Raw genomic sequence first — 72,089 nt, 5'->3', positions numbered from 1 at the left:
CATGGGATTCAGAAATCTTCCAAATATCAGAAAATATGTAGTCTGTTGCGTCCATATCCAGAACATCTAATTCCTTTAAATTTTTTCGTCTGTAACGTTATCCGTCACCAATGTAAATGTACATCCATCGCTGTGGAAAAATCATGTCTAACTGATATTCCCGCTGTTTCAGAAGCCCATGCTTATTTTAGAAAGTAGGCGGAGCTTTATGTGTAAGGCCCGAAAAGGGTTAATTAACTGATTCTTATCAAAATTATTTTTAAAGTAAACAAACAAAAATATATGACATATACAAATTTAAACAGCAGAAGATACGATAGGTTAAAACAGATAGTTCATATTGTTTGGATAATTTTTCGGTGCATCGTAAATTATACCATAGTTGTTTGTTGCAACCCCTCGGCAACCTCACTCGACTTCGTCTCGTGAGGCTATTGCAGGGTGTTTCAACAAAAGCTATGGTATAATTTACGAAACACCGCAAAACTATCCAAAAGATATGAAATATCTATAACTTGCCCAAGTCATATTCCTGGCCAGGCCAAATTACCGGTTATCGGTTATAGTGCCCTGTTATGACGTCATAAGCGTTCCTAACAACAATGGCGGACAAGGAACATCGATTAATTACAGCGGAATTTGTTTAAAAAGAAATAAAGAACACTGATACTAAAAGAAAATTGTACATACTTTTAAAACTTTCTAGCCTTTGGTCAATTAAAAAATATGAAGATAACTCCCTTTGTTTTTTAATTGGAATTGTTAATAATGCATTTAAGGTTATAAACTTGTTGGGGTCTCAATTTAGTACATTCTAAAATTATTCTCGAACAATGCCTAAATTTACATTTTCTCTCAATGAATTAATGAATTGAGCATAGCAATCTGTAGATAATGTTGGAGATGTAAGTATTTCTTTTTTCAAAACTCTATGATATTAACATATTACGTCAAAGTAACAATGAACATAGTACAATTTTAATTTATGAAGCCAGAAATAGTGATTTTCTATGGTACAAAAGGAGATACTCCAGCAAAAACGTATTTTCAAAATTTTTTAAAAGTACATGATTTTTAAACTTACTAGCTCTTGGTCCTTTAAAAATATAAACATATCTCTATTTGCTTTTTTAAGTGAAAGAATTAATAAAGCATTTACATATAAAATTCGTGGGTTCTTGTTTTTGTACTTTCTAGTAGAATTCCCCTCGAAAATGCCTAAATTTACAATTTTTCTCAAAGAATCAAAGAATTTAAAATATCAATCTGTAGATAATTTTGGAAAAAATAAGTTTTGCTTTTATGAAAGCATTATTATATTTAACAAAGTCAGCTAAAGTAGCAATGAACATACTAAAAGTGTAATATATGATGCCATAAATATTGATTTTCTATGGTACAAAATGAAATAATTTAGTAAAATTGCATTTTCAAACATCTCACGACAGTCTGGGCAGAAAGTTGATGAACCAGGGCTTATGTCAAAGAACGTCTCGTCCTTTTTCTAAAAAAAAGTTCATCGGAAGGTATTTAGACCTTGTTGATAAATATTCCTGATCAACTTCACAAATAATACACGATAGTCTTGAAGTATAGATTCTGGGTACTGACCTTGTTTATCATCTTAATAACGTATTAAAGTAATCTTTCATTTGTCAGTTTGAATATCGCTTTCACTGTTTAGTCTATTTTTGGTGATATTCATTTGACGTTGCTCGGTACTTATACATCCGAACATTGTGTTATTGTGCTATGGTAATTTTTTTATATTCTTGTCTTTCATTTTTGCTTATGTGCTTTGTCTTTATGTCTTCTTGTGTTTCTTTGTTACATATATGTTTGTTTTTATAGTTATTAAGATTATAACACAATGGTGACTGTTGTACCCCTATTTTGACATTTTTACCTGTTTGTTTTGTTCCCACGTCATTGTCAATATAATGGAATTTTATGCGACTGTCATACAAGTGAGAGGTTTAGCTAGCTATAAAACCAGGTTTAATCCACCATTTTCTACATAAGAAAATGCCTGTACCAACACAGGAATATGACAGTTGTTATCCATTCGTTTGATGTGTTTGAGCTTTTGATTTTGCCATTTGATAAGGGACTGTGATTTTACTTTTTACCACCTGATATAAACATAAATCGATACAGCCAGACAAGCATTTTACCTGTTCATGAATGATTTTTTGTGGAACGAATCAGTCAACGAAATTGTTTTTTTCCTTGCAGCTACCTAGCTCGTTTTTCTTTTCAATGTTGACATTCTTTTCTTTTTTATAACTTAACATGGTTATAACATTTGTAACATTACGTCAAATGAAAGTTTGCATGAATATGGATTCAAATGAGTGGATTTATTGACCTGCAAGCCAATCATAATTTGCAATGTTTTGAGCTTATTTAGACAAAACTGAACCAAACACACAGGTATAAACGAATATATTCCGCCTTTCTAAAAGTTACACATAAAACTAGAGGCCATAAAGAGCCTGTATTGCTCCTCTATGTCTATGTGTATCTCCAACAGTGAACACTGAAAATCATCATTTAGGGACAATAATTCAAATAAGAAGACAGATGACAATATCATATATGCTGACCTACTTGCAGTTCTTGTCTTGATGATTATTTTTGCTATTCAAGGTTTTTATATATCTATTGTAATTTTCAAGGTAATTGGCAAAAACGAAAAAAAATGGTAAAATTCGTCATTTAAGAGCAATAATTCATATAGGAAGTCATCCGACAGTTTTGATGTAAATGGACCGTAGACAGATCTCAACATTCTGAAAATTGTGTCCCTGTCAGATGTTCCTTATCTATAGCAGATAGACAAAACTTGCTTTTTATCCTTATGTTCTATTTTAACCGCGTCGGCGATGTTGATTAAAAGGCAAGGTCATCGGACACATCTTTTAAAACTAGAAACCCCAATGATGATTGTGCTAAATTTGGTTGAATAGTTTCAGAAGAGCAGATTATTGCAAGAGATAACGAACGACGACAGATATCAGGGCTTGTTTCTTTCTTCGGGACTACAAATGCCTTCATAGCGAGTTCTTATTTAAAGTTTTTTTCTCTTTGCTCAAAAATAACATATTAGAACTGTTTTTTCATGGACAATTTTAGAACTTTCTTGCGACTTTTCAAATCCTAGCGTTTTGGAAATTCTATGAAGCTGACTTTTACATGTATAACATGTATAATGTATGTCAAAATTTTCAGATCGAGACTTTCAAAATATATTTTTGTAGATTCAACAAGAGTGCACACGCTGAAATGTCTCGCCTGTTTTTATTATCATTGAATTCTTGTTGGAAGTCTGTAATATGATGGTTTTACTACAAGTACCACATAAGCTTAACATTATCAATGTTCTATAAAAATGAGGTCACGGTCAGATGAACTATGCAAGACAGGCATGTGCACCTTACATCAAATATAGTTGACCTTTTGCGTAAAGTACCTGATAAACTGGCAAAATTAAGGAAACTTATCAGTAAACAATGAACAATGAAAATGAGGCCAAGGTCATATGAACCCTGCCAGACACGTACACCTAACAATCGTTCTATACACTAAATACAATTGGCAAATTGCTTATAATATCCGATAAATAGACCAAGCCTCAAAATGTTGTCCAAAACACCATGAAAATGAGTTAAAGTCAATTGCAATTACACAAAAGTGATATGAACTCTTGTCAATTTCCTTTCTTACAAAAGTGATGAATTCATTTAATGTATTATTGTTTCGAATGAACTCTTTTTGTATACTAATAATTGACCCTTCCAGAATACTTGAATTCCCTTCGTTGTTTGTTCTTTACTTTTTTTTTATTTATATATAGGGTTAGTATTTCTTTGACTTGTAGTTTTTTATTGCCTTCTTAGTATCTTTCATTTTCGTAATAGTATAGTTTCAATCTCCTGTCTCACAATGTATGTGTTATAGTATAGTGTCCATATCCAGCCTCACAATGTACGTGTAATAGTATAGTTTCCATCTTCTGCTTCACTACGTATGTGTAATAGTATAGTTTCCATCTCCTGCCTTACAATGTATGTGTAATAGTATAGTTTCCATCTTCTGCCTCACTACGTATGTGTAATAGAATAGTTTCCATCTTCTGCCTCACTATGTATGTGTAATAGTATAGTTTCCATCTCCTGCCTAACAATGCATTTGTAATAGTATAGTTTCCATCTTCTGCCTTACATTGTATGTGTAATAGTATAGTTTCCATCTCCTGCCTCACAATGTATGTGTAATAGTATAGTTTCCATCTTCTGCCTCAAACCGTATGTGTAATAGAATAGTTTCCATCTTCTGCCTCACAACGTATTTGTAATAGTATAGTTTCCATATCAAGCCTCACAATGCATTTGTAATAGTATAGTTTCCACCTCCTGCTTCATAATGTATTTGTTATAGTAAAGTTTCCATATCCAGCCTCACAATGCATTTGTAATAGTATAGTTTCCATCTCCTGTCTCACAATGTACGTGTTATAGTATAGTGTCCATATCCAGCCTCACAATGTACGTGTAATAGTATAGTTTCCATGTTCTGCCTCACTACGTATGTGTAATAGAATAGTTTCCATCTTCTGCCTCACAACGTATTTGTAATAGTATAGTTTCCATCTCCTGCCTCACAAAGTATGATTGTGTAATAGTATAGATTCCATATCCTGCCTCACAATGCATTTGTTATAGTATAGTTTCCATCTCCTGCCTCACAATGTATTTGTAATAGTATAGTTTCCATCTCCTGCCTCACAATGTATTTGTAATAATATAGTTTCCATATCCAGCCTCACAATGCATTTGTAATAGTATAGTTTCCATCTCCTGCCTCACAATGTATTTGTAATAGTATAGTTTCCATCTCCTGCCTCACAATGTATTTGTAATAGTAAAGTTTCCATATCCTGCCTCACAATGTATTTGTTATAGTATAGTTTCAATCTCTTGCCTCACAATGCATTAGTTATAGTATAGTTTCCATCTCCTGCCTCACAATGTATTGGTAATAGTATAGTTTCCATTTCCTGCCTCAAAATGTATTTGTTATAATATAGTTTCCATATCCTGCCTCACAATGCATTTGTAATAGTATAGTTTCAATCTCCTGCCCCACAATGTATTTGTTATAGTATAGTTTCCATATCCAGCCTCACAATGCATTTGTTATAGTATAGTTTCAATCTCCTGCCTCACAATGTAATTGTTATGGTATAGTTTCCATCTCCTGCCTCACAATGTATTTGTAATAGTATGGTTTCCATCTTCTGCCTCACAACGTATTTGTAATAAGCGTTGGAATCATATCAGTTATTTTTTAATTAATTTTTTTCTTGAAAAAGGATAATGTTTTGTCGCCTATGACCAATGCATTCTACGTCCACTATGAATTATATATAGGTTATGTCGCTTCTCCGGGCGTCTCTTTTACGACGTCATCATACAAATACATTTAGTAAAGGTAAATACATGTTTCACGTTTAAGTTGATATGTTAAGTGCTTTAAATCTCACAGAAATCGATTAGAAATGTTTTGAATAAATTTAACAGGCATTATCAAAGATCTGCCATCGACACTACATTTCAGAAAAAGATAGAAAAACACACCCAAGATGGAACTCAAGACAACCACTGACAAAGTTTCTCTAGTCGTAAAGATTGTGTATATTTTTATAATAATCGTATTAATCGTTATCCTCTAGTTTTCTACAGGAAGATAACAAGAGGTTTCTTGTAAATTGCAATGACCAATCAATAAACGGTGTTTTTTCACATCGCATATATCAGTCATTTAAAGTATTTCTGATTATTTCTATTCGGAAAGTGGTCTTTTGTCTGTAATTGTTTCTATAACTCTTGTTGGGTTTCTTAAATTGTTTAAGAGGGTTGTACAGAAAAAGTTGATTCGTCCATTCCTGCAAGTGCAAAGTTGAGTCATATAATCAGTGCGAGGAAGCGATACATATAACGTCGAGTAGGTATTACATTCCGTATAAGGGTTTTTTAACAATAGTCATTTCATTTTTCTAAGACGATTGGGAGTGGGATGATTTCATAAGCCAATAATATGCAATCTCTAATGTGTTTGCCAGGCACATACAAATACGACACAATACACAGAAATAACGATAGAACAGTGCAATATTTTTTGGATAATGCTTTCATTCGACAAAATCTGAAAATGTTTCCCTGCAATTATACATTATATATCATTTCTCCGGAAATTGTCCAAACTGAAATAATACAAAATTCTTATTTTCTGTGAAAACTGCTCACAGCATACCTTTTTAAATACTTTAACGTTCTAAAAGGACGTAGAGCTAACATTATGATTATTATATACTCCCAACTGTGTTTGCACGACGTATCAAAATGACACCATGCATACTTTCATCTAACTGATCTGAAAATGTAGCAGACAATTTATCTTTAAACGCCGATACTCTTATCCCGGTAACTTGATATAAAGGGATAACGTATGTGTTGCAGGGAAATCTGGTATTAACTGTGATGCATTCAATTGTCTCCCATTTTGTTCTAAAATGACACAGTGTTACTCGTATTCCGAGGAAACTCTTCCTTTCTAGACTACTATAATACTTGTGTTATAGAATTCCCAGTTCCTATATACCTCCAAAGTTTGTAAAACAGATAAATACGACACAATTAGCAGAAATAACGATGAAAAAAAGGTTATACTTATCTAGAGTATACCCTTATCTGAATTTGTCTGAAAAATAAGCCTACAATTTCATTTTATATGCAGCTACTCTTATCCCAGAAATATGTTATGAAGTTAAGTATTTGTTGCATTGAAAGTAGTTAGTAGCTTACAGTTATCTCCCCTTTCTTTCCATTTTAACACAATATTAGTTCTTACATTCTCTACAAACTGCTCAATTCATACATTTTAAAAAAAACTGTATATGCATACATGTAGTAAAAATAGTAAATTCGTTATCACATTTTGTTTGATTAAATATAGGATAACTAATTCCAAAATTTGTCATATTGATTTCTGAAATTCTTGATAAAGAATCTGTAATAATGAATTTAATCCGTAATCATAAATAACAAAAACTATTAAAAAATGATTTGTAAGCACGAATTTAATCCGTCTTTAAGAATAATAATTCGTGATCAAGCTGGGGTCCGCCTCCGGTTGTGGGATTTTCTTGCTGTGTTGAAGACCCATTGGTGACCTTGGGCTGTTTTCTGCTCTTTGGTCGGGTTGTTGTCTCTTTGACACATTCCCCGTTTCCATTCTCAATTTTACTATATATCACTTTAAACTTATCATGCTTTCCATGGGAAGCAGCCCGTTTTGTCTGGTTTAGAGCCAGTCTTCAATTGGCTTTTGGAAATAGCACTTTTTAAAAGTGTAATAATATAATCAAGTCGGTATTTTGCATATATCTAAAAGATAAACATAAATGTCAAAAGTGTAATACTTTTTGCACTCACTTAAAATTTACAATATCAATATAAAATCTAAAAAAACACATAATCTTGGTGCTCAATTAAAAACATAACATTTTGACGAGTGACATTAACTATAAAATTTTCTGTTTAATGCACCCACCTTACATTTGGCTAAATCATATACCATTTGAAAACATCTGCACTATCGTTTTGTCCAGTCGTCAAATATTCAAAATATTCAATCCAATCACAATGAAGGTCAAGGACAGACAATTTTTTCATTTAACAAGATGTCAGCATTTTTGCATATTATGTCTTTTAAATAGTAAAATTATGTTTGGAAATGTGAAAAATTGTTTAAGCAAGGGTCACCTACCAAACGCATTTTAAAATATTAATGACGTTTTTTTAATAAATGTGGCATTTTCCCATAAATTTCAGTGAAAATTATCAAAATGAATGAAAACCAAAATGTCTGTGATTAATTTTTTTATCACTATAAAACCAAATAACATATTTAGTTTAGTGCTTCAGAATTTTTTGAGCGTCATCAAATGACTGCAATCACGCTTCTTGCTTATTTAACAGCCAATAAGAACAACTCACATAGTTGCCCAAAATACCACCATCTGCACAATGAATGCTTTTTTCAACAATTTGTATGTAGTCAATACTAGGTTAAAGACACATAATCTCCAAAGTGCAAAAATGTTTAAAGTAAATGATACACGCTAGATTCACTTTTAGGGGGAATTTATGGAATTTATTAACATTAAAAATATTAAAGACTTAATATATACATATAATAAGCTAGCCCTCAAAAAATAAATCGATAAATTGGTAATTACATAATAAGTAAATTAATTCATTAAAAGTTGAATTTCAAATGTTTCTCTTATAAAAATGTAGCAAATTTGTTTTCTTTGTTGATTCAGCTGCACTGTGTATTGACGAAGGAAGTACAAACTTTTATATACTAGCCATTGAAAATGTTCTTTGCGCTGTTCAAAGCAAAGTAGGAAACCCTATCAAACTACCCAATTTTCTTGTAAAAAGTCAACATGTTGCAGTTACACTAACTTACAGTCTATATCGTAATTTTGATTTGAAAATACTAGCAATTCGCAATAATTCTAGTTTAAATTGGACTTCCTAGAAATATTAGTATTATAAAGAAAGATATTACTGTGTAGGTGTCACACTTACGATTCAACCAACCAGCATCAAGAACGTTTCGTAAAAGTATGCAACCTCTGACAAAACATAGCACTTTTCATATTGCTGTTAACTACAGCTACACGTAACCAAATACATTTGTATTATTGAAACTAAGAGATAAACATGAATTCAGACCTATTTTTTCAAAAGTTTATGGTAGACAATGGTAGAAGTCTACATACTATTCTCGTTAAAGGCAGTCAGAAAACCAAAGTGCTATTTAAGTAGATAATCTGTCACACATTGATTAAAAATTGGCATAATTTACAATTAGGATATATATGATTACAATGAAATTATTCTTAAACCGAAATATTTAGACAGTTTTGAGACATGAAAATTGTGGTTGAATTTATCATGTTTTTTTAAATTGGTTTCATATCTTCCAAACAAGCTGTTTGTCGTGGATATAAATATATATTTTTTGTATTGATACTAAAGTATTGTCTTTTCCAAAAATTAGATTAAAATAGAAACCCCTAAAACTTTATCCAAAAAATAAGTAAAATAGTTTTAGTTCACATTCCAATGCTTTGCATGCTATAATTTGTTCGTTTGATTTTCTAATGTTGCGAATTCGAAGATTTCATAACTGCAATAAGTTCCTGATATTAGTTGATATTATATATCAAAAAAACATACAGAAAAGTATGAATAAATGTGATAAACACGCGTTGAAAATGGGATAATTTAAAAACAGGTCTGTAATGGTTATTATGAAAGAGGGACGAAAGATACCAGAGGGACAGTCAAACTCATAGATCGAAAACAAACTGACAACGCCATGGCCAAAAATAAAAATTATTATCATAGTGAACATAAAATTAAAGCAACTGTAAAGTATAGAAAACAAATTAGGTTTCGAATTGTCTTGGTACCGTAATGTCCGAAAAGGTGCCGAATTTATTTTTTTAACAGGATGCCGAAGCGTATTCTTACAATACAAAGCATACACATTAAAATATACAAGTCAAGCTCAACAATTGAATACATGGCTATACATTACCACGGACGGTGTTGTTTATTGAATATACTGTGAACAAATTACAACTATTTGCAAACAATTATTTGTCCAGAAATTGAGAAAACAATAACTTATTAGTAGAGTTGTCTATGAATTCAAAGTTTCAAAATAGATAAACCAGTTGCAGGTCCAGGTGTTCCTTTGACGTATGAATGGATGCTTTAACCCCTGTACTCCATACCTGCTTCTGTCTTTTTATTTGAAAATATTTTTATTATTCCAGAATTCTTTTCTAAAGAACAATTTCAAAATATAATATTTCTCTTCGCCATTATGTGATTGGTTTAATACGAATAAAACGTACTTTCAATTGGAATAAGTTTTAGGATACAAAACAATGTAGCTGAAACAAGAATTTTCAAATCCAAATTATTTTTTTGCTTCAATTCAAAATTTTCCTTAATGTGACGTTAAATTTGAATATACTTTGAATAACTAAAAATATCGTAAATATTTGGTGCTTTTTCTATTATTTTTAATCATTCCCATGGAAAATAAATGTTTTTGATCTGTCAATTCATCGAAAAATGGTAAAGAGGGAAAAACATAAGAGGTACCACCCAAAATAGAGATAGTCTATCCCCTATTTAATCAGCTGTACTGACAATATCTTCAAGAGTTATTTCTATAATTTACTTTTAGTCAAATAAAATGGAACAAATGAATATGTCCAATGATATACTAGCTGTAGTAAGGGAACAAACATATATTATAATAAAAGAACGTCCTTCTGAAATAGGTTGATGATGGATGGATATATGCTTAGCGTCCAGTGGCAAGTTAAATCCAAGGAGAACTTGTTAATATGATATTAATCTTTAACCCCGCTTTCTACAAGACCGATACACTGAGACGGATTTTCAAAATTCTGGTTCACAAGAAAACAGTCCACTGGAAGGCATATCAACTATCTGTGATAGGAGACATAATAAACAACAACAAAAAAAAAACATTGTCCTCCAAAAGACGTTTCTGTTTCCTCGAAATATCCATTTAAGTATTCACTTGAAATAACTAGGTGATCCTTTTCAAACATATATTTCGATATAAACAATTTCATCACAATTTCATGATTGACCATAGCATCGTCGATAACGATACATTTGTGCATAACAGTACACAGGTGCGGGATAACACCAACAAATTACAGACAAAGACATTTTCAAATCACAACAAAGAAATGTACAATTCTTTTATAAATTACTGGACAATTTCATTACAACAAAAACAGAGATATATTACAAATATTTACAAAATCAATTGGAACATCAATGTCTTAGTACGATATCTTGGCAGGAAATAATGTATACTCGATTGATTGTTCATTGTTTAACATACCGTTGCAAACGTGCCGATAGTGTGGCTTCCACCTGCATCGGTTTAACTTTTGCAAATATTTCATGCATGTTCAGGTTGAGAACAAATTGACAATGAATACAATAGGTAGTTCCTGTAATAGAGGACGGCTGGGATGACGGTTAGGTAAATTTAGACTACCACTAAAAATTAGGGTAAATAGGGACAGACATTTTGCCTTGCAACAGGCCACCTACGAACCCCTCAAAGAGTTGTAGCAAGGGTTCTCGATGAGAAAAGTTTTCATCTATACCAGTCGATTCATTGGGTCAAAATAATGGAGGAAATGGTTCGGTTGGACATGGGTTTTGCATAACATTGTTGATAGATAAAAAGGTTGAATAAGAAAAGTCAAGGAGTTTACATACGGGTGAAAACAAAAGAATGCACATTAGGTAGCAATAAACAGTTAGGAAAAAATATTAAAATTTACTCTCATAAATTTTATCATCTCCTTTTCCTTGCTTTCTTGCAAATTACGCTTACTGTTTGTGTCATATATGTGCATATGTATGTAATCAGTATCTTCCATAGATTTGATATCTAGTAGTTAAATTTATAATATAATTCTTTTTGCTGTATCCATGGCAACTATCTGCATTTATTAATATAACATATTGCAAAAAGGGGGAAAAGATGTCATATATTTCCCAAAAATTTGGCCAGAAGTAGAATTTCAATTCCCTTGGAGTGATACCTTTTCTGAAACTGTTTACATATATCTATCAGGAAATCAAATAAAAATCATATGTATTTCATCTCATTTTTTTTTAAATTGCGTCAAAAAAAATCGTGTAGAACAAAGTGTTTGTAAACATTACATTAATATCTGGACCTATGGCCGGTCTAGCTATGAAAATACGGACAGTCAAACAGAAAATAGAAAATAAAACATGAAAAAAATACTCTTGATGTTCTTATAAACCACCCTTGAAGGCTAAATTAGTACTCAGCTGTCTAAAAATGAATTTTATTACACAATAACTTTTATATTTGAAAAATCCACAAAGGCCAAAATGCGAAACCAAACTCCTAACTGTGTATTGCTACCTTATGTACATGTACGAGAAAACATTTTACGGACTCAACTGTGAACAAGACACTTTTTGTTGATACTATAAAAAATATATATGGCGTACATTTTTAAACTCACGAAGCAAATATAATGATAAGCGATTTTTACATAAGAGTTAGGGAAATTGTTTTATTTCACAAAATCCTCATGAACATTTATAAACAGTTGTTTGTCTGTAGTTTTGATTATTGAAAGAATTGAGATTTTTTCCCCTTATCTTTTACATTCCTTCGAGTTTGTTATATTTTACAACATGCATTTAATCGTATCTGTTTTTATTCTGCTATGGGAAACGTTTGGTTGTTAGGGAGGAATTACAATGCTGTCAAAAAAACGTAGTTAATTGTGTTACACTTAAACATCATATAAATGTATGCATAAATTTCCTGTTCACCCTATTGGATCTGAAATATATTAGATAGATTAAAGCTGTTTATTTTGTATATGTATTAATTTATCACTATCATTAATCATTAATACAAAAATAAGGAGATGTGTTATGATTTCCAATGAGACAACTATCCACCAAAGTTCAAATGAAGTGAGTGTATGCAATTATAGGCAACCGTTTGCAATTGCATCTTCGAATTTTTGCAGGTACGTTTTAAACTTTAAATGCCCGTTCTTTTGATTTGGATCTCTGCCACATGAAATTTGCGACTCGCTTAAAGTGCATATGACCTTTATCCTCGCGAAATTTTGCTAACGTTTTTCAAGATAATTTTGTGGTCAACTCAACTGTAACACTTTTGCTCATATAAGGACCAAGTTTGAAGATTTAATTCATCACAACGTTAAAACGCTGACATGCCAAAGTTGAACCCTGCTACTCGAAATATCGTCATCGGCCGTCACCAGACCGGAGTGTCCCAAAGTGAAGTAGCAAGAACTGAAAATATTAAACAGATCACAATTTCGCGACTTTGGAACATATACCTGTAGACTGACTGTACTAAGGACCACCCGAGGAGTGGACGACCTCGCCTAACGACTCCTGGACAAGATCACTACATCCGGGTATTTCATCTACGGAATCGAACCGTTGCGCAACAGCCACTGCAGTTGGGATACCAGGATTGAGAAGAATCAGCTCACAAACAGTCCGCAATCGACTGTGACAACATGGCATCAGACCCAGGATTCCGTTTTTTGGACCCATTTTGAGGCCGTTACACAGACGGAATAGAGTCCAATGGTGCAACAGATTGAGGGGCCGGACATTCCGCAACTGGCGCAGAATCTGCATGGTTCAGTGATGAGTCCCGTTTTATGCTTCAGAAACGTGATGTGAGAACTCGTGTCTACCGGTGCATGAATGAATAGTTTCCTTCCTCGTGTGTCCAAGAAGTGGAAAGCTTCGGTGGAGGAAGTGTCATGATATGGGCGGCTATCTCTCATGACCGTAAAATGGAATTGGTACATGTTATGTACCGGGCAAAATAACGGCTCAAAGGTACAGAGACGAAATTCTCCAACCTCACCTTATGCATGTTATTGACCGACAGAGGAAGTTTTGTCAGCAGGAAAATGCTAGGCCTCACACAGCGCATTAAACAATGGACTACCTTGAGCAGAATGACATCAATGTGCTACCTTGGCCTTCCAATTTACCGGACTTGTATACTATTGAGCATCTATGGGACCAACTGGATAAACGTCAACCCCCGCCACAGACCCTTGATCAGCTCCGACAAATGTTGCAACAGGAATGTCGGTCAATTCCACGCAACAGCATTAGAACATTGATAGAATCCATGCCGAGGAGATGCGTAGCAATCTTAGCAGCGAGAGGTGGACAAACACGGTACTAACTTTAATGGCAGCGGAAGTATCTCTTATTGTGATCAATTGACTTTTATTTATCAATCTCTAAGAAATTGACTATCCTCTTCTCAATCAAACACGTTTTGAGTATATATCTTTATTAGAAATTGTAAAATTTCCATTCAAAATACATGTATTAAAATTCATAAAAAAACCATTATGCGTTTCTTTTTTTGCAGAGTATATATGCGTATAAGTAAGATTTTTATCAAGATTTCACATTTCCCTGAATATGGAAATGTATTAGTGCGAGCGGGACATGGTCCTATATGCACATATTCTGACCTGTCTAGTAAAAAATATAGTTACGACGACCATTTTATCTTAGGGTAAAATTGTTGTAAATGCATAGTTGTAAACAAAAATGAAAAATTGTATGGCTTTTTAAAGAGCATCGAATGTAGTTTTAGGCTTTTATTCAGTAACAATTAAAAGCGGAATATCATTTGTTGTAGTAAGCCCCAAATGTTGAGTTGTTTTCGGAGAAGTAACAGCCGACCAATATACCACATACTATACGGAGTGTGATACAAAAAAGTTGATACGAAAATGTGTTAATTTAACTGGCTAATTCATTACCATGAAAAGATGTAGCGATATTTCCAATGGCTATTCGTTAGGTCATTGATGACATTCAAAGCCTAAACGATATACATTTCCTCCACAACAACGGCGATATGTGATATCTTCAATATTATACAAAACACTCACACTTTTCAACTGACAATCTTTTTTTTGTCAAATTTTATTACATTCTGACGCGTACACAAATTCTAACATGTCTAGATTAAAACTTACGTGTGGTGATCTCAGGTTATCCGAAAGGGTTAGCAGATCCTGCACCAATTGTGGCACCCTTCGTGTTGCTCATGTAAATACAAACTCGGTGATTAGTTTAATTCGGTAAATCACATTCGAAAAGAAGGACAGGATTATGGTTACGACGATTGGAACAAATCCGTCGTCAACTGTGTAACAGATATTCCATAACGGTCAACCAACTCGGGATGCGTCCGTAAAATGTGCGAAGGGATGATTTTAACTTCCCCACTTGAAACTCTTGGTTGTATAGCTTCCTTGTGAGCATTAACCCTCAAGGAAATCATGATAGGAAACGCAAGCCCTGGAATATCGTATCAACTGGGAGATATATACTCCATATGCAGGTACTGCTGGAATGTTGATACATAGAAATGTAAAGTTCACCATTAGGAAGCATACTGTAGGTTTCATTTTAGGTTTGATTGTAAAGTAACGCCTATATATTAAGCAAATATATATAATTCAAGAATGTGGTTGTGAAGGATATACTCGTGCATATATGGCTTCTTTTTATGAGAAATTGTAAGTTTGCTGCATCTGTGTCGATGGAAAGCCATAAGCCAATCTGCTTCCCACCTTGCTGCGTCGTTACGATCTTCTTATAATTTATTGCAATCTGCTTGAAAAAATTAAAACAACACGTTACAATTTTATGCGTCCGAAGTGCTTTTCTGGATTTGCCTTCATCAGGAACGCTCAAAGCCGAATATTTGAAAGCCAAGGATGTATAAGCACCTAATCAGTTGAAGAGCTATATAACCAAAAAGGACAAAAAAATTAGCCAAATCCATCTAAGGTCAACTTTGCCTGAGGGAGTTGAAACCTTAGTTTCTAACAATTTCGAATTTTATGAACGGACAATTTTAGAAAGGTTTGTAATAAATCATGTCAGTACTGAAGTACTGACTACTGAGCTGATGATACCCTCGGGGACTGATAGTCCACCAGCAGAGGTACCGACCCAGTGCTGTAAAAAATGAAAACAACACGTTATAATTGTATGCGTCCGAAGCGCATTTCTTTTATTTTCATCAGGAACGCTCAAAGCCGAATATTTGAAAGCCAAGGATGTATAAGAACTTAAACAGTTGAAGAGCTATATAACCAAAAAGGACAAAAAAATTAGCAAAATCCATCTAAGGTCAACTTTGCCTGAGGGAGTTGAAACCTTAGTTTCTAACAATTTCGAATTTTATTGACGGACAATTTTAATGCTATCATTAAATATTCGGAGAAATCATTGAATATATCCAGATGTTACTGGCTACGATATAGAGGAAATACCATTTACAACAACTATTTATGTTCTATTGGATAAGAAAGCTTGGATCTAGTTTAGTGTTGTTTTTTTTCTTATACCATAGTAATTTAGTTTGTGATTAGATTAATCGATGATGATGAACTTTATCAAAAGATTTAGCTAAATCCGTGATGATTAGGTCAGTTTGTATGTGACTATTATTGCTAGATGCTAGTTCTTGGATGAAGTCAATTAATTGTGATTCGCAAGATCGTTTTATTCCTAAAGATGTCATTGTTTTTTAAATGTTACTTGTAATGAATATTTTCCATGATCTTACAGCATATACATGTAAACGATATGGGTCTATAATAAAGAGATTTATATGTTTCCCTTTTTTCAATAAAGCAGCAATGTTTGCGTTTTTTCGATCTTGCGGTGTTTCACCTGACACTTTTCGAAAATATGACTGTCGTTTCAGTCTTGCATGGGAGAATTGAGCGCACAAAAACATGTTAAGCCCCGCCACAATCTTTATTCGCCTTTCCCAAACCAGGGTCGAGTAATAGTTGTTGTTAGTTGCTGTCTGCCATAATTGCTTTACATTTATTGTTGTAGTTCAAATCAGGCTGTTGGGTTTTCTTTTAATTGTTTACCTTTAACGATAATGCTCTCTTAATAAGTTACCATTTTGTTTATAACATTGAAGAAACCAATAATCTTGTAGACAAAAATTGGAATAACTCTTAAATCACGAATGAACATTGTCATGGTAATGCCTGATGCATTTACTGTAGAGTAAAGAATGACACATGACCATGTTAAAACCATTGAAACATCTGATTATTAGTTATAATCATCATAAGAAAACAATCAAGGCAGAAATATGTATAAACATTTATTATACAGCACAAGGATGGAGCTTTTTTGACAAATACTGCTTATATAACGTGGTTCAATAATCGTATGAATAAGAATCTGAAAGAAAAGAAAACGTCAACATAAGTAAACGTCAACATAAGTAAACGTCAAATAGAAATATTAACATAAATTTTTACAATAACTATTTCAGTGTGTTCCTTTAGTATGTATCTTTGTTTGCTAATTGGTAGAAAATAAAAGTTAACATTGACTTAATTTTGTTTCCTTATTGAGATGCTTAAAATATATTTAACGGGCTGTAGTTGTGATACAACCTTTTGTTAAACTTTCATCAATCAATCAATCGTGAGATGCAAGGTATTCTTGTAGCACTGATTGTTACTCGATAATGCATGTTGTACTTTGATTTGCAATTTGAGACAAAATAGTAGTCTTTTTTTTAAATAAATATAAATAAACTCATCATAGATATCAGGCTTAAAATTTTGTAAGCCAGACTCTCGTTTTGTCTTCAAAAGACTCATCAGTAACGTTCGAATAAAAAAGGTTGAAAAGTTTAAATAAATAAAGTACGAAGTTGAAAAGCTTTGAGGACTAGAAATTCTGAAAGGTTTTGCCAAATAGAGATGATAACTATTTTAAATGTTTGTTCTACATACCAGTGGCTCTTCTATATCCTGCAATATAATATATATAAATATATTTATGAATATATACGTATGTGTATGTTTCTATATGAGGTTTAGTGATTTGTTCTATTGTTATACCACAGCTCGATTAGAAAAGTATTCAAAAAAATCATAAAATATTATTTTTTAAATTATTTTTCACAAAAACAAAAGTAAGTGTAATCTAGTCTAAATAGCAATTTTCTCTTAAATTGTTCATATAGTTATAGAATATAAAAAAAAACGTAAAGTACATTATAACAAAGTAAATAATCAGTCAACTATGACTTACTTTTGCCACCTCCCATTCCTCCACCCATTCCTCTCATTCCACCGCCCATTCCTCCTCCCATGCCTATATGAAAAAAAAACATATATTAAAATCATACACTTTACATTATCATAAGAACATAAATTATTTATACAATATACATATTATACGATTATGATATGTTTGGACTATCTTTATTTTTAACATGAAACTAATTACATCATGTACATGTATTTGATAACTTTCGATATTTGCATTTTACTTTGAATAATATTTTGAATATACACATGTATTTTTGTTCTCAAAATATGCATTATGAAATGTACATCTGACTTTCACAAACATATTTAACCCAACCACATTCGGTATGTGCTTTTCCTATGTCAGGTGGCTGTTATTCAATGGTTGTCGTTGGTTACTGTCTGTCATGTATATTTTTTTTTCTTAATTGTTTTGTCATAAATCAAGCCTTTGGTTTTCTATTTTTTGAAAACTTTCATAAGATTTCTTTGGCTTTTGACATTGTTAAATTATAAGTAATAAAGTAATCAATATGGAATTCTTAACAGAAAGTTGAAAGATACCAATATAAACTGAGAATTTTATGACAACAAAAGAAAACGACAAACAACAATACATCAAACTAAAAAGTATTTACGACATATGAAACATATCCATTATCATCTGTGAAATGGATATTCCATAACGGTCAACCAACTCTTGATGGCGTCCGTTACGATTACGACGAGATGATTTCAACGTCACAACTTGGAATACTTGGTTTAATACCTTCCTTGTCAGCAGCAACCCTTTCTATGAAGGAATGCATGATTGAAAATACAAGTCCTCGAATATTGTATGAACTGGGGAATAAATATATACTCATTATGCAGGTGCTGTTGGAATGTTTGAATGTTTCTACATAAGAATGGAAAGTTCACAATTGGAAAGCATACTGTAAGTTTCATATAAGTTTTTATTGCATAGTAACGCCTTGATATTTAGCAGATATAATAAATTCAAGAATGTGGTTGTGAATGATATTTTCGTGCATAGACTTTGGAGATATATACTCCGTATGTAGGCGCTTGAATGTTGCTACATATGAATTGGACACCTTACAACTGGGAAGCTGAAATCATCACTTTTGCCGTAAATTTTTGTTTTAAACCGACCCTCAATGTTGTTTTCTAAATGTCAGTCGAGATATGAGGCATACTTAACTATGTCTGTTTTATACTTTATCTTAAGTTTGATGATATAAATGCGTTCAACATATTCACCAAATTTAAATTATTTAGCGAGTGAACACCAAATATATAGCGGAATATGATGTCAAAGCTTGAGATGTTGCATACTTTGTAAATATTGTTTCCTACAGATCTAGAGGAGAAAGTAAAAATAATTAAGCTTATATAAATAAAAATGTAGAATCAAGAACGTCATTGACGCATTTGTAATTATCGATAATTATTTATTCACTTATTTTCAATTTTATTTGTGTTAGATGTAATATACTCTCAGACAGTATTGTAAAAGGGTTGCTGTTGTGTTTGTCTCTAGTACTATATTTGAAATATTGAATAGAAAAAAAAGTAGGATTAAAAGTAAGACAAAAAAATAATTTTGATTACCTCCCATCATAGCAGCCATCATTGCACCTCCCATCTTTTGCGTTGGCATTGGCATCGGCATTTCCATTGGCATTGGCATTTTCATTGGCATTTGCATAGGCATTTGCATTGGCATCGGCATCGGCATTGGCATTGGCATAGGCATCATCATCTTACCCATACCACCGCCCATTCCATCGCCCATCATACCACCGCCCATCATCTTACCCATACCGCCGCCCATCATACCGCCTCCCATTCCACCACCCATCATACCGCCCATACCGCCTCCCATTCCGCCGCCCATGCCGCCTCCCATTCCGCCAACCTTTCCATAACCAGCACCATTGACTGTGACGAAGACAGCAATGAATGTGACAACCGTCTGAATGGGATTCATAATGGAAGACTGAAATACAATGTAAAATTTATATCAATTAAAATAGAAACATTATTTTCAATTCAATTGTATTTTGTTTATTGGTTGCTGATATTGACAATAATTTTATGAAAAACCATTGTATTTTATAAGTTTGTTTTTTATGTCATTCAGCAAGTCTTTTAATTTTTCGAGTGAGACAAAACGATGTAAAATGATCGACGCCAGTCGTGCGAATCTGTAGAATCAATTAGTATTTTGTGTAATATTAACACTGTTTAACATTTGCCAAAACTTATATAGAAATAATTCTTTACCACAATATGATATGAACTTTAATAACCTATAATCCACACAAAAGGCTACACATGCCACGTATATATTTTTTTATTTATTTGTGCAAAATTGTGCAGATATTCTATTTAACAGAAAATCTTAAAACGTGTACTGTAGCGTTGTAATAAAGGATGTTTGCTCCGCTTGTTTTTGAATTTTTGACAGACATTCGGAATCCCCTGGTTTTATCCATGTTGTGCCATTAAAAACATTTCCCCGCTAACCCCTACCTTTTTCATAATTTTTGTATTCATAGTTTAAAAAGTCATATTCGGAAATACTATAAAATCCTTTTTATTTTTTGATAATTATTTAATTAAAAGTGGTGCTAATGTTAAATGTATAAAAAGTCTAGAGAAAATAATTTTACGCCAACTTTTCAATCGTTCATATCTCGATAACAAGCACTCGGACCCTTCATTTTGCCTGTTTTTTTTTTTTTTTAGTTCCTTTATTTATAAACTAACCATTTATAACAGTCTTTTAAAAAACTTGTTATTTTAAAACAGAGTAGCGGACATCCTTAAGGCAACATTTATACGAAAATAGGAAGTCGGTTTACTTTATCTGTTTTTGTACATTATATAGTATCACTGTAAATCTGTTAGCATTAAGGGAAAAGTAACGATTATCATTTCAGATTAGTTTTTTAATTACCTGTGAAAACTTTGCATCTTCTGAAGATTTCACAGATAAAATATTAAAACTTCTAATATGTTTTGATAAAAATGAATATCTTCTATACCAATATCTATCAGGCAAGTTAATTCTACTTCGATGGCATTTTTCTTCTCCTTTATTGCTGTGATGTGACATTTTTTTACAATATCTTAACAGTTCAACTTTCACTGTATAAGGTGCATATCTTAAAAATTATATGTCTTAAGTAAGTCTCGAGGCCAAAATCTTTCAAAATCCAAAATCTATTACAACCATTAAAGACCAATATCTATCAGGCAAGTTAATTCTACTTCGATGGCATTTTTCTTCTCCTTTATTGCTGTGATGTGACATTTTTTTACAATATCTTAACAGTTCAACTTTCACTGCATAAGGTGCATATCTTAAAAATTATATGTTTTAAGTTAGTCTCGAGGCCAAAATCTTTCAAAATCCAAAATCTATTACAACCATTATAGAGCTGATAAAACCTAATATAACCAAAAATAAAGCACAATCAAATGTATGATAAAAGATGAATAATTTTATGTAATTAGTTTTAAGACTGTCAAGCAAGTACAGTTGTAGGTCCTTTTTAGTAATATAACTTTTACATATTCCATCGGTTGCATCATATTTATACAGTGTCCATGTCATTTTAATTTTAACTATTTATGAGTGTCATGCATCAGCTTCTATAAAGAAATGTTCAATATACACGATACCTTTAATCTTAATGTAAATTTTCTTTTTGTTTTTAATGAAATTAAAGTAGACGTTTTTCAAACCTACAGGAGAAAACTTTAAGAATAGATTGCATCAATTACGATGCAATGCTTATTGTTAATATATTTGGTTCACGAAATGAATTTAATCAGTTAATCATTTACATTTACATTTTGATTTTATATCGTTCCACAATTTATTTATTCACTTAAGGTATGTACCGAATTAATTTAAGGACACAAAATATATGGTACGATAACTTTCACTTTTATCACTTTTAACTTTTAATGAATGCACTTTTTTGTTTATTTTCATCATGAACGTTAAAAGACAAATAATTATTAGCCAAGTTTGTATAAAAATACAAATCCCGTGAACAGCCAGCCATATGACCAAAATGACAAAAAAATAATAGCCAAACAATAAGGACATTGTCGCCTAACGGAGGCTAAACCGTAGTTTACTGTTGAAATCCATATCTTAAATTCAAGTACAAACAACATACCTTTAGCTGTAGGGAGGACAAGACAAGTTGTGACCAGAATCAGAAACTTAACATCTTTTATAAGGATTTAACACAGGAAATAGTGAATTCAACTTTAACAACTTGTAAAATATAAACATGCTAAAACATAAGTTATATCTTTTTTGTATTCATGTTTAACTTGTACCTGTTGAGTTAATTGTATGTTTTTAACATGTCAAACTAGCTCTTGTTACACTGTATGATTGATGTACTGTTGATCTTCGATTGTAATAGACGTGTTCCGAAATGATGCACACTCGACGCTGAGGTTGACAAATTTGACTTTTACTGATAGTGTCGTATCAAAACACAAAAGTGATTTGAAGATTTAAATTAATATGTATCAATTAAATTTTGTGTTTAAACTGGATGTACTGGTGTCAATATATATTTGTTCATATAACGTTCGTTGGAACATTATTATAGACATCATATTCATGATAGAATTCGAATAATTCATTACATATATTTCGCTAGGAATTAACAACATAAACGTAGGGAATTGCAAAATGAAAATGAATATTGAAAAAGGAAAGTAGGGAAGCCGATAGAAATGATTTATTGGTTAGAAAAACAAATAACCTGTCAACTCTAATATAAAAAAGTTATATATCATTGGTATTTTTAAGTTTTGAAATTTCAATATCATAAGAAGCGTAACAAAGATTAGATCCTTTGAACTCCTTGCACACAATGCATACTCGTGCACAACCTAATATAGATTCATTTAGGATATATTTCGTGAAATACACATATATACTTGAATATAAAATAAGAAAACACTTCGTGATTTTCAAAAGCTCTTGTAGGGTTGTGGGCCCAAAGATACCATCAGATACGAATATCAGTTCATATGTTCTTTATTTTCTTTAATACACATGAAAGGATTGACTGAAAATACAAAAATTAACAGAAAATAAACACTTTACCATAACAAAATACACACATTTTCAGCAAATATATATGAACATAAATAATCTCTAACCTTTCTTAAAATAATACTTTCTCATAGTTTCTGAGTAATTACTTATCAATTATTTAACGCAGACAACCACATAATTGTCTTATACCAGGTCTATATGTATCCATATTAAACATTTTTATATTTTCTCTTTTCACATTTTACGGTATCTCAAATGACATAAATAAATGGTCAAAAATACTCTTTCTCATAGTTTACGCAGAAACTTCTATTAAATATACATATTCTTTGACTCATATATAATAAACATACCGTATTGGTTGACCATGGTATTTTAATATAGCTTTAAAAATGTATGACTTCAAAATTAGCTTCAACCACATGCGATGAAAACAAAATAAGGGCTCTTTCCTAGTGGGAATAGTAATATCTCAAAAAAATGCTAACTTACATGAAAGTGTTCATTTCAAATAAAATAAGATAACCAACTTTGGTCCTAACATACCGGCCCCTTAATTGTGGTCATGCAAGTACACAATTATCTTATAAAATAACCACAAAAGACCTAAGTGGTTTCCAAAATTTCCAAAATTTCAAAAATATTTCAGACATAAAGACATATATCAAAGTCTATTTGTTACTCAAATGTCAAAAATATATATCTACACAATTTAAAGTCTCTCTCATCAATGTTATGAATCAATTAATAGTCATTGTCCATATCAGCTTCCAAAATTAGACACAGAAAAAAAATAGTATATGTAAATTTGATCTATCCTAGCATCCATTTTGTTTTTCATCCAACTGGAACTGTTAAACAGGACATACTATACATATGGCGTTATCCAGTCAAGTTGCATTGTAGGTAAATGTATGACTTCGAATGTCTGTTCCAGTTTGTGCGTTTAATCGAGAGTAGTACACCGTGTTCAATAGTCAGACCCCTGGAACGAAACACCACTACCTGAATATGTGGCCTGGGAGGCTCCGTTCCGACAACCGAAGTCCCCGGCAGTAAACGTTACCCTGTCATTTTCACTTTCTGTTTATCTATGACTACAAGATAGTGTATTTTATAAAAGTAAAATAAAATACCTAACTCATAGGCAAATTAAAAAAAAAGACGTCCGTATAATTTGACAATTTACACACTATCAATCAACGAAACAAATGGAAAACAACTGTCATATGTATAACTTGATACAGTCACTTCGTTGACAGCTGTTTACAGTTCCATTATGTTGACACCATTGGGAAATCATCCAAAACACACACAACAAATAATAAAATTGAGAATGGAAAAAAACAATTTGTCAAAGAGACTACCTTCTGACCAAAGGACAGATAACATCCGAAGGTCACCAATCATGGATCCTCAACACAGCGAAAAACCCCGCACCCAAAGGCGGGCTTCAGCTGCTCCTAAACAAAAGTGTGTACTTATTCAGTTAAAATTTACGTTATACGAAACTCCAAAACTTATGATTATTTGGATATAAGCTGTATAACTTACAACTAAACTGACTAAAATATATAAACAGACATTACAAATTAATCTAACAAAGACGCCATGCAACAATAAAGGTGTAGTAAATAGTAATTACCAATCATAATTGTCTAGACCAAAACTTTGTATGCTAGACGAGCGTTTCGTAAACATAAAACTCATCATTGACGTTGACATATTAAATCGTGTATGTACTATCAATAATACAAATTTCTTTGTTGGCGTTTTGACACATTTGGGTTTCTTTTGTTAATATACCTTTAACGACTACTATAAACAACTGTCATACAAGTTGGAGGCTAGGTGACTATAAAACTAAGTTTAACTCACCATTAAACTAAGCAACATGCCTTACCAAGTCAGGAATATGGCACTTGTTTTTCTTTTTTTTTTCCAGTTGATTGATAACGTTGGGTTTTGTCAGTTATTATGGAATTCCCCTTTTTCGAATTTACATTGGAGTTCGGTACTTTTTTATACTATTTTGAAGTCATGACTAGTGGGATGATTTATGATTACAAGGAAGTTACTAAACTAAAAATTTCAAATACTAGTAGTACATACGGATCATTATATAGAAAGTCTTATGCTCGACGTCATGACTGTCATGGTTGATAGTTACGGAATATCAATGTACCACATGACCATACAAAGGTCGAAAAACCAGAATACTCTCCTTTCTTCCTCATGCCTGGCGTATAACGGTTAAAACTTTCATAAGCATCACGATGTGTGTCATTAGTAAAGTAGGATATGTCAATCCTTATTGGATTCGGTATTTATGTTAAAGTTTCTTATTATCAACTACAAAATCTTTTTTCTATGCGTCTATGTTTTATTTATTTGTACTCTTGCTTGAATTGTTTCGTCCCTTGTGCTTTATGTCTGTGATGTTTTACACAGTTTTTGTTGTTTGATCCCAATTATTATTGTCACATTAAAATTGAGAATGGAAATGGGGAATGTGTCAGAGAGACAACAACCCGACCATAGAGCAGACAACAGCCGAAGGCCACCAATGGGTCTTCAATGCAGCGAGAAACTCCAGCACCCGGAGGCGTCCTTCAGCTGGCCCCTAAACAAATATGTATACTAGTTCAGTGATAATGGACGTCATACTAAACTCCAAATTATACACAGGAACATGAAAATAAAAATGATACAAGACAAACAAAGGCCAGAGGCTCCTGACTTGGGACAGGCGCAAAAAAGCGGCGGGGTTAAACATGTTTTTTGAGATCTCAACCCTCCCCCTATACCTCTAGCCAATGTAGAAAAAACAAACGCACAACAGTACGCACAGTAAAACTCAGTATAAGAGAAGTCCGAGTCCGATGTCAGAATAGGAAACAAAAGAAAATAAACAAAATGACAATAATACATAAATAACAACAGACTACTAGCAGTTACTGACATGCCAGCTCCAGACCTCAATTAAACTGATTGAAAAATTATGTCTTCATCATATGAATATCAGGCACAATCCCTCCTGTTAGGGATTGAGTATTATACCGTCATAAAATATATGAGAAGAACATAACCCGTGTCATACCAACAACTGGTTTTAGAATAAATGTGTTTAATTCAGATGCAAACCTATTGTATCAATATAACGGAACTATCAACAACTGGCTTACAAGTGGAAGTTACAGCTAGCTTTGAAACCATGTTTAACCAACCTTGTTCTTCGGAAAATACCTCTACAAAGTAAAAAAAAAACAATCGTTTTTCATTTGATTTTGATAAGGAAGCAAATATTCAACTATAAGAATTCGGAGTGTCGGTTCCATATGGAACACGCTTAACTTTCAAATTAAGGCAACAGTAGTATACCGGTGTTCAAAAGTCATTAACCGATTGAGAAAAAAACAAATCTGGGTTACAAACCAAAATCGAGAAAAACCATTCAACTATAAGAGGAAAACAAACTTTTGGAAGCATATGATGACTTGCGAGAAAGAATAATATCAACCAATGTGTCAGGTTTTGGTACGGTTTTTGGTGTAGCGACATATTGAACTGTTCCAAGAATTAAAGTTACAAAAAATTCAAACCGTTTTACCACATCATTTTTATGAATCCTTGTATTACCATCAAATCCAACCACCCGCAAACCTGATTATCGTCTTCGTCATATAATCATAAGCAACTTTATCAGAAAAAATAACATTTTTGATGTTACACAAATACGTTTTAAGTTATATGGGATGTACATCTATAGCTGGTCAGCAACACAAATAGGATATACATTGTGCCAGTTAAAAGAATAATCGATGTTTTGACACATTCCATATATTAAAAGTATAATTTGTCAACCTTAGAGTCTGGTCAATAACTTTTTGCAACACGTCTCATACAATGTGACTGGATCACGATCGTTACAGACTACATCAAAATTATATTCGTTAAAATTTGAAACTCAAAATGAAAAGTTCAATTCATGATTTATATCATTTTTTAATTATCGTATGGGATAACATGTCACAGTTAGCTGTTTTAAGGCATATCGGTGTATGGAACCAATACATACTTGGATGTCGGGAATTGATATACCACTGGATGTCGTGAACTGATATTCCATTTAATGAAGGTAACTTTCGGTGTTGACATGGATATCAATTACATGGTCATTTTTATAAATTTACTGTTTGCAAAAGTATGAATTATTCGAAATACTAAGGTTTTTCCGATCCCAGGCATAGATTACCTTAGGCGTATTTTGCACAATTTTCTGGAATTTTGTGTCCTCAATGCTCTTCAACTTTGTACTCATTTTGGCTTTCTAACTATTTTGATCTGAGCGTCACTGATGAGTCTTATGTAGACGAAACGCGCGTCTGGCGTATCAAACTATATGCCTGGTACCTTTGATAACTAATTATATCATGTTTTATTTATCGTATGGGATAAAATGTCATAGTTAGCTGATTTAAATCATATCGATGTATGGAATCAATACACAATTGGATGTCGGGAATTAATATACAATTGGATGTCGTGAGCTGATACTCCATTTAATGTAGGTAACTTTGCCACATTTGATGCTATTGCATACTACAACTTCGGATGTAAGGACATACTCTATTAGATGTGAGGAATTATACTATTGGATTTACAAAATTAATACACCATTTGGTGTAGGACATTAATACATCATTGGCTGTAGGATTTTTTTTATGCCACATCGATGTAAGCAATTAATACAATAGTGCATATCAGAAAATGATACACCATCGGATGTAGGACATTAATACAAATTAATCTAACAAAGACGCCATGCAACAATAAAGGTGTAGTAAATAGTAATTGATACCTTCACTTACCTAGGAAGTACTGTAAGATCAGATGGTGGAACCAAGACTGACATCAAACAAAGACTGTCAAAAGCTAGAGCTGCTTTAAATAACCTGCAGCCTGTATGGAAATCTGGTCAATACACCATCCGGACAAAGCTAAAACTATACAACAGTTGTATACTACCTATCCTGTTGTATGGTTCCGAATGTTGGCGAATGACAGTGGCAGACCAACAGAAGCTCTCTAAATTCCATACCAAGAGTCTGAGGAGAATCCTGAGGATATTTTGGCCACAAAAAATCACCAACCAGGACCTCCTCAATGAATGCAAACAGGAAGAGATCAACATACTCATTAGCAGGAGAAGATGGAGATAGATTGGCCATGCTCTACGTAAGAGCCCTGAAGAACTAACAAAAGCCGCAATTTTCTGGACCCCAGAGGGAATGAGACGAAGAGGACGACCTAAAATAACATGGCGGCGCACAGTTGAGTCTGAGATGGCATATTGCTAACATACTTGGGGGAGCTTGAAGAAGATGGCACAAAACAGACAGATGTGGAGAAACTTCGTTGCTGCCCCACACGCCAATGGGCGTAATGGGCACTGAAGACGAAGAAGAAAGAAAAAAGTAATTACCAATCATAATTGTCTAGACCAAAACTTTGTATACTAGACGAGCGTTTCGTAAACATAAAACTCATTATTGACGTTGACATATTAAATCGTGTATGTACTATCAATAATACAAATTTCTTTGTTGGCGTTTTGACACATTTGGGTTGCTTTTGTTAATATACCTTTAACGACTACTATAAACAACTGTCATACAAGTTGGAGGCTAGGTGACAATAAAACTAAGTTTAACTCACCATTTCCTGAGCAAAATGCCTTTACCAAGTCAGGAATAGGGCACTTGTTTTTCTTTTTTTTTTCCAGTTGATTGATAACGTTGGGTTTTGTCAGTTATTATGGAATTCCCCTTTTTCGAATTTACATTGGAGTTCGGTATTTTTTCATACTATTTTGAAGTCATGACTAGTGGGATGATTTATGATTACAAGAAATTATATAAAAAAATATATTAAAAGTATAATTTGTCAACCTCAGAGTCTGGTAAATAACTTTTGCAACACGTCTCATACAATGTTACTGGATCACGATCGTTACAGACTACATCAAAATTATATTCGTTAAAATGTGAAACTCAAAATGAAAAGTTCAATTAATGATTTATATCATGTTTTAATTATCGTATGGGATAACATGTCATAGTTAGCTGTTTTAAGGCATATCGGTGTATGGAACCAATACATACTTGGATGTCGGGAATTGATATACCACTGGATGTCGTGAACTGATATTCCATTTAATGAAGGTAACTTTCGGTGTTGACATGGATATCAATTACATGGTCATTTTTATAAATTTACTGTTTTGCAAAAGTATGAATTATTCGAAATACTAAGGTTTTTCCGATCCCAGGCATAGATTACCGCGCGTCTGGCGTATCAAAATATAAGCCTGGTACCTTTGATTACTAATTATATCATGTTTTATTTATCGTATGGGATAAAATGTCATAGTTAGCTGATTTAAATCATATCGATGTATGGAATCAATACACAATTGGATGTCGGGAATTAATATACCGTTGGATGTCGTGAACTGATACTCCATTTAATGTAGGTAACTTTGCCACATTTGATGCTATCGCATACTACAATTTCGGATGTAAGGACATACTCTATTAGATGTGAGGAATTATACCATTGGATTTACAAAATTATTACACCATTTAATGAAGGGATTTAATACACCTTTTGGTGTAGGACATTAATACATCATTGGCTGTAGGATTTTTTTTATGCCACATCAATGTAAGCAATTAATACAATAGTGCATGTCAGAAAATGATACACCATCGAATGTAGGACATTAATACACCATGGAATTAGGGAATTACTACCTCATTGAATGTAAGGACTAATACACCATAATATGTACGGAATTCATACACCATTAGAATTATTACACAATGTCTGATCTTTACTATTGTGTTTCCTCAAAAAATGTTCATGTTTCAATATATTGTTTTCATTTTCTTTAATTCCATGTTTAGCTAACGTTTTCTTTATGCAATTGAAACTTTTGGTATATGGTTTTGTTTTTGTTGATGACTTTTGATATATAATAAGGCGGTGTTGAATGATTGTCACAGGAACGTCACATTCGGGAGAATGAAATATTGTTTACTTTTTTCAGGACAGGGTCGTTGCTTCTCCTGGGGGACTACCAGTCCCCGAGGGTATCATCAACTCAGTAGTCAGTACTTCGGTACTGACATGATTTATCAACAAAAGCTCTCTACAATTGTCCGTTTAGAAGTTTTAAAATTACGAAGAAACAAAGGTTTCAACTCCTTCTGGTCGATGGATTTGGCCATTTTTGTGCATGTCCTTTTTGTTTATATAGCTCGTCAACGTGGCGATTCTTATACATCTTTGGTTCATCTTTGAGTGTTCCTGATGAAGGTAAATCCCGAAATGCGCTGCGGACGCATGGAATTTATAAAGTGGTGTTTTAGAATTTTACGGTTTTCAACAATGAGTAAAACATGACCAACTATAATAGACCTGGTTAAAGACAAATACATAAAAGTGATGTTTATTCTATAGAAACCGAATTTACAAAAAACAACAGCTACGTATATGTCTCCTCTCACCTTGATATTCACAATATAGAAATCGACAGTCAGCGTCAATTGATAACAACACTTTATATAAAATGATGACATTAATTTTCCCGATTTCAAATTTACATGTGTTTGAGGAAAAACGTAAAATAACAAAAATACCGAACTTCGAGGAAAGTTCTAAACGGAAAGTCCCTAAGCAAGTGGCAAAATGCAAAGCTCAAACACATCAAACGAATGGATGGTGGTGCCTCGGTGGCCGAGTGGGCTAAGTAGTTACTACTATAATCACTAGCCAGTCAACACCGAGGTTGTGAGTTCAAACCCCGCTCGTGCGGGTGCACTCGACTCCAACCTTAATTGACTAGGATTGTCAGTTTTCCAATCGAAGGTCGGTGGTTTTCTCCGGGCACTCAGACTTCCTCCACCAATAAAAACTGGCCGTCGCGAAATATCCAAAAAGCGGTGCTAAATAGTGGCGGTAAAACACCAAAAACAAAATCATATCAAACCAATGGATAACAACTGTCACATTCCTGACTTGGTACATGCATTTTATATCATAAGCACTTGCATACTGGGTCTATCTCTCAGTTAAAGCTTAGACTTTTGCTATCAATGTCTGATCTAATAACTGATGAGCCAGGGATTTGTCAAACAACGTATCGTCCTTTTTCTCATTAAAGTTCATCTGAAAATTCCATGACCTAACAGATTAAAATTCAGTGTCTATATAGATTCTGGTTGCTGAAGTTGAGTGTCATTTTTCACAGTTGTTCCTTTCTTTCTCTTTGTGCTGTTTTATTTATTTTAGTCTTATGATATATGACGTGACTCGGTATTTATGCATCCTGCTATAGGTTGTTTGAATTTGGTCGTTCTTGGTGAGAGATTCGGACGCTAAAGGACTTTGGTTTTGTACAACGTCGTTTTCATTTTGTTACCTTTGCATGTATGTTTTTGTTTACTCTTTTAATTATATTTTATGTTACCCTTGTAACTACATTTTACTTAATTTGTAATGTATAAAGAAGTGTGTGATACATACAAATACAAAACCTTTGTTATCGCCGTCTTAGTCAATATATTATCAACTTCGAAACTTTCTAGTTGTCGGCTTTGTCAATGTACTATCAACTACAAAATTAAACTTTCTAGTTTCCGTCTTTGTCAATAAACAATCAACCACAAAACATTCTAGTTGCCGTCTTTGTCAATATACTATCAACTACAAAACTTTCTATATGGCGTATTTGTTAAATTTACTAACAATTTCAAAACTATTTTTGTTGACGTCTTTGTTAGAGTTATTTGTTTGTTTGTTTTTGAGTCATTTGTGATGTATGTTTACACGATTTTGACAACTGAATCTCAATACCTTTTATCCCTATTTGAGTTTCTCACCCAATTTTGTTAATTTATAGGGAACAATAAACAACTGTCATACAAGTGGGAGGGTTAGCTAGCTATAAACCCAGATTTAATCCACCATTTTCTTCGGAAAATGCCTGGTTTTAGTCAGAATTATGATTAGATGATGAATGTTTACAACGAAGCTCCTGAACCAAAAGTTCCTAATAGTACATATGAAGCATTATATAGAAATTGTTATAATCGACATCGTGCTCTTATGATTGATAGTTACGAAATATTTATGTCACGTATGACCAAAGAAATGTCCCATTTTCCATGTGTCGTAAAACATGATACATGACGTCATCCTGAGCCAAATGAGGGTCGTGTTACTCCATTTCAGTTTTTCATGTATTAACTCCTGGTTTGAATTGTTTTGTTCGGACATTGTTTCTTTGGCGTTTCTAAAACATCTATTTGTAATTATTTACTTTTAATTGGTTAGAAATATGATTGCCATATTACAGTTGCATTGGATACATGAGCGCTAACAAACATGAAAACCCAGCGAAATTCTGTATACGCCTATCCCAGACCGGTATCGTTTGATACAGTAGTTGATGCGAGTTTCTGCTTGTCATAATTGTTTTTCGTTTTATTGTTGTTGTTCAAATCAGGTTGTTTGTTTTCTCTTTTGAATTGTTTATTTATTTCGATTATGTCTTCGTAATCAGTTATCTTTATACTTATTACAATGAAGAAACCAAGAATATTGTAGACGAACATTTGACCAGCTCTTTAATCACCAACATTGTCATGAAAATGGCTCATGCATTTGATGAATAGTAAGGAATGACACATGACAATGTTTCCACCAATGAAAAAAGGTGTTATATCGTTTACGAATTAATTCATATTGGGGATTAACAACATAAGAAAACAATTTAGAAACATGTATAAACATTTATTATTATGTACAACAATGGCATGTTTCGGACTAATACAATTTCCATGGTGTTGCTCAATAATCATATGAATAAGAATCTGGAAGAAAAGAAAAGTCCACATAAGGAAACATCAAATAAAAAATTATTTCAGTTCTTTTTCTACTTTAGTATATGTTTCTTTGTGTTTACTAAGGGGGTACCCAGCACTACGACTAAAATAGATTTGGCTTGTATAATTTTTATAAATCTTTGACAAAATATTTGCTTTGACCTGTTAACAAAATTATAAAAAATTCAAAATATTTAAACCACACAATTTACAGGATTAATTTCATTTGATATACAGCAGTATGATAAACACTAATTTTGATCATTGAAAAGCTTGATTTCTTTCTAATTATACAGACTGTAGTATGGGATTAAAACGTTAAGCTGATTTTTAAACAGTAAATTCCTTACGTGTTCAGTACTTCCCTTCATTGATTGAATACAAAATAGCTTTTACTATTTATTTTTTATTTCGTGTTATTACTATTATGCTTAAGATATATATAACGCGCCTCGTTTATCATACATCAATCAATCATCCAATCGATCAATCAATATAATGGAGATGTTAGGAATTGTTGTAACACTGACTGTATTGTTTAAAAAAATTGCCACGAAAACCATGTGATTTTTAAAAGTCTGTAGTCGTACCTTTAATGTTTTTCATAATCATATTGTAATTATAGTATAGATATTTCGTTTATTTATGTATTGATGTGTTTATATTGACCTCTTGTACACTGTTAGTGTCTGAGGATAATAAAACTTTGAATCTGGAATCTGGAACAAAATCATGTAATGCCCTTTTAAGAATTAATAATACTAGTAGTCTGCTAAATAAATGTAAATGCTTGTTCTACATACCAGAAGATCTTCTATATCCTGCAATTTAAATAAAAAAAACATATTTATCAATTTATTGAATTAAAGTTAAATATGAGAAATTAAAAATATAATAAAACAAATTAATTACGTTTCATCTTATATTATAAGTATAAAGACGTGAAGATTTTCATTTCTTTGATCATTTGACAGACAATACAACAAATAAATGAATAATCAAGACATTCATTGCCTTTTTAATTCATAAAAGAATTATAGAATATATACACATTTTATGTGAAAATATAAAAAGGCTATGTATGATTGACAATTAGGGAAGTGTCAACAAAAGTTTAAATGAAGTAGATATAAGCAATTTCATAGTTCATTATTACAAAATAATTCTTATACGATTTGCATATCAGAGAATACGTCAATATATTTGGTCGATAGGGCCTTTTGTAGAGGCTCTTGAAGTTATTAATTTGTCGATAGACAACGTTGAAGGAACTAGTTTTGAGTACCAATGTAAACAAGATGGTCACGACAATAACACAAACTGGCTCGATGTTTCACATATTTATTTTCACCTCGCGTTCATCGTTTGATTAAACAATAAACACAAAATATTTATTTGAATGACAGTAAGATATCTTTTTTTATCAGATAACAAATTTCCTGGAGTACAATATTTTGCGTGAACCAAAAAATATATATACATGCGCTAGGCCAATTCAATGACCCAAACATACAATAAAAGTTAAGGATCGAACGACTTTTTAAAGGAATTTATTGGTATTTAAACCGAACTAAGTCACTCATAAACATACCATAAAAGTCCTTTAGACTTTGAAAACAAAGCGTTTAATCCTTTATTGAAGCTTCAATGAACTATGACTTACTTTTGCCTCCAATGCCCATTCCTCCCATTGATCCTCCCATTCCACCGGCCATTCCTCCCATTCCTCCCATTCCTCCGCCCATTCCTCCTATTCCTCCGCCCATTCCGCCGCCCATACCTATATTGAAACAGAACATATATTGAATATCATATACACTATACATTATTATTATAAGTAAATGTTTTCTTTGTCAGTATGATAATGTTTGTCTGACTTTTATTCATGTATAACATAAAATATCTGAATTTGATCTTAAATTATATTCGTGTCTAAATATACACATGTATTTATTAAAAACATTGTCAAATATATTATTATTAAATGTACATTAAAGTGACATGACTTTTATTTATGTATAAGTCGTATTCGTATTCTTATTCGTATTCGTATTCATTTGTAGGTTATCAATATCCGTATGTATCGTTTTTCGCATCTTTTGTGAAATTTTTAAACTTTGAACATATTTATTGTCACATCGATGAATGGATAATACAAAAAGGTGAATTAAGTGTTTTCTCCTATACAGCTTGCATAACAATCAATCGAAAATAGATTAAGTAAGAAAAAGAAATCAATTTTAATTACCTCCCATCATGGCAGCCATCATTTTAGCTCCCATCATCTTTGACATTCCCATTGGCATTTCAATTTCCATTTTTGGCATTGGCTTTTGCATTGGCATCGGCATCATCATCTTAGCCATACCACCACTCATTCCTCCCATACCGCCTCCCATTCCACCCATACTGCCTTCCATTTCACCCATCATACCGCCGCTCATTCCACCGCCCATTCCACCGCCCATCATACCACCGCCCATTCCAGCGCCCATCATTCCACCTCCCATCTTTGTCATGGGCATTGGCATTTCGATTTCCATTTTTGGCATTGGCATTGGCATTTGCATTGGCATAGGCATCATCATCTTACCCATACCTCCGCCCATTCCTCCCATTCCTCCTCCCATTCCTCCGCCCATTCCACCGCCCATGCCTATGTGAAGGAGAATAAATATATAATATCATTTACACCTTACATAATAAAAAAAACTATAAAAATAAGTAGATGAGGCATGATTGTCAATAAGACAACTATCCACCAATTTAAAGAAAAAATGGATTTACATTAATATTAAACAAAATACAAATGGGTTTTGTTTATGTAGGTATCTTACGTTTTTACTTTCTTTAACTTCAACATGAAATATATTACATGTAATGTCAGACTTTCGACATGAAGTATATTACATGTAATGGCAAACTTTCGACATGTTTTACATTGATGTTTTTTTTTATTTATTTAATTCGTATTTGATCGTAAGTTTTTAATTTACTAATATTTAATGACAAGTGGATCTTTTTGTAAGAGGTAACATGCTCAAACACATATATGTATTATGTCCGAGCGATGAATGGATAATACAAAAGGGTGACTTTTGTGTTTCTCGACCGTACAGCATACAAAACATCGAATGGAAAAAATGTAGTTTAAAGTAACATGAGTTAGACTAAAAACCAATTATAATTACCTCCCATCATTGGCATTGGCATTGGCATTTGTTCTGGCATTGACATTTTCATCGGCATCATCATCATCTGACCCATTCCACCGGCCATTCCTCCCATACCACCTCCCATTCCACCTCCCATCATTTTACCATTAGCCGGAGCGGCTTCCATTTCAACCTTCATACCACCGCCCATACCACCGCCCATTCCACCGCCCATCATCTGACCCATACCGCCTCCCATTCCACCCATACCACCGCCCATTCCACCGCCCATCTTGTTACCAGTAGCCGGAGCGGCTTCCATTTCAACCTTCATGCCACCGCCCATTCCACCGCCCATTCCACCCATACCGCCTCCCATTCCACCCGGGCCGGCTTCCATTTCAACCTGCATACCTTTTCCACCGCCCATCATACCGCCTCCCATTCCTCTCATACCGCCTCCCATTCCACCCATAGGGCCTTCCATTTCCATCTTCATACCACCGCCTTTACCACCGCCCATCTTTCCACCGCCCATTCCCCCTTGTCCGCCTCCCATTCCACCCGGAGCGGCTTCCATTTCAACCTGCATACCTTTTCCACCGCCCATCATACCGCCTCCCATTCCTCCCATACCGCCTCCCATTCCACCTATTGGAACTTCCATTTCAACTTTCATACCACCGCCTTTTCCACCACCCATTCCACCGCCCATCATCTTACCCATACCAATACCACCCATCATTCCACCACCCATCATACCAGCGCCCATACCACCGCCCATACCGCCACCGTAGGGAAAACCATTTACTGTGACGAAGACAGCCATAAATGTGATAACGGTCTGAATTGGATTCATTATGAAAGACTGAAATACAAGAAAACAGTGTTGTTAGTAAAAGAAACAAATATTTGCAATTCATTTGTATTTTGTTTATTGTCTGCTAATATTGCTATTTTTTTTATTAGAAACCATTCTGTTTCAATAGATTCGTGATCTGTGTTTGAGTAAGTCAAAAGATGTAAAATCATTGAAGAGTGTGTGAATCTGTGAATTCCTTCTCTACGTCATGTAACATGTGTAATCTATTAACACTGATTAATATTTGCCAAAAGTATTCTAAAAAATAATCTTCACAACAAAATCATATGAACTTATAAAACCAACAATCACCAAACATCTACACATTTAAGTCGATATTGATTTTTAAAAACGTTTGATGGCATTTATAATGAGAATAATTTTTAAAAGAGGACTGAAATTATCTTGTGAGGTTTAGTACAAATGTGGTAACCAAATTGTATTTGAGTACGTATAACCACTACATATTCAAATGTTAACTGTAACTTTGTAATAAAGGCATCATTTATTCCCAAATGGTAGTCTGTTCACATTATATTATATTGTATATTACATAGGATCAATGTACATTTGTTAGTGTGAAGAGAATCGTAAAAAAATAATAGAAAAGTGCATCTTCTAAACATTTTGCAGAATTATACATAAAACGAAATTAATTTATCTTATCATTTATTTGTATTCTATAGATCGCTTCAATATATTTCCTTAATACGATTTATGACTTCCGAATAGCGGTATACTACTGTTGCCTTTATTTATATCTTTTGCTAAAGATACCAATCAAGTTATGTACAGCTTTATTTCCTTTCGTTCCCAAATTTGCTTAATCAACAAAGGTTTTTCGAACTAATTAAAAAAAGCAGTTTCTTATATGACCTTATTCATTTCAATGTTGCAGTCAAATGTGATACATATTGAGTATATTCTGTGTACAGTAGAATCATATAAACATTCATAAAAATGAATAAAATTTCCTAGTATTGATTTTTTTCTTGTTTAATGTGTGATAATTCAGACTTCCTACATTCTATTAAAACAAATCAATTAAAGTATATATTCTCCCTGTATGTTTCTAATCAGGAAAACGAAAAACAAATGTTAGTTTGTTATTCGAATACCACCAACGACAGTTTTTAAGTATGTCATTTGCAAGATTTTTTACTTCTATAAACATATAGTACTATTTGAAGAAGAAATCATTGTTTTCATCAGCAGCTAAAAAAGATGTCAATGTTCAAAATATAAATTTAACGAAATTAGATTTCAAATAAATTCATTTGAAATAAGTGGCAGTCTCGTTTATTGATTTAATAAACTAGTACTGAATGTGGAAAACATGAAAATACCATTGTGTTGGTCGGACGCGATTAACCTTCATGCAGGACATTCAAAGTCAAATATTTGAAAGCCACGAATGTTTGAAAAAAACAATATCGTGAACAATTCTATGATCAAAATTAAAGTGACTTTAAAATGATAGCCAAGCCAATCTAAGGTCATTGTTTCATGAGAGAGGCAAAATCTTAGTTAATTGTGAAAACACCAAATAGTTAATTTATATTAAAACAACATACCTTTACTTGTAGCAGTGAGATGCTATGGTAATCAGGGAGGACAATCACGTTGTGGCCATATTCAGAGACTGGACATCTTTTATAATGATTTACTACAGGAAACAGAACAGTAAATTCAACTTAAACGCCTTGTAAAATAGAAACATGCTAAAACATTAGTCATATCTCTTTATTATCATGTTTGATTTGAACCTGCTAGATTAATTATAAGTTTTAGCATGTCAAACTAATGTATGACTGATGTAACGTTTGTAATCGATTGTAATTGATATGTTACGAAATAGTGTACACTCGTTGCTGAGGTTGACAAATTAGACGTTTAATTTTGGTCGTATCAAAACACAAAAGTGATTTGCAGATTTAAATTACATGGACATATGTGTCAGTTGAATTTTGGGTTTCAACTGTGAAACACTGATTCTGTTTCTTATAACAGATGTCTCTTTGGAAACATTATTATAACAATTTCATTATAGATATTTATTATTGAATTCAAATTATTCATAATATATTTTTCGTGAAGAGTACGATAACATAAATTTCCTAATATGTGTTCCATTTATAACACTAAAACTTTTAGCTGTCAAGGAATTGCAATTTCAACATTAGTATGATATCGGCTGTTTAATTTTACTTCCTCATAATTATTTTTGCATGCCTTGCACTATTATATCTTTTGTTATAGATATGGTATATTTAATAGTTGAATACTGGCACTAAAGTCATTTTAAATGTTAAGATGAGTACATAAAATACATTTAGCATATTTCAAATTAAATCTTTTCAAAGCACCTCCCTAATTTTGAAGTATTTTCAAATAAAAGGAGACGGATATGAGATATATGTTAATGAGACAGGAAGCCATCATTACAGTAATATCAACAGTCATTTCGTGGTCTTCATACGATTTCAAACATTATTATACAAGTTGTTGCAGTTTCTTGAGCTCTGAAATTGCTTATTCTACTATATTTGTGTGATACTGAATACTAATATTTTTTGTGGTTTTGAATTACCAAAAACATGTGTACATTTGGTTTATTTGTGAAATTTGAATAATATATTAAAATTTGTATAGCAAAGCATCAATTCATTTATTTCCACAAGCTTTGAATTTGTCCAATACAAGGGCTGGATCAATATCCTTGTGGATGTACATTGAGGCTAACTCGTTTAACCGATGTTCGGTCATTGGTGTTTATTTATACGAATGTGACTATATAATATGTCAAATTCACCATTGTCCTGATTCTACAGTAACTGTTTTTAAACCGAAAATATGTAATCTACGATCATCCCAAAGTTGTACAGATAACAAAACAAAGTTATCACATAAGACAATCACTTACAAGTTTCTTGACTTGCTAAAAGTAACTGAAAGTCAGCTCAACTACTAAGCATGCCGATATTTTCCAATCGGTCGTACACCCTTATATCGGTGGCTTTACTTCACTGTTACATACGATTTAACATCAAACCAGAATAGAGTTAATACTTGTTCGATGGCCAAAGGAATTTTCAATGAAAAAAAAACCCAACGAAACAATAAAGGTTTTTTTTTCAAATTATGATGATAATTTTTTTGTTTATTCGTCGGTTATATATGAAAGTTATTATAATCATATGAAGACATCCGAGAGCGATGTAACACTAAGATGTTCTAAGTAGTTTTGATTCAAGAGAGGCAAAAGATACCAGAGGGACATTCAAAGTCATAATTCGAAAATAAACTGACATCGCCAAGGTTAACAAAGAAAAAAACAAACAATTGTACACAAAACACATCATAGAAAAGTAAAGACTGAGCAACTAGAACCCTAACAAAAGGTTGAGTAATCTCAGGTGCTCCAGAAGGATGAGCAGATCCTACTGTACATGTGGCACCTGTTGTGATCCTCATGTTAGTACAAACCCGGTAATAAAGCTAATACGGTACGTCACATTCGTGGTACAGGATTGTAGTTACAATACTAGTATAAGGAACATATCCGCTGTCATCTGTGAAACGGATATTCCATATGGTTCAACCAACTCGAGATGGCGTCTGAAAAATTTACGACAGGATCATTGAAACATCGCCACTTGGATCTCCTGGGTTAACACCTTCTTTGTGATCAGCAACCCTCTATCAATGAAATCACGACAGGAAATACAAGCCCTGGAATATCGTATCAATTGGGCGATATATACTCCGTATGCGAATACTGCTGAAATGTTGTTACATAGAAATGGAAAGTTCATAATTGGGAAGCTCAAATCATCTCTTTTGTCGTAAAGTTTTGTTTTCAAAAGCCCCTCATTTTCAATTTCTAGATGTAAGTCAAGTTATGAGGCAGACTTAACTATATCTGTTGTATCCTTTATTTCATGTTTGATGTGATAGATGCGTTCAACATAGTCACCAATTCTGAATTATCTAATAGAGAACATAATCTATATAGAGGAAAGTAAAGATACCACTAACGTCTCCTTAGAAGAAGTTAATGTATGAAGTCAGCTTCATATGAAAGAGTCGTCAGGAAGAGGGGAACAGTTTGTTCCCATGAGAATGCGGATTGTTTGTTGAAAAACGCGTCCTCCAAACGTAACAATATATGTTGTCAATCAAGTAATCTAGCATCTTTATAATGTCAGGGAATTTTTTATTTGAATCAGAGTGATTATTTACGAAGTAGTATTTATGCCTCCGTACTTGTATCTACGTTGGCCATTCTTTTTGTGAAACAGCAGGACCAACTCTTTCAATTTGTCTTTTAGTCTGGATTGGTTTTAATACTATTGCAAGATGAAAAAGTCTTAGATTGCAATAATGAATCAAGAAGTATGCAGGATACAAAGCTGTTCAACAACACGAATATGATTTAAATTGTACCTGTTAAATCGATAATCAATGTTTTGACACAGTCCCTATATTATAAGTATAATTAGTCAACCTTAGAGTCTAGTATATACCTTTTTTGTTACATGTCTGATACAATGTTACCAGAACACGACTGTTACAAGCTACAATGTACATCAAGATTGTATTCCTTAATTAGACTTTGAAACGAAAAAATGAAAAGATGAACTTATGATTCATATCATGTTTAAATGATTCAAATGGGATAACATGTCATAGTAAGGTGATTTCAAACATATCGATCTCAGGATATATTACATCATTGGATTTCTAGAATCATCTCACTATTGGAAATCGGGAATTTATACACCATTGAACATAAGGAATAAATACATCATTGGATGTTACGTATTTAGGGCATACCATACAGTTACAGGGGAGGTAAAGATGTTGCTTACGAAAAATGTTATTTTTTCGCGAGTTCAAATGTTACATATAGGGAAAAAAGATGCATTTTTCGACTGATTTTTATCATTGGAACTGTTTAACTTGAAAACGAGTTTATGGACCCCCTTGTTTAAAATGGCATTTGGTTTGTCTACGTATGAAGATTATTTGTACCAATTTTCATGAAAAAGTCAACGACGATTTTTTTAAGATTAGATAGATATACAGCAACAAAACAGACCGATTTTTTCTCTCTTAAAACCTGAAACTTTGATTAAAATTACTTATTTCAAAAGAATTGTTATACAAATCTGCTCATGTAAAGAAGATTTTCCGAATGTTTTTTTACAAAATCCGCTTGTGTTTATCTTTGGAAGAAAAAAAGTAGGTATATCTATCCAAAGGATAGAAATGTCAAAAAACAAAATTTTTAGTTAATGTCTTAAATGTCGACCTCAAATATCGCTTAAAGTAGCACATGAGGCTATATTTTCTATAAAGTATTTGAATTGCTTAGGTGAAAAAAGGTTGTTTGCTAATTTTCGTCTTAAATTCATCGTGGGATCGAAACTGTATCGTATGCCCTTAATTCAACTGTGGATGTAGTGAACTACTACACCATTGCGTGTAGGTAATTAATACATCGTTGGATGTTATGTATAAGAAAAACTATGGATGTAGTGTAATAATACACCAATTGGATGTAGGGAACTTTCACACCATTTTAAGTTTGGAATTTAAACACCATTCATATAGGGATATATACAACATTTGATGCAGGGAAATTTAAACACTATTGAACAAAAAAAATGAATACATCCCTGGATGTTAGGGTGCAGTGAATTAATACACCATTGCGTGTAGGGAAATAACACCATTGGATGTTATGTATAAATTCAACTTTGGATGTAGGGAATTAATACACACATTGGATGTAAGGAATGTTTACACCATTGCATGTTTGGAATTTATACACCATTTCATGTCAAGAATAAATACATATTTTAATGCAGATTTTTGATTAATACACAACTGGGTGTAGGACATTTATACACCATTGGGTGAATGGAATTTATACACCACTATATGTATAGAATGAATACACCACTGTATGTATAGAATAAATACACCACTAGATGTAGGGAATTAATATACCATTGGTGATAGGGAATTAATACACAATTGGATGTTAAGTATTAATTAAACTTTGGATGCAGTGATTTTATACAGATTGGATATATGGAACTTTTACACCATTGCATGTTTGGAATCTATACACCATTTCATGTAGAGAATAAGTAAATCATTGAATGCAGAAATTTAATAATACACCATTGGGTGTATGGAATTTTTACACCACTGTATGTATAGACTAAATACACCACTGGATGTATAGACTAAATACACCACTGTATGTATAGACTAAATACACCACTGGATGTATAGACTAAATACACCACTGTATGTATAGACTAAATACACCACTGGATGTAAGGTATTAATACACCATTAGATGTAGGAAATTAATACAGAATTGGATATTTAGAATTAATACAATGTTGGGTGCAGGGAACCTTTACACCGTCAACTGTAATACACAATAACCCGATCTTTACTCTTACGTTACCATATTTAAATAAGGTGAAGACTATTTTTATGTTTGAATGTATTTTTGTTTTTCATTGTTTACATATTTTTCTGAAGTTTAGTACCAAGTACCAAATACCTGTACAAAGTCAGGAATTTAACAGTTGTTATCCATTTGTTTGATATGTATGAGCTTTTGATTTTTCCAGTTAAGGACTTTCCGTTTAGAAATGTCCTCGGCGTTCGGTATTTTTGTTATTTTGCAAATGAAAATTTTGATGACTGGTTTGTTGTTTGCTGATCAGTTTTTATAAGGAGGTGTAATGTGATTGCGAATGAGATAACTATCCACTAGGGTCCAAATGGCATAATTTGCAACTTTATTTCACATTTGAAAGCATGGAATTTGTAACGTGTTGTTTTCATTTTTAAAGCACTCTGTCCACATCTCTGCTAGAAGACTACCAAGTCCTCAATGGTATCGTCAGCTCACTATTCAGTACCACTCCAGTACTGATATTATTAACCAAATAAATCTTCTACAACTGTCCGTTGATAAATTTTGAATTTATAAAGAAACTGAGTTTTCAAATTTTTTAAGCAGATTGACGTTTCTTTTTATGGTCTATGGTTACATAGATCTGAAGCTGTTTTCGTATATCCTATACATTATTGACTTTTAAATATTTGGTTTTATTCGCCCGTATTTTCAAGGTAAATCCTAAAAATTAAGAACGTGTTGATTTTATTTGTTACTGCTTTCACTAATAACCAAACAAATAAAAGAAGGCAACAATATTAAAACAGTGGAACAATTCAAACGAAGATACCACAACCTGATTAAAAATAAACAAATAAAATTGATGTTTATTCTATAGATCCGTATGTAAAATAAAACACACTTACTGCTAGGTCTCCTTTCACCGTGAACATTATGCAACGAGAAATTGACATTGAGCACCAGTTGATAACAAACTTTAGAACAGAAATGTGGACCACAATATTCCCATTCTCAAATTAACATGTTTTTGTAGAAATCTGTTTCATGGCCATTTACATATTAGCTCTTTCTCTAAAATATATAATGAGCCATGGATTTGAGAAATAACGTTTCGTCCTTTTTTTTAAATATTCAACGGAAAATACCAAGACCTAATAGAAACATATCAAGTGTCTAATTCACAATGAATTCAAGTTGGTTTTGATTTAAAGTAAAAAAATAAAAAAAGTAAATGACTGTTGAAGTGTTTTTTTTTTAATTTAGGCGTTCCTTGTTTAGGACGATCCTGATGCGCGATTTTGACACAACAGTTTATTTTTATTTTTTATTTATTTATTCTTTTTACAGTGTCGTGTTCTTTGTTTTGTCCATGTATTTTTATTTTACTAGATTTGCATTTTATCGTACTATCAACTACAAAAAGGTTTTTTTTTTTAGCATCCTTGTCACTATTTTATCAACTACGACACCTTTTCTTTGAGTGTGTTCTAATTGTATGTTTATTTGCATTTTTTAGTCAGTTGTGATGCATGTTTATTCAATTGTGACTGCCTATTCCAATTATTGTCAAATTTCTAATTCGGTTGCTCATTTAATTGCGTCAATGGAACAGAACAATAGACGACTGTCATTCATGAGAGAATTTAAGCTAGTTATAAAATCAGGTTGTAGGTATTCCTAACCAAACTCAGTAAGGAACCGCTTAACTTGCATTTTATTGATAAATTCTACGTCACTCATCGTTATCTTGATGATATTTTTCGATAAATAATCAAGAATTTTCTAAATGTACTGCCAAAATTTACCTAAGGTAAATTACTGTAAATAAATCAAATAGTCACGGTAATAACTGTCCTTTCCGAAATTTAGATATTTCAGTTATACACGGAAAATTATACACTTACATTTACTACAAAAGGGATGATATCCGTTTCCTAATGTTAATCTTCCTGTTAAGGATGGTCATGTTCCTTTGCTACCATCTTACGGGGTTTATATAATACATCTCCCTCGCTATGTCCGTGTCTGTTGTGATGTTTTGTGAACCCTTGTATAGGTTTAAGGACTGTGTTGCCAAAAAGCGTGTATTTCTTCGATGTTTATTATTGACTGCCCTTTGTATTGTTTTGTTTTATTAGTCTATATTTATTTGTTAATCATTGGAGACGGTAAATTGACCAAAAAGACTTCTTTGTGTTTTTTGTGAATTCATTTCATTGACGTTTTCCCAATTACCTACTTTTATTGATACATATTTCCCTGTTAGGAAATATGATTGTCGTTTCATGCTTGTATAAGAGTAATGAGAGCTCACAAACATGTCGAGTCAAGCCACATTCCTTATTCGTCTTTCCTAAATCACGATCGAGTAATACATAAGCTGCTGTGTGTTACTTTCTAACACAATTGAGTTATGTTTATCGTTGAAGTTCAATTCAGTCTGTTCGTTTCCTCTATTGATTTTTGTATTATTACGATAATGCCCTTCTAAGAAGACCATAATTATGTTATAGCATTAAAGAAACCAATATAAAAATAAGAGGGCGTGGTATGATTGCCAATGAGACAACTCTCCACCAGAAACTAACTTACACAGACACTAACAACTAAAGGTCATCGTAAGGCCTTCAACAATGATAAAAATTCATACCGCATAGTTAGCTTTATGTATAAAAGGCCACGAAATGAACGAAAAACAAATTTGTTATACAGCTACAAACGGCAACCACTGAATTACAGGCTCCAGATTTGAGACAGGCACATACAGAATATGGCTGGGTTAAACTTGTTTGTAGGCGAACCAACTTTCCACGAGTCTTTAAGTCCAATTCATACCATTTCTGATAATGTGTTTTACTGTAGAGTAATGAATGACACATAATCATATTTACACCAATAAAATATATTATATGAAATAATTCATATTAGTGATTATCATCATGAGAAAACAATCAAGGTATAAATATTTGTAAACATTTATTATATAGTACAATGATGAAATAATTCTGACTAATCTAAACTAAATGACGTTGTTTAATAATCATATGAGTAGGAATCTGAAAGAAACAAAATGGCAACATAAGTAAACGACAATAAAAATGTTCACAAAAGGTATATTAGTGTGTTTCCATTAGTATGTACTTTTGTGGAATTTTTTTTCGGGAAAAATCAAAGTTTAAAATAAATTACATGTAAAAAGTAAAATCACAAAAATACTGATCTCCGACGAAAATTCAAAACGGTAGGTCCCTTATCAAATGGTAAAATCAAAAGCTCAAACACATCAAACGAATGGATAACAATTGATTAAATACAATATAACAATGTCTAAATTTGGAGTCTTAAATGAGATGCTTAAAAAATTGAAAACAACACGTTTCATAATGTCATGCGTCCGAAGCGCTTTTCTGGATTTACCTTCATCAGGAACGCTCAAAGCCAAATATTTGAAATCCGAGGATGTATAAGTACCGAAACAGTTGAAGAGCTATATGACAACAATACCTAAAACAAATAGCCAAATTCATCGAAGGTCAACTTTGCCTTAGAGAGTTGAAACCTTAGTTTTTTTATAATTTCAAAATTTATAAACGGACAATTTTAGAAATATGTTTAATGGCCTCTAGTTCCGATAACGCATTTGTGATGACGCCACATTAAGTAATAAATCAATCAATCAATCATTTACTCACTCAATCAGCCAATCAGCCAATCAATCTAATTAAGATGCAAAGTATTCGTTAAGCACTGACTATTTCACTATAACGTTTGCTATATTGTGGATTCATTTATTTTCGTGGGTACCAATTTTCGTGGATTGAGGAAACTTTTTTTCACTTTCGTCGATATTTAATTTTTGTGGATTTGGTAAAGGGTGCATATGACCTTATAGAAAATTGGTAATTCGTTGAACAGGTAATTTCGTAGTTCATTCGACACACGAAATCCACGAAAATTGGAACCCAACGAATATTAATGAATTCACAGTACTTTAATTTGCAATTTAAGAAATAATGATATTTTTTTTTAATAGAAATAAATGGCGAGTTATACGTACCAGTGGCTCTTCTGTATCCTGCAATTTAAAAAAAAAATATTTATCAATGTAAGACTTAGTGATTTTTTAGTTGAATATTAGAAATTAGACACAAAAAAAAATAACATTTCATTTTACATTAAAAATTTATATATATAAAGGAGGATTTTTTTATTATGTTTCAAATACAATACGAAAATAAATGACAAAATACTCAAAGAATATTAAAACATTCAACATAAAAAAGCAGACGTGGATGTAAGCAATTCTACAGTAATTCTCACAAAGTAAAGCTTCAATAAACAAAGACTTACTTTTGCCACCGCCCATTCCACCGCCCATTCCTCCGCCCATTCCACCGCCCATTCCTCCTCCCATTCCTCCTCCCATTCCTCCCATTCCTCCGCCCATACCTATATGAAAACAGAACATATATAAAATATACATTATAAATTACCATAACAAGTCAATTAATAATATTAACAATAAACATGTTTTTCTGCTGTCATTATAATAATGTGTGTCTTTCTTTATCTTTAACGTGAAATATATTAATGTATAACTTTCGATGCTTAAATTTGAATTCAAATTACATTCTTGACCAAATATACAGATGTATTTTTTTTCAGAAAGTGATGTCAGTAGTATTACACAATTTACATTGGAAATTTCACAAATATATGTACCTAACCTTATTCTTTATAATTAATCTTTATATTTGTTTTGTCATACATCAAGCCGATAGTTTGTTTTTGTTTTTGTTTTTGTTTTTGTTTTTTTTTTTTTTTTTGTTTTGTTTGTTTGTTTTTTTTAATTAATATAAATTCTTTTATAGCATAATATACGGCACCAGGTGTTGGTCATTGTTGCAGGACGTCTTGACCTAACGTTATTAATATGAATATGCTAAGATGGAGCATAACAACGGTTTATGTTTACTTTGAAATAGCATTTCATTCAGTAAAGAAAGACATGATAGTTCCGCTGAAATTTGGCGATATTAAAACAATGCAGTTGAAATTTTGAATGTCACGCTAAGAGCGAGCTAGACACATTTGTATGTTATCAATATAACCCTGTGTATTGGGTATTTGTTCTTTGTGTTAGAGGTAGTATACTTTAACAGTTATATGTATTGTGTCAGAGCGAAAAAATAAATAATCAAAATGGGTGAATGTTGTGTATCTCTCCCGTCTATCATGCAAAACATTAAATGTAATAAAAAGCTTTAATGATTTGACTTACCTCCCATCATGCCACCCATCATTCCACCTCCCATCTTTGGCATTGACATTGGCATTGACATTGGCATTGGCATAGATTTGGGCATTGGCATCGGCATTGGCATTGGCATTGGCATCGGCATTGGCATTGGCATTGGCATTGGCATTGGCATTGGCATCATCATCTTACCCATACCACCTCCCATTCCACCCATACCGCCTCCCATTCCACCCATACCGCCTCCCATTCCACCCATACCACCTCCCATTCCACCCATACCGCCTTCCATTCCACCCATCATACCACCTCCCATTCCACCGCCCATCATCTTACCCATACCTCCTCCCATTCCACCCATCATGCCCATCATTCCACCGCCCATACCACCCATCATTCCACCACCCATCATACCACCGCCCATCATTTTACCCATACCGCCTCCCATGCCACCACCCATCATACCACCACCCATACCTCCCATACCGCCTCCCATTCCGCCTCCCATACCGCCACCCATACCGCCACCTTTTCCATAACCAGCACCATTAACTGTGACGAAGACAGCAATAAATGTGACAACGGTCTGAATGGGATTCATAATGAAAGACTGAAATACAACATGAGATTTTTATTAGTAATACAATCATTTAGAATTCAGTGGCATTCTGTTTATTTTTTATTTTTATTTGTGGTGTTACCGAAAAGGTATTTCATTAAAAGCCATTATGATATTTTAGATTTGTCTTCTATATCATCATACAAAGCTGGATTTTTTTAAAAGTAAATCAACGATGTAAAATAATAGAAACAAGTGTGAATCTGTAGATTCCCTCTGTACTTGTGTAATTTATTAACACTTATAAATTTGTCAAAACTTTTTTAAACATAATATTCATAACAATATGATATAAAACCTATAATCTCCCATGAAAGGCTATATATGTCACGTAAATATTTTTTTTTTTTCAATTTATTTGTTGTTTAGTAGATGACATTTATAATGAAAAGAATTTCTATTAAGGAATTATCTTGCAAGGTGTGAGAGAAAAAGTTGTCACAAAGATGTGCAGAAATTTCTACTAAATACGAAAAACGTTTACAATAACTTTAAAATTAAGTCTAAATGTCATACAAAAATAGTAGTATATTTTCTTTTTTTTATTATTTCAGGTAAACACTGCAAAGTAATTTAAAAAATACATATAAATGGACTCTTTCTCTTTCTCATAGTGGCTAGCGTAGTGATCGCTGCACATATTATTCCTGTACATTAGTCATGTAATCATAATTAATTAGATGTCTAAAACTTGATTATTATTTATCATTTAAAATATTCTTCTTTCAAAAATTTGGCAGAAAAAAAAAAATGAAATGAAATGTATGTTAAACGTCAATGAGACAGTAATTCAAGACAAAACATAACCAAATGATATTTAGAAGTCGACATTTGTATGGATGTTTTTTTGATGTTCTCAGTTAACTACCACATTGACGCCAACATATCTTTTGTCTCATTATTTATTTATTTATTAGTTATTCATATTTAATTAATTTAGAATTTAGAAGTATAATTCTGTATACTAGTCTTTTGGAAATAATAAGTATCATGTTCCGTTCGACGATATTTGGTATTATTCCAGGGTTTTTTTTATTATTAAATGAATTATTCAGACATATTCGCTAAGTATTTCAATTCGTTAATACTTTTTCTTTTAAAATTATTTAGTTAAAATGATTATCAGTAATGAAAATATCTATTAGGCAATAAAGTTATACTTTGATAGCATTTTTTTGCTATTGCTTTTCAGCTGTGTGTGTTACCAAATGTATAATATAATAATTATATAAATGTAATATTCGGAACTGTCTGTCTATCGAATAGTAGTTCCTTTTTAGTGATATAGCTCCGTACGTATATACAATGTAAGTACTTAAACTGCCTTGGGTTTTTAGATGTTTGTAAACCTATATGAGTACAAATGCATTTATTCATTTGCATGTCCATTTGGTTTTGTAACCTATTTCAATTTTTTTTTATCAACAAAAGGATTGTGCCGAACTAATTGAAAAAAGCAAAGTAGCTTTTACGAGCATTTTCCAAGGTAAAAATAATAATTATAGATTGTTTTCTGGGTATTGCAAAATCAGATGAACATTTATAAAAATGAGTAAAACATTAATTGATTTTAGAGGTTTAATTGGTGATAATTCTGACTGAGTATGCTCAATTCAAAACGATAAATATAAAATCTCTGTTTTTAATTATTTCGCGTCTTGTCAATTTCTGTTAAACAAAACGAAAATGAAATGTTAATGGTTCATAAACCGATGCTCTCAAAGGCCGTTTTTGAATATATCATGTTCAAGATTGTTTATGATTAAATATTATAATTCAATGTGAGAATTACTGCTTTTATCTGCAGATAAATTTCAATCAAATGCTTAAACAGATGCCTGTGTTCAAAACATAAAGTTAATGAAATTAAATGATAAAGTAATTTTATTGGAAATAAGTGTCAGTCTCATTTATTTGTTTCATTAACCAATACTGAATGTAACAAATTAAAACACCACTCTATAAATGTGTGTCTAACGCTCTTTCTGGATTTACCTTCATCCGGAACGTTCAAAGCCAAATTCTTGAAAGCCAAGGATGTTTTAGAAACAAAACACGTGAAGAGCCACATGACCAAAAGGGACCTAAAAATAATAGCCAAATCCTTCTAAAGTCATCATAGAGGGAGGCGAAACCTTAGTTAATAGTGAAAACGACAAATCGTAAATCAATATAAAACAACATACCTTTAACTGTAGCAGTGAGAGGCTATAGTAAGCTGGGAGGACAAGCCGAGTTGTGGCCAAAACCAGAGACTGGACATCTTTTATAATGATGTACCACAGGAAGCAGTAAATTCAATTTTAACAATTTGTAAAAGAGAAACATGCTAAAACATAAGTCATATCTTTTTATTATCATGTTTAATTTGTACCTGTTAATTTTATTGTAAGTTTTAACATGTTGAACTAGTTTTTTGTTACCTATGTGATTGATGTTACGTTGGCCATCGATTGTAACACAATGTTAACGGAACACGATCGTTCTATATACAATGTACATCAAGATTATATTCATTTCAGTGTGAAACGCAAAATGAAAAGATGAACACATGATTTATATCATGTTTTTTTATTTATATGGGATAACATGTCACAGTTAGGTGTTTTAAATGTTCTTTTTATGTAGTCCGTTAAACGCGTTTTTATTTTGTAATGAACATTGAATGATTTATAAGTTATGCAAAATGATTGTGTGCTGACAATGTTGTAATATTTATAATTCCTTTTTATTCAGGTTTAGATTGTTTGCGTGGAATACATTTTTTTTTATAGGATATGAAAATTATATAAGTCTGTAGACTGACATTCACAGATTTTTCTTATTCTTTAAATGCTTTCATAGTACGAGTGTCACTTGCGGGGACCGCAACTGCTGGTCCATTTGGAACACCTGAGTTCCCCTCTGGTTTTTTTTTTGGTGCTCAAGTTCATGCTCAAAAGAATTTGGCCATTCTGTTTTTTATTGACCTATTTTTTTTAGGGTCACCTTGGTATCTTTTCCGCCTTTATTTTACGTACAATTTATAGGTAGAAGTGAAAGATTTTGAAGAAACAAATAATTTGTTGTCTTAATAGGATGCAATACGTTTTCATTTTTTCTGATCGCTGCAATTATACTTGTAAAGAAACAAATTGATTCTTCACATTAATAAGTCTTACAATAAAAGTGTTTATACTATTTGTAAGATTGAACATGAATAGATAACAATATTGTTTTTACATGAACGTTATACACATTTAACATTAACTTTTACATACGAAAGAATAAAGATTTTTTTTAAATAAGTCACATTCAATCTTTCTTAAATTATACTTTCATAAAACACTTTGGCTCTTTCGATTGATGACGTATATTCATAAAAAGGTTTATATCCAAGCATAGTTTTTGCTTTGTCGTAAGTAACATAGAATGTCGTATTAAGAAAGGCTAAACTGCCAAACGAAAAATGCACAGTCGGTAAACTTATTCTCATGAACCGCAAAATAAACAGAATAGAGAAAAACAGAAACATCAGAGACATTGCAATCCAATACGGAATATGCCATTTAGAGGTCTTAGTACCAAAATGGTTAAAAAATGGTTTCATTGTTTCAGGATATGAGGCTATTGGTGTATCGTCAGCTGCAAAGAAAAAATGTCCTCCAAGCGATGAATTATTAGGTAAAGCTTCTGCTGCTATGACGAACATCATTGCGGTGTTTCCAACATAACTGAACTGTACAGTAGCATCCATAGGTCCAACCAGTGGGAATGTTTTACCCTTGAATGGGCGAACGGCAAGTGGTATTTGTACGTTATCCAATTCCCCAAACATAGGCAAAGGTAAAATCGCTAGAGTCCTCATGACATTTCCTGTCATATATAAACAAGCTATTATTATCGTGTTTATATATATCTATTATCATCAACATTATTATTTTATAGTATCTTTGAAATTATTATGATTATTATAATTTTTATATATATATTATCATGATAGTTATTATTATATAATACCATTATAATTATTATAAATATTATCATTGATTTTATTATTATCATTATTATTGATTTTATTATTATCAGTATTAATATTTTTTTTATTATCATTGTGATTAATTTTGTTATTATCATTATTATTAATTTTATTATTATCATTATTATTGAAGGGAAAGTCATAAATGCAAGTGCTAGCTGTTATTTGAAACTTTTGTCAAAAATGTTATAAATTCTTAAATACGAAATCCGTGTCCTTAAAAACGGCAGCTGGTCGCCCGATTTCTTATTGTTAAAATGACCATATGTTTCACCAAGGAAAACAAAGTTAATGTTCTCGAAAGATACACAAATCAGTTGCATCAAGTTACAGATGGTTACTGTGTTACTTATACACAGTCTGTTGTTAATATTGTTACTAACAGTTGAACATGATGCATATTACATTACTATTTAGCCAAACTTTCAAACATGGCATTTTGTTAGTACTTACCATCATTTAATTTAGAACCATTGGCAGATAAGACCATATCTTGTGCTTTAGCTTTTGACGAAGCGTAAGCTTTATAATAGAATCTAGATGGTTGTGAGACAGATGTTTCTGTTCCGTCAATGACTTCCTCCGGACCAAGATACAGTGAACTAGAACTACAGTAAATAAGGTACGGGACATTCTCCTTCCGACAAGCATTCAATATAACTTTTGTACCTGTTTTGGAAATGTTGAGGGTACAAATTAAGAAGGCATCGATGTAGCTAATATAGTGTTAATGCGATACTTGTAGAGCAGGAGATACTATTTGTTTTGTAATGCTCGCTCTTATATCTCGTGTGTGATTATGAGTAAAACCCTTTTTATTCGAGCGCCAATGATGAGTCAAATTAAAGCAAACACGCGTCTTGCATAATAGATTATAAGTTTCTTTGGTAGATATTTACAATGAACAGGCACCTGATCTCGTACCTTTTGGAGTTCGTGGGACTCCATCAAATTTAATTTCTTATTAAGTGTACATTCGGGTTAGGGTGAAGGTTGACGCCTCTTAAAACTTTTAAACCAGCTGCATTTGTTTGCACCTGTCCTAAGTCAGGAATCTGTTGTTCAGTAGTTGTCGTTTGTTGATGTGGTTAATAAGTGTTTCTCGTTTCTCGTTTTTTATATATATTAGACCGTTGGTTTTCCCGTGTGAATGGTTTTACACTAGTCATTTTTCGGCCCTTTATAGCTTGCTGTTCGGTGTGAGCCAAGGCTCCGTGTTGAAGACCGTACTTTGACCTATAATGGTTTAACTTTTACAAATTGTGAGGATGGAGAGTTGTCTCATTGGCATTCATACCACGTCTTCTTATTTACAATTCAAAGGAAAAGATATGATTAAGACAACCCCATGCTTATCGTGGCCCTACTTTGTGTTTTTTTAAATGTTACTTTCTTAAATCCTATTCTGTATCACTTCGTCGATATTTCAAAATTGTGTTATTACTAGTAATTGCCTTTATTTATAATTTTGATGGTGAATACAACACTACCTCACTACACGAACTAAAACTGAATTTTATGGATAATTATTTTAGGTGAGTAGGCTATTAAAGAAGCCCTCCCAAATAATTTTATTCAGTCACAAACGAAAACGTTGAATGCCGCAACATTGGTTTATAATATTATTATGAACTTGTTATGAACTAGTCAGAAAAGCTAACAATATATACATTGAGAACAACACCACTGCCGTAAGATCAATACTTATTGTTACACAACAGTCATGCCATCAAACGAGACAAATGTTCAGTTAAACTTATAATTGAACGCTACCTTTGACATTTACTTCATGAAGAATGGTGTGGTTAGGGAACTGGTTGTAGTCGATAATGGATGCAACATGTAAAACAATATCAACACCACGGCAAGCTCGTTCTACTAAATCTTTGTCCGTTATACTCCCGGTAAATGTTTTCATTGGCTTCTTTACCTCAAATTCTAAAATAAAAACACAAATATATCTTTGATAATGTCTTGAATGTACATAATTGTCTTGGTTGATGCATTTGCATTCTTTTAATGTAGCTTTTTTATTATAAAAGTAATCCGCCGTTTTTCAACGGTATGGGTCTTTTTATTTTACTTCCTTGTCGGTTTGGATTATATTTATCATCTGAACGGCTTTGATCTAGCTTTTAGTAACTGCGAGTACTCTCAGATATGTACTTTGTGTTTCTAAGGTTTGATATTGATTTGGTTTTTTTTATGCTTTGTATCGATCTGATGAGATAAGTCCTTTTCAACTGATTTTTATAGTATTGTCTTATGCTGTGCTGTTACACAACTGTCCCAGGTTATAGGAGGAGGAATTGGGTGCCCGCAATCAATTCAAATCCGTGCCTTTTGTAGATTTCTATACGTTATGATTTTCCTCATTGTTGAAGGCCATACGATGACATATATAGTTGCTAATTTCTACGTCAATTGATCTCTTGTGGCGACTTTTCACATTGACAATCATGCCACTTCCCTCTATTATTTGTATTGTAGTGCGTGGTTGATCTGTAATTTTTTAAGTATAGCTGTAATTAACTGTTTAGTTAGTTTCAACAGATCTAAACAATACACCTCTGTTGTCTCATTTTAGGGAGCTACCATTTGATTTTTATGGGGGGGCTAGGATGAAATTTGAAAAAAATAGGCAGGATGAGATTATTTGCAAAAAAAAAAAGGCAGGATGACAATTTATGTAAAAAAAAAGTCAGGATAAACTAAAAAAAAAAAGGGCAGGACCGAATAGAGTGAAAAATAAAAAAGGCAGGACCGAATTGAGGGAAAAATAAAAAGGCAGGACAAAATTTTTCATCCAAGCCCCCCCCCCCCCCCCCCCCCTAAAAATCAAATGGTAGCTCCCTTAGTAAAAAATAACTTTGGTTAAAAGTCTCAGTATACCTAGCTTTTGCTTATAGTCGACCACATCTAAAACTCTAATTTCTTTAACATTTTCTCCATAGAGTTGTAAATGCTTCACCACATGTTGACCAAGAAATCCACTGCCGCCTGTTACCAAGACAACGTGTTTCATGATTTTTTTTCCTATACAATGAAAAAAACACATTTGCATACATTTGCTATATTGTCCCATTAAAATATTTGGTTATGCAAAAACAAAATGCAAAAAAACTATTTCAAGAATTAACTCGACTGGGTCATCAACTTGTATATATATACATGTACCTAAGAGGCCTCGGTGATAATTGGATCTTGGCAAATATGAAATGGACCAATTTATGAGTTTAACATCCGTCCTCGAAATTATGTCGAGCAGTCTAAGGGTTCTAAAAATTAAGACTGGGTCACGCATACTTCCAAGTCAGTAACATTAAACTATACTACTCTACACTAACCTTGCTGAAGTTATCTACGAGTACTCTTTTCACAGTTGCATTTCTAAATATGAATACTGTTTATCCCTTAGTATTCATCGTCGTTTTACTCTGACCTAAGCAATAGCTCAGCCGAAATTAGAAAACCTTAAAAACCTAATGCAAGAACGCTTATTTGTTTTTGCGTAAAAATTAGATATCTATCTAGTATTTTATGTGTAGAACTTAGATTGAAATGCGATGCTTAATTTTAGCTGGTCGTTTAAATATAGGTACAATAAAAACCACACTCAATTTCGTAAAAGGTACAGGGTTCCGTTATCCTAATTTTTCAATATACTATGCTACATCTGGAACTCGAATTCTATAACATTTTTGACATAATCAGCTGTAAATGTTTTAACACACTTTAACCAAGAAACCCACCTCCGCCTTAAAAAGAATAATTTTTACATCGGCATTTCGCTTAGTATCTATATGTTACAGTTATTATTAGAAGGTAGACAACTCTAAAGTATCAAAATTGTTCATCATATTTTAATTTGATTTTAAAGTTGTAAGTAAGTATATTTTGATTTCGCTTGTATGACTAAAATTTCATAGAAATTGAAAACAATATTGACCACAAATAAAACATGTCATAACTAAAACAAACGCAGAAAACATACGGTCTCAATACCGTTAAAACATTTAGTCTAAGTGATGTCTGTAAAGTATCGACTTCTCCTCCCCCCCCCCCTTTTCCCTTCATTTTGGAATACATTTACATGGAAAGTGTTTTTTGTGCCTAAGTTTAAGTTGAATAACATACAATTTCGGTCAGAATGAAAGCTTACATACTATATTCTTAATAGTTTTACATGTACGCGTCGGGATATTATGGGAGCTGGCAAAAATATCTTTGCTCACAAATGATATATTCATGTTTAATGGTTAGAAAATTCACAAAAAGTGTATTGTTTATGAATTTTGAAATTTCTTCTGGTTCCGAAAGAGACATTTATCAATCTGCCAAGGTTTGTAGAACCCTGATCATTGAGTGGAGCATACCGGATATTTACAAGATTTACACGACAGGTATTACTACAGGAGTAGAACTTACTGACCATTCCGATGCAACAGAGTTCACCCTTGGATTTTAGTGAGATTCGTGTTGATTAATCTTTGGTTTTCTGTATTGGTTGCTTTGTGGGGTTTTGAATGTCTGCATATTTCTCTTTTAATTAGCCATGGTGTTTTACTATATTTCTTCAACTCGTTTTTTCATTACCCTCTGATTACTTTCTCCACTTTGTAAGCACTTACCTATCAAATGTCATGAATTCCTTGTCTAAGTTTTCGTATAAATCTGCTAACTTGCTGCACTACACTACACTTTTGTCAATTGTGAAAGGTTATCAACAAAATATGTTATCGGTCTAGACCTTGTAGTTGTTATCAGTAATTTACATCCCTGTTTGTTTTATAACTAATCAACAAATTATATACATATAAATAGAATATGAATTATTCGATAATAAACATAAAAGTCATCGAAAACTTTCAGCTGAAGAATCGCAATAATATTAAAATGCATGTAAACGTTATAAACTAAGGCATTGAACGCTCTTTTTACTATCGGGCAACACAAATTGTATTCTTTAATTTGCTATAAATATATAAGAGCTTATTTCATTTTATCATAACAGTCACTTTTAAATAGATTGTATTGTCAAGCTTTGACAAAAGTTTTATTTTTAGTGACGTAGTCAGCAATAATTTCAGTTTGAGGCCTATTTTTAAAGGAAGCTTAACTATGGTAACAGCATGCATGCTGTCACAAAGCTCGACTCTGATTGGACGAAGTTACGGAATTGAACAAAAACCAACAAAAAAAGATATTAATAATATATGCTACGGTGTCTTCCTCCTATTCCCACTTTTTAAAATCACTATTCCTTCTATTCCCACATGAAAATAACAATAGATGTTTTGATAAATAATTTGTTTTTATAACAATCAAGGTTAATTAATAATTGACCTAAGATTTACCTGTATTTTTTTAAAAGAACACATATTTCTTTCACTGTTTAAGTATATTTTGAAAAAAAAAATTAATCCACTGTTTATTTGAAGCATGTTTTTTTTTCTTATTCAAAGAATTACCTTAAAATAAAGAATAAATCAGATAAACAAAAGTAAGATTAAAAAATCTTTGAATTTGTAAACCTAAATTTCTATTTTAATCGGAAAGCACAAGTACAAGAGGCCATCAAAAGAAAAGAACGGTCAGCTAAAATCCGAAAGTTTAATGAAAAATGTATAAACGCAAAAAAATAAAATGAAAGGGTTTTGGAATTTCCTTAAGATAAAACGAACCGATATAGGACATATAGAGATTAATGATCCACATGTTTTTGATAAAATATAAACGGCTACGGATGAGAGAAATAATGCCCTTTCCCACCATTTTAGCTCCATAGGTTCCTTTCAAAATGAAAATGGTGAACTTGAAAAAGAAGTTAAAAACCTAATAATAAATATTGACGAAGATTTATTAATATCAGATTCTCCCCTATCGGTTACTTTTGACGAAAAGAAAATTTCACAGACTTTATACATTTCACACAATGGTTGAAGGTGCAATGTATCCACTGGTACACAGTTTAATTCCAGCCAAGAGCGAACTAAACAAAAAAAATGTATACACAAGGTTCCTGACTTTACTCAAAGATGTTTGTTTTTTCCATTATACACAATGCATCTGGAGAAAAGCACAAGGAGCGGGGATTCGGGTTCCATACAAGAAAGACAACAACATTCATCAAATAGAACGCCGTGCCGCTGTCCTTCCACTTTAACCTACTGCTGAGGTCGAAGATGTGTGGTTCAATGCCCTAATCGACATAGATCAGATTGATACTAACAGCAACTACACGCCCTTTACAGACTATGTAACAAAATACTGATGAGACCATTACACAACACAGGGACTGAGGACTACACATCATCTAGAGGGATGGCAAAGCAAGCTGATAAAACATGTCCAGCACCCACATCCAAACATCTTTAAACTCATAAAACTACTGAAACATGAGGAAGCTAATCCCTGACCATGATCCAGTATGCAGCCGATGGGAAGAGAGTGGCCCAAAAACGAAAGTATGTCGAAATCAACAACAGATTAGAAGAGCTTATGGATAGATATTGCAACTAGGAAGTTACAACAGTACAGTTTGGTGATGCAGCCTCCCACCTTATTCGCGTTGAATAGATTATTAAACATTAATAGACTTATATACAGTGAATTTCTAATGTGTGTGCTACAATGTGTGGTTTGTTTTAGTACTGTTAACTTGTATTGTGTGTTTCATATTATAATGCTTGCTTGAATCTTCTGTTGAATTTGTGTTATAAAAGAAATAAAATAAATTTACTTATATTTGTTTCCATTTCTTTCATATTAATTTGAATTAAAAACACAGAATTTAACACATACAAAAATAACCTTTAACCTATCAAAAAAACACTTGTCAATTGAAAGTTGATTTAACAATGTGTATACAGTATAATCCTTTGTTTGCACAAGTTTTCCCCCTATTCCCACATGAAATTTTAACATGTTGAACTAGTTTTTTGTTACCTATGTGATTGATGTTACGTTGGCCATCGATTGTAACACAATGTTAACGGAACACGATCGTTCTATATACAATGTACATCAAGATTATATTCATTTCAGTGTGAAACGCAAAATGAAAAGATGAACACATGATTTATATCATGTTTTTTTATTTATATGGGATAACATGTCACAGTTAGGTGTTTTAAATGTTCTTTTTATGTAGTCCGTTAAACGCGTTTTTATTTTGTAATGAACATTGAATGATTTATAAGTTATGCAAAATGATTGTGTGCTGACAATGTTGTAATATTTATAATTCCTTTTTATTCAGGTTTAGATTGTTTGCGTGGAATACATTTTTTTTTATAGGATATGAAAATTATATAAGTCTGTAGACTGACATTCACAGATTTTTCTTATTCTTTAAATGCTTTCATAGTACGAGTGTCACTTGCGGGGACCGCAACTGCTGGTCCATTTGGAACACCTGAGTTCCCCTCTGGTTTTTTTTTTGGTGCTCAAGTTCATGCTCAAAAGAATTTGGCCATTCTGTTTTTTATTGACCTATTTTTTTTAGGGTCACCTTGGTATCTTTTCCGCCTTTATTTTACGTACAATTTATAGGTAGAAGTGAAAGATTTTGAAGAAACAAATAATTTGTTGTCTTAATAGGATGCAATACGTTTTCATTTTTTCTGATCGCTGCAATTATACTTGTAAAGAAACAAATTGATTCTTCACATTAATAAGTCTTACAATAAAAGTGTTTATACTATTTGTAAGATTGAACATGAATAGATAACAATATTGTTTTTACATGAACGTTATACACATTTAACATTAACTTTTACATACGAAAGAATAAAGATTTTTTTTAAATAAGTCACATTCAATCTTTCTTAAATTATACTTTCATAAAACACTTTGGCTCTTTCGATTGATGACGTATATTCATAAAAAGGTTTATATCCAAGCATAGTTTTTGCTTTGTCGTAAGTAACATAGAATGTCGTATTAAGAAAGGCTAAACTGCCAAACGAAAAATGCACAGTCGGTAAACTTATTCTCATGAACCGCAAAATAAACAGAATAGAGAAAAACAGAAACATCAGAGACATTGCAATCCAATACGGAATATGCCATTTAGAGGTCTTAGTACCAAAATGGTTAAAAAATGGTTTCATTGTTTCAGGATATGAGGCTATTGGTGTATCGTCAGCTGCAAAGAAAAAATGTCCTCCAAGCGATGAATTATTAGGTAAAGCTTCTGCTGCTATGACGAACATCATTGCGGTGTTTCCAACATAACTGAACTGTACAGTAGCATCCATAGGTCCAACCAGTGGGAATGTTTTACCCTTGAATGGGCGAACGGCAAGTGGTATTTGTACGTTATCCAATTCCCCAAACATAGGCAAAGGTAAAATCGCTAGAGTCCTCATGACATTTCCTGTCATATATAAACAAGCTATTATTATCGTGTTTATATATATCTATTATCATCAACATTATTATTTTATAGTATCTTTGAAATTATTATGATTATTATAATTTTTATATATATATTATCATGATAGTTATTATTATATAATACCATTATAATTATTATAAATATTATCATTGATTTTATTATTATCATTATTATTGATTTTATTATTATCAGTATTAATATTTTTTTTATTATCATTGTGATTAATTTTGTTATTATCATTATTATTAATTTTATTATTATCATTATTATTGAAGGGAAAGTCATAAATGCAAGTGCTAGCTGTTATTTGAAACTTTTGTCAAAAATGTTATAAATTCTTAAATACGAAATCCGTGTCCTTAAAAACGGCAGCTGGTCGCCCGATTTCTTATTGTTAAAATGACCATATGTTTCACCAAGGAAAACAAAGTTAATGTTCTCGAAAGATACACAAATCAGTTGCATCAAGTTACAGATGGTTACTGTGTTACTTATACACAGTCTGTTGTTAATATTGTTACTAACAGTTGAACATGATGCATATTACATTACTATTTAGCCAAACTTTCAAACATGGCATTTTGTTAGTACTTACCATCATTTAATTTAGAACCATTGGCAGATAAGACCATATCTTGTGCTTTAGCTTTTGACGAAGCGTAAGCTTTATAATAGAATCTAGATGGTTGTGAGACAGATGTTTCTGTTCCGTCAATGACTTCCTCCGGACCAAGATACAGTGAACTAGAACTACAGTAAATAAGGTACGGGACATTCTCCTTCCGACAAGCATTCAATATAACTTTTGTACCTGTTTTGGAAATGTTGAGGGTACAAATTAAGAAGGCATCGATGTAGCTAATATAGTGTTAATGCGATACTTGTAGAGCAGGAGATACTATTTGTTTTGTAATGCTCGCTCTTATATCTCGTGTGTGATTATGAGTAAAACCCTTTTTATTCGAGCGCCAATGATGAGTCAAATTAAAGCAAACACGCGTCTTGCATAATAGATTATAAGTTTCTTTGGTAGATATTTACAATGAACAGGCACCTGATCTCGTACCTTTTGGAGTTCGTGGGACTCCATCAAATTTAATTTCTTATTAAGTGTACATTCGGGTTAGGGTGAAGGTTGACGCCTCTTAAAACTTTTAAACCAGCTGCATTTGTTTGCACCTGTCCTAAGTCAGGAATCTGTTGTTCAGTAGTTGTCGTTTGTTGATGTGGTTAATAAGTGTTTCTCGTTTCTCGTTTTTTATATATATTAGACCGTTGGTTTTCCCGTGTGAATGGTTTTACACTAGTCATTTTTCGGCCCTTTATAGCTTGCTGTTCGGTGTGAGCCAAGGCTCCGTGTTGAAGACCGTACTTTGACCTATAATGGTTTAACTTTTACAAATTGTGAGGATGGAGAGTTGTCTCATTGGCATTCATACCACGTCTTCTTATTTACAATTCAAAGGAAAAGATATGATTAAGACAACCCCATGCTTATCGTGGCCCTACTTTGTGTTTTTTTAAATGTTACTTTCTTAAATCCTATTCTGTATCACTTCGTCGATATTTCAAAATTGTGTTATTACTAGTAATTGCCTTTATTTATAATTTTGATGGTGAATACAACACTACCTCACTACACGAACTAAAACTGAATTTTATGGATAATTATTTTAGGTGAGTAGGCTATTAAAGAAGCCCTCCCAAATAATTTTATTCAGTCACAAACGAAAACGTTGAATGCCGCAACATTGGTTTATAATATTATTATGAACTTGTTATGAACTAGTCAGAAAAGCTAACAATATATACATTGAGAACAACACCACTGCCGTAAGATCAATACTTATTGTTACACAACAGTCATGCCATCAAACGAGACAAATGTTCAGTTAAACTTATAATTGAACGCTACCTTTGACATTTACTTCATGAAGAATGGTGTGGTTAGGGAACTGGTTGTAGTCGATAATGGATGCAACATGTAAAACAATATCAACACCACGGCAAGCTCGTTCTACTAAATCTTTGTCCGTTATACTCCCGGTAAATGTTTTCATTGGCTTCTTTACCTCAAATTCTAAAATAAAAACACAAATATATCTTTGATAATGTCTTGAATGTACATAATTGTCTTGGTTGATGCATTTGCATTCTTTTAATGTAGCTTTTTTATTATAAAAGTAATCCGCCGTTTTTCAACGGTATGGGTCTTTTTATTTTACTTCCTTGTCGGTTTGGATTATATTTATCATCTGAACGGCTTTGATCTAGCTTTTAGTAACTGCGAGTACTCTCAGATATGTACTTTGTGTTTCTAAGGTTTGATATTGATTTGGTTTTTTTTATGCTTTGTATCGATCTGATGAGATAAGTCCTTTTCAACTGATTTTTATAGTATTGTCTTATGCTGTGCTGTTACACAACTGTCCCAGGTTATAGGAGGAGGAATTGGGTGCCCGCAATCAATTCAAATCCGTGCCTTTTGTAGATTTCTATACGTTATGATTTTCCTCATTGTTGAAGGCCATACGATGACATATATAGTTGCTAATTTCTACGTCAATTGATCTCTTGTGGCGACTTTTCACATTGACAATCATGCCACTTCCCTCTATTATTTGTATTGTAGTGCGTGGTTGATCTGTAATTTTTTAAGTATAGCTGTAATTAACTGTTTAGTTAGTTTCAACAGATCTAAACAATACACCTCTGTTGTCTCATTTTAGGGAGCTACCATTTGATTTTTATGGGGGGGCTAGGATGAAATTTGAAAAAAATAGGCAGGATGAGATTATTTGCAAAAAAAAAAAGGCAGGATGACAATTTATGTAAAAAAAAAGTCAGGATAAACTAAAAAAAAAAAGGGCAGGACCGAATAGAGTGAAAAATAAAAAAGGCAGGACCGAATTGAGGGAAAAATAAAAAGGCAGGACAAAATTTTTCATCCAAGCCCCCCCCCCCCCCCCCCCCTAAAAATCAAATGGTAGCTCCCTTAGTAAAAAATAACTTTGGTTAAAAGTCTCAGTATACCTAGCTTTTGCTTATAGTCGACCACATCTAAAACTCTAATTTCTTTAACATTTTCTCCATAGAGTTGTAAATGCTTCACCACATGTTGACCAAGAAATCCACTGCCGCCTGTTACCAAGACAACGTGTTTCATGATTTTTTTTCCTATACAATGAAAAAAACACATTTGCATACATTTGCTATATTGTCCCATTAAAATATTTGGTTATGCAAAAACAAAATGCAAAAAAACTATTTCAAGAATTAACTCGACTGGGTCATCAACTTGTATATATATACATGTACCTAAGAGGCCTCGGTGATAATTGGATCTTGGCAAATATGAAATGGACCAATTTATGAGTTTAACATCCGTCCTCGAAATTATGTCGAGCAGTCTAAGGGTTCTAAAAATTAAGACTGGGTCACGCATACTTCCAAGTCAGTAACATTAAACTATACTACTCTACACTAACCTTGCTGAAGTTATCTACGAGTACTCTTTTCACAGTTGCATTTCTAAATATGAATACTGTTTATCCCTTAGTATTCATCGTCGTTTTACTCTGACCTAAGCAATAGCTCAGCCGAAATTAGAAAACCTTAAAAACCTAATGCAAGAACGCTTATTTGTTTTTGCGTAAAAATTAGATATCTATCTAGTATTTTATGTGTAGAACTTAGATTGAAATGCGATGCTTAATTTTAGCTGGTCGTTTAAATATAGGTACAATAAAAACCACACTCAATTTCGTAAAAGGTACAGGGTTCCGTTATCCTAATTTTTCAATATACTATGCTACATCTGGAACTCGAATTCTATAACATTTTTGACATAATCAGCTGTAAATGTTTTAACACACTTTAACCAAGAAACCCACCTCCGCCTTAAAAAGAATAATTTTTACATCGGCATTTCGCTTAGTATCTATATGTTACAGTTATTATTAGAAGGTAGACAACTCTAAAGTATCAAAATTGTTCATCATATTTTAATTTGATTTTAAAGTTGTAAGTAAGTATATTTTGATTTCGCTTGTATGACTAAAATTTCATAGAAATTGAAAACAATATTGACCACAAATAAAACATGTCATAACTAAAACAAACGCAGAAAACATACGGTCTCAATACCGTTAAAACATTTAGTCTAAGTGATGTCTGTAAAGTATCGACTTCTCCTCCCCCCCCCCCTTTTCCCTTCATTTTGGAATACATTTACATGGAAAGTGTTTTTTGTGCCTAAGTTTAAGTTGAATAACATACAATTTCGGTCAGAATGAAAGCTTACATACTATATTCTTAATAGTTTTACATGTACGCGTCGGGATATTATGGGAGCTGGCAAAAATATCTTTGCTCACAAATGATATATTCATGTTTAATGGTTAGAAAATTCACAAAAAGTGTATTGTTTATGAATTTTGAAATTTCTTCTGGTTCCGAAAGAGACATTTATCAATCTGCCAAGGTTTGTAGAACCCTGATCATTGAGTGGAGCATACCGGATATTTACAAGATTTACACGACAGGTATTACTACAGGAGTAGAACTTACTGACCATTCCGATGCAACAGAGTTCACCCTTGGATTTTAGTGAGATTCGTGTTGATTAATCTTTGGTTTTCTGTATTGGTTGCTTTGTGGGGTTTTGAATGTCTGCATATTTCTCTTTTAATTAGCCATGGTGTTTTACTATATTTCTTCAACTCGTTTTTTCATTACCCTCTGATTACTTTCTCCACTTTGTAAGCACTTACCTATCAAATGTCATGAATTCCTTGTCTAAGTTTTCGTATAAATCTGCTAACTTGCTGCACTACACTACACTTTTGTCAATTGTGAAAGGTTATCAACAAAATATGTTATCGGTCTAGACCTTGTAGTTGTTATCAGTAATTTACATCCCTGTTTGTTTTATAACTAATCAACAAATTATATACATATAAATAGAATATGAATTATTCGATAATAAACATAAAAGTCATCGAAAACTTTCAGCTGAAGAATCGCAATAATATTAAAATGCATGTAAACGTTATAAACTAAGGCATTGAACGCTCTTTTTACTATCGGGCAACACAAATTGTATTCTTTAATTTGCTATAAATATATAAGAGCTTATTTCATTTTATCATAACAGTCACTTTTAAATAGATTGTATTGTCAAGCTTTGACAAAAGTTTTATTTTTAGTGACGTAGTCAGCAATAATTTCAGTTTGAGGCCTATTTTTAAAGGAAGCTTAACTATGGTAACAGCATGCATGCTGTCACAAAGCTCGACTCTGATTGGACGAAGTTACGGAATTGAACAAAAACCAACAAAAAAAGATATTAATAATATATGCTACGGTGTCTTCCTCCTATTCCCACTTTTTAAAATCACTATTCCTTCTATTCCCACATGAAAATAACAATAGATGTTTTGATAAATAATTTGTTTTTATAACAATCAAGGTTAATTAATAATTGACCTAAGATTTACCTGTATTTTTTTAAAAGAACACATATTTCTTTCACTGTTTAAGTATATTTTGAAAAAAAAAATTAATCCACTGTTTATTTGAAGCATGTTTTTTTTTCTTATTCAAAGAATTACCTTAAAATAAAGAATAAATCAGATAAACAAAAGTAAGATTAAAAAATCTTTGAATTTGTAAACCTAAATTTCTATTTTAATCGGAAAGCACAAGTACAAGAGGCCATCAAAAGAAAAGAACGGTCAGCTAAAATCCGAAAGTTTAATGAAAAATGTATAAACGCAAAAAAATAAAATGAAAGGGTTTTGGAATTTCCTTAAGATAAAACGAACCGATATAGGACATATAGAGATTAATGATCCACATGTTTTTGATAAAATATAAACGGCTACGGATGAGAGAAATAATGCCCTTTCCCACCATTTTAGCTCCATAGGTTCCTTTCAAAATGAAAATGGTGAACTTGAAAAAGAAGTTAAAAACCTAATAATAAATATTGACGAAGATTTATTAATATCAGATTCTCCCCTATCGGTTACTTTTGACGAAAAGAAAATTTCACAGACTTTATACATTTCACACAATGGTTGAAGGTGCAATGTATCCACTGGTACACAGTTTAATTCCAGCCAAGAGCGAACTAAACAAAAAAAATGTATACACAAGGTTCCTGACTTTACTCAAAGATGTTTGTTTTTTCCATTATACACAATGCATCTGGAGAAAAGCACAAGGAGCGGGGATTCGGGTTCCATACAAGAAAGACAACAACATTCATCAAATAGAACGCCGTGCCGCTGTCCTTCCACTTTAACCTACTGCTGAGGTCGAAGATGTGTGGTTCAATGCCCTAATCGACATAGATCAGATTGATACTAACAGCAACTACACGCCCTTTACAGACTATGTAACAAAATACTGATGAGACCATTACACAACACAGGGACTGAGGACTACACATCATCTAGAGGGATGGCAAAGCAAGCTGATAAAACATGTCCAGCACCCACATCCAAACATCTTTAAACTCATAAAACTACTGAAACATGAGGAAGCTAATCCCTGACCATGATCCAGTATGCAGCCGATGGGAAGAGAGTGGCCCAAAAACGAAAGTATGTCGAAATCAACAACAGATTAGAAGAGCTTATGGATAGATATTGCAACTAGGAAGTTACAACAGTACAGTTTGGTGATGCAGCCTCCCACCTTATTCGCGTTGAATAGATTATTAAACATTAATAGACTTATATACAGTGAATTTCTAATGTGTGTGCTACAATGTGTGGTTTGTTTTAGTACTGTTAACTTGTATTGTGTGTTTCATATTATAATGCTTGCTTGAATCTTCTGTTGAATTTGTGTTATAAAAGAAATAAAATAAATTTACTTATATTTGTTTCCATTTCTTTCATATTAATTTGAATTAAAAACACAGAATTTAACACATACAAAAATAACCTTTAACCTATCAAAAAAACACTTGTCAATTGAAAGTTGATTTAACAATGTGTATACAGTATAATCCTTTGTTTGCACAAGTTTTCCCCCTATTCCCACATGAAATTTTAACTTTTCTTACCAGATTTATAAAAAGTGGGAATAGGAGGAATAAACCATTATGGACATAAAATCAAACATAAAAATGAAATTATCCGGATAAATAAAAATAAATACAGTTAAAAAAGGTGTCATTATCACCACTGTCAAAATGTTTCGTTTTGTAGGCTAAGCCTTTTATACATTAGTAGGTAAATATCACTGACAGGTTCGTTAGATCCACCAGGTCTATTAGGCTATTAATAACTCGATTGCTATGAATATATCTAATCGACTTTGTGTATTTACAAGTGCAGTCTAAAACTTCCAAGGCGTAATAATAACCTCAAAAAGTACAAATGATTTACCGCGCTGAAGTACGTATTCAATAAATGGATAATGAAATAGTTCATTATTCATTATTCAACGTTTAGTAATGAATAATGAATAATGAAATAGTTAATATTTCAGTATTCAAGCTGAAAAGTAAATAATGAAATAGATAATTTATTTTATGACTGAGACACTATCCCGTATTTCTGAATTCGTCATGTTTTGTGTCAATTAACATATATTCAAATTAATAAAAGATAAACATCAAAACATTCTTTGAAATTTTTATTTAGTTTCGGAGGATAAACAAGTGGGTTTCTATAACTATTTTTTATAGAAATTCCTTCTTTTTTAATGTATGGATGACCTGAATTCAAAAACGTATATACAAATTGAAAAACTATACATTGGATTTGGGTTCTTTTTTATTTTTAAAGGACCTTTGCGATCATTCATGCCCTGATTATAGATACAACTTGTCGTTTGAGTAGCAATGCCCTTTTGAGGGATTATGGAGGACCTTAATTCCAAAATACGCGTGAACATTAAGAAATAACCTATTTTGAATAATGGAATGGACTGCTGCGACCCTTTAGTTCCTAATTAACATTGGCACCTTTTTATTTTTCAAAAAATGTGGAAAAAATAACAAAGGTTTTATAAGATTAAAATTCTACATGTGTTTAAGTAAGCTGAATTTTTTTCTGATGTATGAACATTTATGTAATTTTATCCCATTTCATGAGCATTTGCTACAGGACGGATGATACCCACTTATGTCAAAACTAATCAATATCTAATATATGTTTGCCACCCGCTATTTTGAGAAAAAAAAATATGATGGAACGACTAGCGTGCGTCTCGTCCTTGTTCTAGTCTAGTGTATGCATGTATAACCAAATCTTTCTAAATGTTAAACGGCAATTTATAGATTCAGAAATTCAACGATAAATGGCCTTTACGAACATATGAAAAACTCAAATTTGTTTTAAAAACAAAGGACGAAATTATGTGCATATTGGATCCAATCACAACACTTACTCTTGTTTGTCTTCTCCGAAGATAGAGCTATCGATTTTTAACTGATTTAAGTAACTGATTTTTCCTCTGCTCTTTATACAATACCGTGGGTGTAAGTATATCTATTGCAGAAGTTTGTAAATTCAATTTCACTAATCTGCAATAAGAACATTTCGTTTATTGTTTTTCGAATACATAACTCCGTTTTTATTATTTTTATTTTGAACCATTTACATGTTGTCATCAAAATGCCTAGGTCACACATTCACGGATTTGACGCCGGATTAGCTACAGATACAATCCGGCATCATTCGTGGCAATCTGTATTGGTCCATAGATTTCCGTATTGTATCGTAGTGCTAAAAATTAGTCTTGTATATCCGTGAAAATTTTTGAACATGCGCACAATTTGACCACGGCTCAAACAACCGTAGTATATCCTTACTAAACCGTATTAGAACGTACTGATCCGTTTTAGTCCCTAGTTACTAGTGTATTGAAACCGTATTAATCCGTACTTATTCGAAGGCCCGAAGGATTTCTGCGGTTAGTTCCGGAGAACTACGTACAATACAGTTTATTACAAATTTGCAACAGAACGGCACGATTTCATTATTATGCAATACGGATAGCTAGGGATCAGCCAGGGTTCTCAAAGTCTTTTACGGTTTACTACGTTTCAACACGACAAAATACGGAATGTTACGGTCCACGACAAACTGGGATTCTGTATAAATACTCGCTTCTAATAGAGGTTTCTTACAATTTGACGAAAGGTACGTACGCTTGACAAATCATAAGTAAGACCCGTTTGAGGGATACTTTATCTTGACTTTTGAATTATTTTTATGTAATATTAATCAAGGCTTCCATGGGACTTAAATGGCGTCTCGTCTCAATGTTTGCACATCAAGGACGATTATTCTGCATGCAACAAAATATGCCAAACTTGAATTTTCATGCGACATCGGAATTGTTTGACGTACGATGTGAAGGAGACAACGAAATTAGCTAAACATTGACTCGTCAGAAGAAAAAAATACGCCTAAAACAATTGTGTTCAACTACCCCCGGCCCCCCTCACCCCCTCCCTCCAAAAAAAATGATAGAAAAAATACTTCTCTGCGTCACTTAACCTTTGAAAATACTAATACAATTATAAAATCCCACCGCCAATAAAAATTATACAGAAAGTACTTCTTAAACTGTAAATTTTGAAACCCTCCAAAAATAGTAAATTTGGTACAGACAGACAAATAAATAATTTAATAAAACTAAACAAAAAAAATCATCGATTCACTGCCATAAAGAAATGATAAATCACAAGCTTAATGAGAAATGATTAACGGCTTAGAAAATGTGGCGGTTTTTACCATTACGTATCAGACTGTTAATTCTGATTCGTACTATTCAGTATCAGACCGTTCTCATTCGTACTAGCCCTTACTTATACCGTAGCTAACCGCTTTTTATCCGCAGTACATACTCCCCGACACGTGTCGTTGCGTATTATTTCCGTATTAAACCGTGTCGTACCGTAAGAATCCGTATCACTCATGTCGCCAAATGCCCCCTTTCCTATGATGATAACCCTTGGTAGATACGTCAAAACCCGTAGTCACAAACTGCATTTCCTGGATCATCCGTGAGTTTTAATCCGTAGTCATGAATGTGTGACCTAGGCTTCTACCCCGTCGACGTTACAGGTCTCACTCCTTTTGGATAAAGTTCAATCCGTGAGTTCATTATTTTAATTTATTTTTTATTGTTATGTTCTTTAAGAAATTTATTTGCATATCCGTAAACTACTAAATGGAGATATGATGTGATTTCCAATGAGATAACCAGCCACCAGAGTGCAAATGACGAAGATATAAGCTATTATATTCCAACAGTTTATTCGCGACTGTACCATTATGACTATATCGATTTAGAGATTATTTACCAAAACATAAACCTTTTGTCTTTTTTTTTCTTTTAAAGGCCATCTTTTTCTTTTAAAGGCCATCTTTTTCTAGTTTGTTGTGTGGCTTAGTCAT

The 72,089-nt window shown here is 32.5% G+C and overlaps 3 protein-coding genes across 6 annotated transcripts; all 3 read right to left on the bottom strand.

Moving 5' to 3' along the window:
• Nucleotides 1-16,902: 16,902 nt before the first annotated feature.
• Nucleotides 16,903-19,685, bottom strand: LOC127711068 (uncharacterized). Its single transcript, XM_052217033.1, has 4 exons — nucleotides 19,469-19,685; nucleotides 17,856-17,918; nucleotides 17,555-17,572; nucleotides 16,903-16,991 (listed from the first exon to the last, which is right to left on the bottom strand). The coding sequence occupies exons 1-4, from the start codon at nucleotides 19,677-19,679 to the stop codon at nucleotides 16,969-16,971; spliced, it is 315 nt and encodes a 104-aa protein (XP_052072993.1). The 5' UTR covers nucleotides 19,680-19,685; the 3' UTR covers nucleotides 16,903-16,968.
• A 14,015-nt stretch (nucleotides 19,686-33,700) lies between these two features.
• On the bottom strand, nucleotides 33,701-52,473 carry LOC127711930 (loricrin-like). The gene is made up of 6 exons (XM_052218088.1): nucleotides 48,652-52,473; nucleotides 47,691-47,819; nucleotides 36,097-36,870; nucleotides 35,154-35,561; nucleotides 34,569-34,685; nucleotides 33,701-33,726 (listed from the first exon to the last, which is right to left on the bottom strand). Exons 1-6 carry the CDS (start codon nucleotides 49,226-49,228, stop codon nucleotides 33,701-33,703), a joined length of 2,031 nt encoding a protein of 676 aa, XP_052074048.1. The 5' UTR covers nucleotides 49,229-52,473.
• LOC127711062 (3 beta-hydroxysteroid dehydrogenase/Delta 5-->4-isomerase type 2-like) lies at nucleotides 52,410-66,620 on the bottom strand. 4 transcript variants are annotated; one of them, XM_052217024.1, is made up of 5 exons: nucleotides 66,438-66,617; nucleotides 64,699-64,842; nucleotides 55,038-55,202; nucleotides 53,718-53,933; nucleotides 52,410-53,101 (listed from the first exon to the last, which is right to left on the bottom strand). In XM_052217024.1, exons 2-5 carry the CDS (start codon nucleotides 64,829-64,831, stop codon nucleotides 52,551-52,553), a joined length of 1,065 nt encoding a protein of 354 aa, XP_052072984.1. In that variant the 5' UTR covers nucleotides 64,832-64,842; nucleotides 66,438-66,617; the 3' UTR covers nucleotides 52,410-52,550. The 4 variants fall into 4 exon arrangements, with proteins under 4 accessions (XP_052072984.1, XP_052072981.1, XP_052072985.1 ...); XM_052217021.1 differs by lacking the exon at nucleotides 64,699-64,842 and adding an exon at nucleotides 56,157-56,300 and having other exon boundaries at nucleotides 66,438-66,615; XM_052217025.1 differs by lacking the exons at nucleotides 64,699-64,842; nucleotides 66,438-66,617 and adding exons at nucleotides 56,157-56,300; nucleotides 57,896-58,068.
• Between the last annotated feature and the right edge of the window lie 5,469 nt (nucleotides 66,621-72,089).

Source organism: Mytilus californianus, unplaced genomic scaffold (genome assembly GCF_021869535.1).
Source record: "Mytilus californianus isolate M0D057914Y unplaced genomic scaffold, xbMytCali1.0.p SCAF_8, whole genome shotgun sequence".
In the NCBI taxonomy this organism is placed as follows: domain Eukaryota; kingdom Metazoa; phylum Mollusca; class Bivalvia; order Mytilida; family Mytilidae; genus Mytilus; species Mytilus californianus.
The sequence above is the reverse complement of the archived record's forward strand: the minus strand, read 5'-3'. Positions and strand labels throughout refer to the sequence as shown.

Bases quoted from the DNA above. Each gene is read 5' to 3' on its own strand.
- LOC127711930 (XM_052218088.1), bottom strand. From the start codon at position 49,228: ATGAATCCCATTCAGACCGTTGTCACATTTATTGCTGTCTTCGTCACA. The intron at 47,820-48,651 runs GTAAGTCAAATC...GTTTTCATATAG, and splicing joins GATGGGTGGCATGATGGGAG to GTATGGGCGGAGGAATGGGA. The intron at 34,686-35,153 runs GTAATTAAAATT...GTTTCAATATAG, and splicing joins GATGGCTGCCATGATGGGAG to GTATGGGCGGCGGAATGGGC.
- LOC127711068 (XM_052217033.1), bottom strand. From the start codon at position 19,679: ATGGGTAAGATGATGGGCGGTGGTATGATGGGCGATGGAATGGGCGGT. The intron at 17,919-19,468 runs GTAATCAAAATT...TTTTTCATATAG, and splicing joins GATGGCTGCTATGATGGGAG to GCATGGGAGGAGGAATGGGC.
- LOC127711062 (XM_052217022.1), bottom strand. From the start codon at position 64,831: ATGAAACACGTTGTCTTGGTAACAGGCGGCAGTGGATTTCTTGGTCAA. The intron at 62,477-63,580 runs GTAGCGTTCAAT...TTTCCAAAACAG, and splicing joins TCATGAAGTAAATGTCAAAG to GTACAAAAGTTATATTGAAT. The intron at 61,645-62,260 runs GTAAGTACTAAC...TATATATGACAG, and splicing joins TGGTTCTAAATTAAATGATG to GAAATGTCATGAGGACTCTA.